The sequence below is a fragment of the Cyprinodon tularosa genome, unplaced genomic scaffold (genome assembly GCF_016077235.1).
Source record: "Cyprinodon tularosa strain WSP-4 unplaced genomic scaffold, ASM1607723v1 ctg127, whole genome shotgun sequence".
NCBI lineage: Eukaryota > Metazoa > Chordata > Actinopteri > Cyprinodontiformes > Cyprinodontidae > Cyprinodon > Cyprinodon tularosa.
Genome location: NW_024038081.1, coordinates 130,591 through 182,546, shown reverse-complemented (window position 1 = coordinate 182,546; position 51,956 = coordinate 130,591). Strand labels below are relative to the sequence as shown.

Below are 51,956 nucleotides of genomic sequence, written 5' to 3'. Positions count from 1 at the left end.
CTACGGCAAGTTGAGAGAGATGAACTGAGACGGTACTGAACAGTAGATGGCAGTATTATGCCTGAGAAGCGTTTAGTCTGCCTGAAACCAAAGAAGAAGAAGCAGGTATACTGCGCCTCAGTAACAAGAAAGGTGAACAAGGCGGCAGGCGTGAGTGACTTTGCAAACTGTTTGGCACTGTGTGGCCAAACATCAGACGAATGGAGGATCATGCCTACTCTGTATCACAACGAAAAGCGGCGGACACCGAACCCCCGTCATCTAAGAAGCGGAAACACGACGAGAATAAACGCAAGCGTGACAAGAAACGGCAAAAAACACGGATCAACATTGGCACGGCATTTACACGATGGAAGTCACTGATGGAGGAAAAAGGTTTTCAAAGTGACGCTCAAGTTGCCAGTTTTCTCTTGGACAGGTAATTAATCCTACACACACAATTGTCTAATATCACTGCAGTTTTTGGAGTACAGGATGCTCAGACCTGTCTAAAACAATAACATGCTGCGGCGTGATGATGCTGTTCCTCTCCAGTATACTTATTCAGCAACGTCCCTGACGTTTCACAGGTAATGATTCAGTAATTTTCTGTAAAATAATTTTCTGGATATATACCTCGGTTACTTCTCTCCGGCTCCTTTGGAGATCTTCAAGCGTTTCCTCCTCTGCTCTCACCCCGCTGGCTCCCCTCTCTCGCCTGGCCCTAGCTGCACGGCCTCCCTGCCCTCGCCCTCGTCCTCTCCCTCTTCCTCGCGTTGTAACCCCCGTGCCACCAAAATGACTTAGACTCTGTAAACGGGGAATATATATTCTTCCAGCGAACACAATCTCGCTGTTAAACTAATGACTACAATTACTTCGTCTGTTTATATCACCATGCAAAGCAGCTCACCAAAACGTCACAACGATGTAGAAAAAATAACGGGTATATTTATTATCTTAAGTCTACATGAAATCTATACCCTACTCAGACTAATGAAATACTATCTGTAAAATTATCTATGTAAACAAACCTCATCACTTGAGAAGGTAGGTGATGTGGACGTCGTGGAAGAAATTTTGTCCCGTAACGCTCGCCGTACTGTTGGGGGGGAGAAGCGGTGGGGGGGAGATGTTCATGTTGCTGCGGTCTGCAGTCTGACCGCTAGATGTCGCTGAAAATTACACACTGTAGCTTTAAGTTGCGTTTTTCCAGATTTCTTTCTCTTCACTTCTGTGGGCGGGATTTCCTCTGCAGGGAGGAGAGAAGACGCATTTCTATTCCTCTGCAGCACGTTAGCAACAATATTTACATTGGTCAATCACAATAAACTAAATGTGAAATCACTTAAATATAAAAACAAAAAAGTAGTGGAAACTTAAATTAATTAAGTATAAAAATAATACTTAAGAAAACTTTTAACTGCTATTAACAAAACACATTCTTTGACACAATAATGGAACAGAATTTACTCCATAATTGAACTCCTGCTGATGTGTTTGTTAGAACAAGAACTGTGATGATGCAGGTGTGTTTTTAAACTGGAGAAAGTTTAGATTAAATCCAATTTGTCCAGTTATTTGGGGATTTATTGTTTTTCTTTGGCAGAAAGCTTTTACAAACTAAAACTGTTCTTTAAAGTAGTTCTACACATATTAGGCTTATTCAGTCTACTGATTGTTATCTAAGTTGTCTAGTCTAGAATGCAGATGCTAAAGCCTTTTTCTTCCTGGGATAGTTGATCTAAAACTGAGTCTCTGTTCAGGGTTACTTAATCAATTTCTAGACTTAAAGCAGTCTGAGGTTTTAAACGAGAGATGAGGAAAGATCTGTGATTCCTTAGAAGCTGAATCATGATTATAGTGACGGGGAACCACTGAGCTGTGAGCTACTTTGATATTTTCTTGCTCCAGGAGGGAAAATGAACTTTAAGAAGCTCTCATCCAGGCAGATGTAAGGTTGTGTGGCGGGTTTGTGATTCTCTCCTGTGTCTCTGTGACGTTTTCTGTGATACTGCCTTAGGAAGCTAAGATCATAAGACCACAGCCCTGCTCCAGGTGGAGGGGCGAGGGAAGGACGCATACGTTGACTTCACTGTCAGCACCTTTTTTTCATGTCATCGTTTTCTGTGGTTTCACACTTTAAAATGGTTTCTACCCTGAGTTCTATGACTTTAAACATGCTGTATATCAGGTTACCAATATTATAGATTGGTAATATTTTAAACCAGATTAAGGCAGCGTGTGCTAACCTTTTGTTTTAATAGTTTAATAAACTGTCCTTTTTTTAAACATCTATATTTTAACAAGCCACGTCATAAAACAGGTCAGGTGACTGATAACTATTAGTCCTCAAGACAAACCACAATATTAATATGTAATACAGCCCCCTCCACCTCAGTAACCCCCCCACCCCCCATAGGTGTCCAGGGTTTAGCCTGTAGGTATCCTTAGCAGGGACCCTGTAGGAAATCGTCTTCAGACATAAAGGTTAAAAGGAAAAAATTTTTGAAAAGCCAGAATCCAATTTTCTTCCATAGATGTTATCATTGGTAGAACCCGTTCACAGTTTTTAATAAAAATGTGGTTTGAACTCTTTAACAGCCTCTTCAGTTAATCTGTCATACTTTAAACAGTTTAAAAAGTATACATTCCTAATCTGCTTCGGGGTTTTCTATGATTCTTTTTTGAAACCGACTCCTTTATTTGACCAGAGCAAAATCGTTTCCAGATCGATGTTTAACGAACATCAAAATGCTTGTTTTTCGATAGATGTCTTATTGTGCTGCTGTAGCACATCGCTAACAAACTGCTGTGGTTCTAGACAAACGTCTGGGTTCTGTAAGGAATCTCTTCGGCGGCCATGTTTTTCAGATTAGAGCGCGTCAGAGTGTGGGTGACAGAGAGTTCTTCCACGTTTGTGTTAAAGTCTTCTATGGAGACAGGGTTTAGTGTGTGGAGTGGGAACTTATCTCCTAACATCCCTCCTCATTTCCTCCTCCTCATTTCCTCTCCTCATTTCCTCTCTCTTCATGTCACACTTGCTTTACACATCAAAGCTCTGTCTGAATTTTGGATCTGATTAATCCACATTAATGTCAGCGTCAGCTGATCTTTGCTGATATAAACCTTTCCGAAAAAATTAATGGATTAAACTTTGTTCCATTGTTGAAAATGGAAAACTGAAGAAAGAATTGCAATGTAGAAATGAAACTTTGAAAAACTTCTTGATTTAAAATAAAAGGTTTTTTAGATTAACTCTGCTGTTTTCTTAGCTTTTCTTTGATCTATTTTCCTTTTTTCAATTTTTTTTTACAGCTTCAGTGTCACAAATTTGTATTTTTATGCATTCTTTCTAAATTTAGTTTTACAGATTACATTTTCTTCACATTACGTCGTATACGAATATGAATGCTGGCTCTTGACCAATAAAAATGTCCATTCAGATCAATAGAACTTGGTTTTCCCTCCTTACTGCAGAGGAAGCTCCGCCCCCAGACACAAAATCTGAAAAGAATGCAACTCCTAAAACTCATCTGAAAAAGACATGGAAAAGAAATAAAAGTGAAATGTAAGCATAATATAATAAAACATTTTGAAAAAAAAAAAAACTTAAATATGAAAATATATGGTAAAAATAGAATGTGATTTAAAAGATAGTATAAAAAATGATCATTTTTCAAAGTTTCATTGCTGGAATGCTTTTTTTTTTCTAATTTCCATTTACAAAATGTGCTGTTTGCTTGAAAAATAATGGAACAAAGTTTACTTCATTGCATTTAAGAGCTACCAGAAAGAAAAAAAAAAACATGATTAGCAAAACCAGCTCTTACTTGTTTTGTGCAATAAGTTTGTAATAATTTATTGCAGCCAGAGCCTCATTTCTAACAGCAGGTGGGAAGGAGGAACTTGTGGTCACATCAGGCTCTTCATCCATCCTGCCTCATCCCTTTACTCCGTACCTGTCCAATCCTCCCCAGGTGTGTAGTATTAGAAACGCTCCAACATCAGTGTGACCATAGGTCAGGTGACATATCACATCCTTCTCTCCTCTCGATCTACACTGGCAGCTCCATCATCCTCTTTTCTTTCCTGTTTTCAGTGGCCAGAACACATGGATGAAATGTAATAATCATTGTTTGGTAACTGTTTTTAGTGCTATGTTTTTTGAAGCATTCTGAGTATTTTCTAACATGTTACAATAAAAGATTGTAGTGTACATATTCACATTTATAATATATATATAGATATATATATATATGAAATATGTATGTTCTAATGCAATAAAGAGATGATAAGAATTCTGAAAAGTTGCCTTTTTTGTGTCTTGTCATCTTTACTGTAAAATCTAATTTGGACAGGTGATTGTCTGAGAAAAGCAGAAACTTGCATTAGTTTTAGCATTTCTAAAACCAAGATCCCAACTAAAAGAAATTGGAAAACAGTTGGATTTATATTGACATTCCCACAGAGGTAGACTCTGGGGAGATATGGAACCAGTATGGTCTATTAGTTTAAATATGTGTTGAATACAAATGCACTCCACATTTCACAAGTTTCTATTTAGATTAAAAAGCTTTGTGTGGATTTAGTAGATAAAGTTCCCAACATTTTTGTTGATACCAAGGATCAATTCAAGCACCGAGTTTGACCATCCAGAATTAACATCTTCATGTTAGAATAAAGCAATATATGCAGGCTTGGACTGGTAATCTGTGATACTGGGCATTTTCACGGTGGGCCCTGAAATCCTAATTTCAGGGTGTAATGATTGGCCCTCCTTAAATAATATTGGCGCCAACACTTACTCTCCTGCCGAAGATCCTACCTGTGACAGTAAAAAACTCAAGGAGCTCAAGAAGTAATACAATGTTAACCATCTAGATGATGCATGCAGTATATATAGCCTTTCCTTGTCATTCACATCCTTGTGACGGTTGGCATATGGTGTCATTTTCTATTTCTACAAACTGGGTAAAAAAAAAAAAAAAATTCTTTAGCTTTGTGGGCGAAGAGATCAATAGACCTTGGTTCAAATTTGGCGAGATTTTGTATATCCAGGTGGTTTATGGAAGTTTTTGTGTGCCGGTGTAGATGGAAAAAAAATGCCAGGACCGAAAATCGTTACCACTCTGAGCCTGAATATATGTGTTTGTATAAGTGTTGATTTAAAGCTACAGTGTGTAATTTTCAGCGACATCTAGCGGTCAGACTGCAGACCGCAGCAACATGAACATCTCCCCCCCACCGCTTCTCCCCCCCAACAGTACGGCGAGCGTTACGGGACAAAATTTCTTCCACGACGTCCACATCACCTACCTTCTCAAGTGATGAGGTTTGTTTACATAGATAATTTTACAGATAGTATTTCATTAGTCTGAGTAGGGTATAGATTTCATGTAGACTTAAGATAATAAATATACCCGTTATTTTTTCTACATCGTTGTGACGTTTTGGTGAGCTGCTTTGCATGGTGATATAAACAGACGAAGTAATTGTAGTCATTAGTTTAACAGCGAGATTGTGTTCGCTGGAAGAATATATATTCCCCGTTTACAGAGTCTAAGTCATTTTGGTGGCACGGGGGTTACAACGCGAGGAAGAGGGAGAGGACGAGGGCGAGGGCAGGGAGGCCGTGCAGCTAGGGCCAGGCGAGAGAGGGGAGCCAGCGGGGTGAGAGCAGAGGAGGAAAGGCTTGAAGATCTCCAAAGGAGCCGGAGAGAAGTAACCGAGGTATATATCCAGAAAATTATTTTACAGAAAATTACTGAATCATTACCTATTACCTATTACCTCAGGGACGTTGCTGAATAAGTATACTGGAGAGGAACAGCATCATCACGCCGCAGCATGTTATTGTTTTAGACAGGTCTGAGCATCCTGTACTCCAAAAACTGCAGTGATATTAGACAATTGTGTGTGTAGGATTAATTACCTGTCCAAGAGAAAACTGGCAACTTGAGCGTCACTTTGAAAACCTTTTTCCTCCATCAGTGACTTCCATCGTGTAAATGCCGTGCCAATGTTGATCCGTGTTTTTTGCCGTTTCTTGTCACGCTTGCGTTTATTCTCGTCGTGTTTCCGCTTCTTAGATGACGGGGGTTCGGTGTCCGCCGCTTTTCGTTGTGATACAGAGTAGGCATGATCCTCCATTCGTCTGATGTTTGGCCACACAGTGCCAAACAGTTTGCAAAGTCACTCACGCCTGCCGCCTTGTTCACCTTTCTTGTTACTGAGGCGCAGTATACCTGCTTCTTCTTCTTTGGTTTCAGGCAGACTAAACGCTTCTCAGGCATAATACTGCCATCTACTGTTCAGTACCGTCTCAGTTCATCTCTCTCAACTTGCCGTAGTTATTTTTGAGCGTCATGGGAGATCTCGCAATCGCTAGTTTGTTGCCTCTGCGCTTGCCGTAGCGCAAAGATGTCAGCCTCCATGGCTGCGAGACCCGCTCCTATGTAATTATAAATAACGAATTCTAAGGCAACGCAAATATTATGGTTAAAAGGCTGAGCTTATAGGTGATGATAAATAACATAGTTATGTATAATATATTAAATTTCTGACTTTATATCCCTGTAATTATTACACACTGTAGCTTTAAGTGTTTGTCCTGATAGTGTTCACTTGGTCCTTTATGAGCCTGAAAATTTCAAACTAAGTGTTGCTGGTAAAAATTCTCAGTCATCCAGGTCATAGTTATTTCAAAAAGTTAAAAAAAACAATCCACTGGACTTTGTTTTACAAGTTTGAAGACGTTTTGAAGACCAGCAAAGAAAGCCATACTATTTGCATGTTTTCTAAACAGAAACAAGGCTCTGTTTTTGCTCCACTCTAAAAAGCCTGGAACTCAATCCTATTTCTGACATTTTGAAATGAAAAAGCTTACTGGATGGGAAGCGAAATGTCTTTAAACCTGGAAACACAGTCTAGTGGTTTGTTTTTTAACTTTTTGGAACTAATTACGATCAGCAGACTCAAACATCGCAGAATTTACTCAAGCATCCATCAACTTTTTACTTCAACAGGTTTAGCTCTCATGTCAGTGAACTCCCAACGTTCATATTTTATCCTGAGTGCTACTTTTGCCTGATCTCTCTTGGCATCAAATAATTCTTTGAGATTTCTCTCACTTCATTTGCATCTTAATCTTTCTATTTTGGCCTCCATTCGGCTCTTAGGAGTTTCCAGCTCAACAGTTTAGGTTTTTGTTGATTTCTGTTCATGTCGTGTCTTTTACTGTTGAGTAAAATGAGCCATGTTTTTAGCTGCTATTTTTATGTTAAAACAAGTGTTCATTTAATAAGGGCTTACCAATATGCTAAAACCAAAAGAAGCTAACATTTTTGTATTTCCTGATATGCTTTTTACATTTGATTACTAAAGTATGACAAAACAGTCTTTTAAAACAGTCCTCTATTGTCTACTGTCAATAGTCTCTTTATAAACAAACCAAGCTAAAGAAGCTCAAAGGGCCCCAACAGTCGTTCCCTCTGGAACAGTCGCAGAAGGTTAGGAATGAATTATCTAAAATATAATGGATTTCTGATTTTGAAAAAATATTGAATATAATATTTGACCAAATAATGTTTTATTTGCCTTTTGGATATACCTTGTTAATTGGTTTGAACACATTCCAATGGCTCCATTTTACCACCCAGCTGTTGAGGGCCCCACAGGGAATCTCCTGGTCCTGACACCGTGCCATGTGCTAGTCTCTCCATCATAGGCTGGTCATCGTCTCCCCTTCCTTTAGTGCAGGACTCAACTATGTAACTAGGGAATGCCCTGACTTTAATAAATTGTGGGGAGAAAGCTGAGACCGGCAGAATGGGTTGGAGATGGTAACTGCATGGTCTCTTCCTACTCTCCTCGGCGGTAAAAAAAGAATTCTGACTCTGTGCCTTTCTTTCCTTGTTTTACAGTGTTTTAGGTGTTTGAACCTGATACTCACTTAGCTGATTGCTCCTTCCTGTGTTTCCAAAATGACGACGGCCAAAGTAAATAACCCAGTCCTTCTTTTCACTGTAGACAATGATCTGCTTCTCTGTTCTCCATTTTTCATTTGGATGAAATAATAGCTGCATGAATCATGACAGCAGACAAGATAGAGGAGAGCAGGAAGCGGGGTTACCGATCTACTCGCTCTGGAGAGCAGAGTTCGCTGCTTTTAGATGTTGGCACAAAAGTCTCCAGTAGCAGAAAAAAGTCACTAGATTTGGCGCTAGGTGGTTTTCTGAAATCAATGTGCTAGAGGGGTCTGAAAAGTTGTGACTAAAGCGCTAAGTTGGTAACCCTGCTCTTTGCATCATTTGTTTTCAAATGGTTTGCAGTTGTCTGTTTGGAAACCATGTTAAGAATTGCTTTATAGTTATTGTAACCATGTTGGAGAAACTGATACTTTAAATGTGGCCTATTTGGATTGTTAAGATAATTTTTTTTAAGAGAGCGCTATTTCCTATATTATTATCTATCGATTGAAGCTGTTAAAAACATAGTCAACAAGTTATGTAATTTTTTTAAAGAAAATCTTTATTCATCATCATTATATTAAAAAGGGCAAACTGCAGAATAAATAAAAAAGTAAATAATGTGGCTGTCAGGTAGAGTGATTTAAAGTTTTTTTCAATCAGAATGGAATAGAGGCAAAAAACGAGGTAATGACTGATGGTGACTTCTCCAACTATGTAATGGCATCCCCGCTTCAGAGAGTTCCTTCTCATGGACTTGGTGTCAAAAAGAACTTCCTAAAAACATGTCAACACCCTGACATGTTTCCATAGCAACAGGACTTTAAAGATGAGCACATAAGCTAACATGTCATCTGAAGCTAGAAGGTGGGCATGGTTACATTGATGTCACTGACCAGGATGTTCTTATCTAACAGCAAGGAGAAGCTGATGCTAGCTCCACCTCACAGACTAGAAGGCTCCGCCCCTTTACTGTCCAGCCAATGGCTGTTCTGCTTGCAGGATAATGACAGTGGAGCGTAAAATAAATAGGTCAATTAAAACGTGGGACTGAGATGCATTTAGGAGTCAAAATGTGGTGATGTCACACTTTTTCCTACTGCATGTTTTTCAGATAGACTGGGTTGGACCACGATCCTAATGTCAGACCTCATCTAAAATGTGGGACAGAGTCAGCAGAAGTTCAACAAATCCTAATCCTAACCAGAGTTGGTTCATGGAGAAACTTTCAGAAGTAACCAAAAACCAAGAATATGCAGATATTTACCCCTCAAATTATTCTGAGTTCTCACCCAAACCTCCTTCTGAAACTTGATCAATATTATCCAACTGGCATTGCTAAAATCACATATCAGGATAGTCACTGTAAAGGAGTTTAATAATAAACAAAAAGGCAAAAGCTGCACTCTTAGAAATATGAAATCCTAAATCCTATGGTAGAAATGTGAACGTCTGGTGAAGAAGTCCTTCCCAAACCAGATCCATCCCATCTGAGTCCAAACAAGTCCAGTTTGGGAAAAGGTCAGCGCTTAACAGCTTCACTGGTTTCTGTGACGCTTCCTCAGCTGCCAGTGATGGAGATCTCCTGGAGATAATGTGGAAAATATTCATGTATTAGTAATCAAGGACACTTATGCTTAAATCTTATTAAGATTAATCGGCAGCTACTAGAGCTTGTAACTCAAAAGTCATTAGCTCATTTTTCAATTCTAATAGATTTTTTTTCTCAATAACTTAGTATTTCTGTTCTGCTTTTGCTGATTAAACATCTCCCATCTGAAGCAGGTGTCTACATGTTATTATATTTTAAACGAATAGCTTATTTATTCATTGATGGTTGCATTCATTGATATGCAGCAATTGAGTTAATTCCTTCCCGCTATCATTGCAACCCTAACCCCTCCTAAAGGGGAGCAGAAGATCTTGCCTGTTCAGCCGGGCCAACAATTCCCTCTAACCACCTCCTTTCAGAGACATAGTAAGGTATGGGGCATTGCAGGCTAACAAAAGAAGCCAAATGACCCCCATTCCAAAGGGGTGGTTTGAAAAAGATTCCTAGATGGAAAGAGAAACGTCTTCAAACTTGGAAAAAAAGTCCAGTGGATTGTTTTTGAACTTTTTTTGGAATTCATTGATGTTTTAAAGGAAATATAAACATAAATATTTAGTATATTATGCATGTACATATATATATGAAGACCAAGTGTGATGTCGTTCTATTCGTTTCTATTCCATTCTAATCTATTGAGATAAATGTAATTAATGGATAAAGTAGTTTATTAAAAACAAACATTATTTCCCTGCTTTTCTCTCATGCCTGCGGGTCAGAAACCCAAACAAAACATCAACACTTTGGATGTAACTGTGGTCTGCACATTTAAAAACAAGACATGAGATTTTGCTTCATTGTAATAATTTCCAGTGAACTACTTCAATCCAGTTTGAGATTATAAATACAGCTTTACAAAAAAATAAAACCTGCAAAGCGTTGAGTTCACCCACTGTCCTCGTCCACTCGTCCTCCGTCATCGCTTCTTCTTCTCCTTCATCATCATGCTTCTGTTCCAGACGCCCCCCTGAAAGACGATAAATGGAGCCTCTCTAGACTTGCATTTAGATGCAACCCAAACTGCTCTTCTTCATGCTCACCATCGCAGGTCAGGGCAGTGCACACCCAGTTTCCACAGGCACACACACACTTGTTGCATTCCCTCCGAGTCTCAGCTCCATCCTCAAAGACCTCATCCTCCAAAGCACACTCTGCTCAGGGTGCAAACATGTCACAGGAGTTAGACGCATTGTCTACCTTTCCAACTGTATCGTACACTTTAAATGCTCAGCATTTGCCTACTTCTTTGCGTTGGTTGGTAGGTGGGGGTCAGACAGTTGAAGAACTCAGATAGACTGAGTTTCCAGTCTAGGTTTTCATCTGACAGCTCGATTAAAGCATCGACACAAAGAGACCTGGGAGGAAGAAGAGGCTTTCAGGAATCACTTTTACTTTGTAGATCCAGCTGAAGTATCTGTAAAATAAAGACCTCAGTAGGTGGTTAGTCTCCTGACTATTGGAGTAAATGAGTTTCAGAGCGCTCTCATTATGACTCAGGAAGCGCAGGAACTCTTTGGAATCCAGCAGGGAATCTCCGTCATCATAGCTCTGCAATGAAAAAATACATTTATAACAAACTGGGACCCCAGTTTAAAAAAGATAATGATTTATGAACAGAGGCTTTTTTGGCCGTTCTGCCAAAGAGGTTCAATTAAAGAAAATTGAATGGTTAAAATACTGATGGGTGGGATTACCTGAACTTAAATCTCACCAGGAATTAAGTTTTTCTCAGAAATCTGCTAGCCTCGTGAGACCATCCTGATCTCGCGAGCTTTCAAGATTTCACTCGCTAATCAGTCTGGAGACTCTCCGTTGAAGAAAATTTGGAGCCGTTCACCAAACGAACGTCCAATCAGCGTTGGCTTTGAGGCGGGTTGAGGTGTGACGCAAAGAGAAGCGCGACAGTTCAGTCTAAAGAACATGGCGGCTTCAGCCGATGAAACTAGCGTTAGCGTGGCTATCGAGCAAGTTTAATCGGAATTACAGAGTATTTCTTCACTGAAAGAAGAGCAAAACACTGCTCTGGAGGCTTTTCTCAGAGGAAAATATGTTTTTGCTCTTCTCCCGACTGGTTTCACCAAGAGTTTGATCTATCAATTGGCTCCTCTTCGTCGTCGCTCTTTTAAGTCATATGCTTCGTTGATCTGATTGGTTTATTTGGCCCGTCTATCACCAACATAGGCCAATCAGCTAACCAGTATTTTCGCCCCTTCCCAAAATTACCTACGGAAGGTTTCCAGATGGATATGCGGAGCAAAGACCTGGTGGTGTCAGGTTAGAAATCTGCTGCTGTTTAGGCCGTACCAGCTGGCTTAAGTTTACAGGATTTAAACCAGCAACTAGTTATCATGTTAGGATATTGAGCAACAGATAGTTAGTATAACAACCAGCAATCTGCATCACAAAATAGTAATGCAATTCTTCCTATCGCTGTTGTGCCATTTTTTCCTAGCTTTTAAGGAAACCATGTATTCCAATTTAAGATCAGAGTGTGGAAAGAATAAACAGTGTAAAAAGCTCATATTACATGAGCTGTAAAAAACTCATGTTAGATCATTTCATAAAGATGTTGTGACCTGAAAGTACATTTGTAGGACATCTCTGGGGGAGGAGGATGCGTTTGTGGCCAGACGATCTCGCTCCACCTCTGAGTAAATCCAGTGGATCGCCTGCTCCCTCAGCCGATCACGTTCAGACAGGAAACACACGACTAGAAACGGTGCAGGCAAAACATCCACACGTAATCAGAGAAAAACAGGCGCCACCCTGAAGGTTAAGATGCTGGGTCTAAACGTTGCAATATGGCCTCACTTACCGGGGCTGACATCTGTCTGCTTCCCTGCATTTCAGGAGACAAGAGGAAGAAACAAACAACACAATGATGTGTGCACAAGATGAAAGCAGCGTTTTTTTAAAGGTGTGTACTTACAAACACACTGTCCTCTGTGGGCCACGTGTAATTTGGTCTGGGTGATGCATGCGTCTCTGTGCAGCTCACAGTGGTTCCTGTATGACCTGCCATTGCTGCCACACACCCAGTGCTCTGATTCCTCACAGCGCTGCAAACATTAACAAAGTTAAAACACAAAAAGTTGTTGTTTTACAATCACATGTTACTGATTGTGTGTGTGCATGGGGAGGGGATCAGATCAGATGAAGAAAGAGTCCTGGCTAAGTCTTGTCCTTCTAACTCAGGGCCATCTTTGTTTAGGGCCACCTTTGTTTAGGGCCATCTTTGTTTAGGGTCATCTTGTTTAGGGCCATCTTTGTTTAGGGCCACCTTTGTTTAGGGTCATCTTGTTTAGGGCCATCTTTGTTTAGGGCCATCTTTGTTTAGGGCCACCTTTGTTTAGGGCCATCTTTGTTCAGGGTCATCTTGTTTAGGGCCACCTCTGTTTAGGGTCATCTTGTTTAGGGCCATCTTTGTTTAGGGCCATCTTTGTTAAGGGTCATCTTGTTTAGGGCCATCTTTGTTCAGGGCCACCTTTGTTCAGGGCCACCTTTGTTTAGGGTCATCTTGTTTAGGGCCACCTTTTTTCAGGGCCACCTTTGTTTAGGGCCATCTTTGTTCAGGGCCACCTTTGTTTAGGGTCATCTTTGTTCAGGGCCATCTTTGTTCAGGGCCACCTTTGTTTAGGGTCATCTTTGTTTAGGGCCATCTTTGTTTAGGAATATCTTTGTTTAGGGCCATCTTTGTTTAGGGTCACCTTTGTTTAGGGCCATCTTTGTTTAGGGCCATCTTTGTTTAGGAATATCTTTGTTTAGGGCCATCTTTGTTTAGGGTCACCTTTGTTTAGGGCCATCTTTGTTCAGGGCCACCTTTGTTTAGGGCCATCTTTGTTTAGGGTCACCTTTGTTTAGGGCCATCTTTGTTCAGGGCCACCTTTGTTTAGGGTCATCTTTGTTTAGGGTCATCTTTGTTTAGGGCCACCTTTTTTCAGGGCCACCTTTGTTTAGGGCCATCTTTGTTTAGGGCCATCTTTGTTTAGGGTCATCTTTGTTTAGGGCCACCTTTGTTTGGGGTCATTTTTGTTTAGGGCCATCTTTGTTTAGGAATATCTTTGTTTAGGGCCATCTTTGTTTAGGGCCATCTTTGTTCAGGGCCACCTTTGTTTAGGGCCATCTTTGTTTAGGGTCACCTTTGTTTAGGGCCATCTTTGTTCAGGGCCACCTTTGTTTAGGGTCATCTTTGTTTAGGGTCATCTTTGTTTAGGGCCACCTTTTTTCAGGGCCACCTTTGTTTAGGGCCATCTTTGTTTAGGGCCATCTTTGTTTAGGGCCATCTTTGTTCAGAGCCACCTTTGTTTGGGGTCATTTTTGTTTAGGGCCATCTTTGTTTAGGAATATCTTTGTTTAGGGCCATCTTTGTTTAGGGCCATCTTTGTTCAGGGCCACCTTTGTTTAGGGCCATCTTTGTTCAGGGCCATCTTTGTTTAGGGCCATCTTTGTTTAGGGCCATCTTTGTTTAGGGCCATCTTTATTTAGGGCCATATTTGTTCAGGGCCACCTTTTTTTCACATTTATGTGCAAATAAGGAGGTAGCTGAATTTTAAAACACACTATGTCCACAGCCATTACACTCAGTAATGACTCAGACATGAACGCTAGCTAGTTCTTGTTTTTCCTTCCTCAGAAAATATCTGATTTCCTCTGATAAGCTTGGCCCTGCTGGACTATAAAGTAGATGTTAGCAGCTTGGATGGATGCAGATTTTATTTTCCAGCCACTAGTTGCTAGTTAACCGGTATGTTGACTGTAGCAGCATACCTCTGACTGGAAAAACCGATAAAGCAAGAAAATCCGCCTTTTTTACTGATAAAAAATGACATCTAAAGCCCTGTTACATCTCATAGTTTGCATTAGCTTAGCCTCTGCCTTCATTTTTCTAACATTTTCATCAGTGGGTGGCAGTGACTGTGTGACAGGTCGAAGTACACTAGCTTTCCAGAACCAACGGAGGACCAGAACCCTTTCCAGGACCCTACTGTGACTCAGCATAGCAGCAACACAGAATATGCAAAACTGGACCTTTGCAACCTGTTTGACAAACCAGCTGGGCCTCCACCACCATATGAAGCCACATCTCTGTCTGCACCTGCTCCTGCACAGCAGAACAGCACCCACTGGGCCTCACAGCTATTGCTCCGATAACTCCCAGCCTGCAGTGAACTCCACCCTAGCTGAGCACCTGAGGAAGCAGGGGGAACCTGAGAGGAAAGCTTAGGAGTTGGAGAGGATGGAATGGGAGGTGCAGTCTCACAGCCGCGGACCAGGAGCCATGCGTCAGAATAATTGGCCCCCCATTGCCCTCATTCATCCCGTTGGTCCCTGCTTCTACCAGGACATCAATGTGAAGATCAGGCTGCGCTTCCAGCGTACTGTGACTATTATGTAATACTTCTGGATGTTCTGCGCTTTCACCCTGCTCTTCAACCTGATCTACTTCCTGGTTTTGACAACAATAACTGTTCAGGTTTTGGTCTCTCCATCCTCTGGACTCTCCTCTTCACTCCCTGTTCCTTATTTATAAAGCCTTCAGGATTGATAGCTCCTTCAACTTCTTTATCTTCTTTATCTTTTTCTTTATCTTCTTTGCTCAAGTCGGGTTTTTGTCATCATGACTATTGGAATCCCTGGATCAGGACCAGGATTCAGCGGCCATGGGGGTTTTCCTGTTGAAGAAGATCCACAGTATGTACAGGCAAACCCAGGCCAGGTTCTAGGCTCAAGGCTGAGATATCCAATCAGACCGTACGCCAAGCAGCTGCCTCTGCTGCTCACTGCACTCAATAGGACAGCAGGATGAGGGGAGAGCCAGGGATTGATGACAGAGCGCCTCTAGAAAGCTAAAATTCAGCAGTCATGCATGAGTTTTCTGATTTTTGAAAATGTATAGGAGAAGATGCAGACAATGCCAAACTTAGTGAATCAAAAGGTAGAAATTGAAGTGGTGATGTACCAGTCATTGTATTGGCCTTCAGTGTCATCTTGACAGCTTTCAGTGTAACCAGTGTTTGTGCTGGACAGAGGGCTGGGGGAGGGAGACCGGGATTATCTAGATTATGTCAAAGATGGAGCGTTTAAATTGGGAGTTTTGTGACTCAGATCACAATGCTGGGCTGGTGTTGCCACTTTGGTTTTGCTGCATGATGCAAATATCTATGCATCAAACAAAACATTGGACTTCCACTCACTGCTCCAGTTTTTATGCTTCACATCAAACAAACAGGATGAAGACACGTTTTCAACACAAGAAACAAATACTAACTTTAATTACAAATATCAGGTTGCATTTACAGTTATAGACACTTTTACATACATTCTTTTGTGCTTCTTTTCCTTAGGATAAATATTTCCCTGTTTGGGGCTGAACTTGTGATGAAGCATACATGTCAGTTTAACCTACAGATATTACAAAGTTTAAATAACCCAAAGAAGTCAGAACTGTACCTGTAAGCAGCGACACTCTGGTAGTCCTCTGTCGGTGGAAACACACTCCCTGCCTGCTCCACAGAAAGTCTGAGCACATGCAGACGGATCCTAATGCACACAAACCCACAGACATTCAGCATAGCCCTGCGTGTTAAAAAGTCTGTGTGTGGAGGTAGAGGGGGATTACAACTCTCTTTCACTCTCCAGATGGTGACCTTTAACCCCAAACATGAATGACAAGGGTTCAAAAGATACAGCTGCATAGCGGTAGATGCTTTAGGATTCCTCTTTGACATTTGTTGCTTTAACACCATCAAATTAAATAAAAATGTTATAACTGTTTGGTTCTATGCTGTTAAACCAAATCATAACCCCTCCCCCAAAAGGTTTGAAACATAACTTTACTAATTTCTTTGATGATTTCTTTCAGATTGCAGTTTTCTTTATTGAATTTTTTCAAAGTCTATTAATTAAATTTAGTTTTACAGAATTTTTGTTATTTTGTTTTTTTCAGATTCATAGTTTTTTGGGAATTGCATTCATTTAAATCATATTCTCTTGACTTTAAAGCCTATAAATACGCCTGTTCTTGAACAACGAAAATATTGCTGAAGTCCAGCAGACCAATAGAAATGCGTCTTCACTGCTCAGTTTAAAGGAAAGCCCGCCCCAAGGTGGTGAACAGAATGCGATCTGGAAAACACAATTTGAAAGAATGCAATTCGTAAAACTCAATACAAGAAACGAAAAAAATGTAAGATAATGTTTGAAATAATAAAATATGAATAAAAAAAGATCTAATAGTTTAAATGAGGAAAAAAGTTAAAAAGAATATCTGTTTTTTAAATGTACTTTTTGGGATTGATTTTTTTTTTTTTTTTTTTTTTTTTTTACAAAATTCCTTTGCTTTAGATTTACAAATTAAAAAAAATATTCTCTTGCAACAATAATGGAACAAAATTTACTCCATAAAAAGTACAAAGTACTTTAATGTGGGTTAGATGAGGAGATTATGCTGGAATGTAAATATCTGTTCCCTAAAATAATGATCATTCCTTTATTATAATCCAGGTTAAAATGAGGCAGCAGTGAGCTACAATACACAACTCCCTGGATTAGAAATAGGACCATCCATAAAACCTACAATCTAGATTTGAAGATCCCGAGTGTTGCTTGTTCAGTAACTGTTGTGAAAGTCTTTTAAAGTAAAGAGAGAATGATGTCAGGTTTATGTATTTAGAAAGAAATGTCTGCTCATGCAGAGATCCGGCGTCTACCTCAAACGCTCTGACACAAAGCACACAGCTGCCTGCCCGTCGCCTGCAGCCCAGCTGACTTCTGTTGCCTTAAAGAGCTGCTGTTGTCTCCCAGCAATATGCTGCCCTCAGCTGTACTTATTACTTCATGCCTTATCTTGTTCCCTCACAGGAAGTCCTGCTTTTCATCCAGCTGAAATAGTGGGCTTTGCTCAAGGACATCACTAAAGAAATCCTCTAAATATTGTTCTTTAATTTCATTTAAATCACTGTTAATTTTACATTTGACTTTCAAAGACTGTTATTATTTTTGTGTATAAAAAACCCAGACAAAGTTGGTTCAGCCTCTAACAATAATGAAAGAAAAGCCCTAATATAAACATATCTGTTAATTTACTGAATGATTTTGAAACAATTCGCATTTAGAAAGGCTTTAAATTAAACGGTCATTTCTGGCACGGTGAAAGCTCAGTAATTCTGTGCGTATGGGGTGAGATAACTGTCAATAAACATGTATGTGACCAATGGGCTCTATGCACAGCTCCACTACTTCCTGAATTTAATGCAGCTCCTTTGTTTCCTGTCTTTCATTACTGGACGAACTGATTAATCCAGGTGTGTCTGGCCAGTAACTTAGGTCATACACACCTGGATTAATCAGTGCATCCAATCATAAAAGACAGGAAACAAAGGAGCTGCATTAAATTCAGGAAGTAGTGGAGCTGTGCATAGAGCCTATTAACGTAGCACAATTTACATAATTACAATTATATTTGTTTTTGCTCCTAGTCAAAAAAATACAAGTAAAAATTACATTTTTGAGTTGAAATCACTGATTTGCAGCCTTACAGATTACACAACGTAATGTCAACACTGAGCAGTAGTATTGGGCATGAAGTAAAGAGAATGGGATCTTTAAAACCATCTCTGGAAGAATGCTATTTATAAATCTCATTCTGAAAAAATAACATTTTAAGATAAAAAAAAAAAAGATTAGGAAGTAGTTTTCTTCTTCAGTTAATTTTTTTTACATTTCAATTTATAAAATGTGTTCTTTGCTTGCCAAAATAATTGTACCAAAATTCACCCCATACAGGACAAGCATGTTTTCTTTAAAACCATAAACAACCCATTCTCAGATAAAAACATGCTTAAAACTTGCATTTTACATGTCAGCACCTTCTTACCTCATGTTTGTTGTGAAAAACATGAAGCAGCAGCTTATTCAAGCCTAGACTTGTTAACAGAAACACAGCTAGTGTTTACAGTATCCTAGCATACCAATAACTCATCCTCAGAGAGCCTCTGCCTTCTTTTTAAAAAGTCTTTTGGTTGGTGAAAAACAAAAAAGTTGACCCATTAGTGTTTACCTTAGCAATAGGAGATGGAGATGAAGGAGAAAGGAGGAGCCAAAGAAGCAGCAGTGCAGAAATATTTTTCATCTAAATAAAAAAAAATTCAAACATCAGAATGTTTGAAAATCACCAAGAAGGAAATCATACCTCATTTTCATCTCTTTTAGTTTGAAATAATGATAAAGAACAAACCTTAAATCTGATGGTGAAGAGGCAGACTCTGCAGAGGAGCAACATCTGAGGCGGAGTGAGAGAAAAGAAAAGGATTGGGAGCAGAATGAGAAGCAGCTGTCCTGAGTCGGGCCGCCCCCTCCCCTCCAGCATCTGCTCTCTTCTTCTGACCCAATGTCAAAGCATGCAGCTGGCTGATGTGTTCAAATGGTTTAACAGCCAGAAACACAACCAATTGCCTCAAACCTGAATTTACGAGTATTTATTTAACTGAATGTCTTCAGGATTTGAATGTAGTTTATAATTATCCTAACAGGATCTGACCAACTCCCGTTTTTTATTTCATTTAGCCTCCTTTACAGCACTATTAAATTGTATTCATCTACCTACAGGTTCCATTTTTTAAGACAATCGACGGGTTTTCCTCTCCGCTGTCGTTTTATTCGGTTCGTTGATAGATTTCTGCAAAGTCATCAATCAGGTTATCCTGAGCTATCTCTATAGTTATGCTGCTATAGGTTTAGACTGCTGGAGGACGTAGGGACCACTTTTCATCATTCTGTTTCATTCTTTCTGTATTTTTCCATTCTGCAGTATTTTAGAAACTTCAATTATAGATTAAATAGTTGGGTCTGTTTTTCAGTGTTTAGTCCAGTTTCTCTGTGTAAGGGATTTCTGTGGAGTTCACAACACAAAGACGCTAATATCTAGTGCTCATCCAGGAGGAGTGAATCCTACAAAGTCGATAAAAAGTTTGAACCAATCTGACTGGATGATCTGTGTGTTGTTATGTGTTGATTAAATATACTACATTACCCATAATGCACCAGGCAATAGGTCACCTGGGAGACCATGTACTGAGATTGCAGTTGGTCAATAAAGTTTTGACATAAAACCCACGCAGACCGTGTGCGTCTTTTCATTAATGCACTACACGGCATAAATCGTCTCTGTAAACGCCTTGAAATAATGTGTGTTGTGAAATGGAGCTGTATAAATAAACTGAATTGAATCCTCTGATTCATCTGTATATTTGCAGTCACACAGAGTACATGTGAAGAAATTATTCATCCTAATAAAGTTCAATGAAAAAAACCTGTGTCTGCTTTATATTTTATTGCTCTGCATGTACAATATAAATTTCATATTATTTGGATTTAATGTGAAGTAACAACACAAAGTAGCAGAAAGTGTTGAAAATGAAGACAAAATGATAGTTGAGGTCTAATTATTTTTCATTTTACCAATAAAAAACTAGAAAGTTTGCATTTTTATAGCTCAATCTTTGCTTTGGTATCACTAAATAACATCATATCCAAAGAACTGCCTTAATCTTTGTCCAACTGTCTGTCATTTTTTCATTTTTTAATTTAACATTCCCTTTATCATAATTTATGCTTTAAAAATGTTATTCTTTAGTAGAAGCTGTAACAGTACTAGTGAAATGAAATGACTGGTGTTCTTCCTCCAGTGACATTCCTTTCAAGGATGCAGTACTACGATGAGGACGCCAGGGGGCCACAAAGGACTACAGTAATTAGCTGTGCCTGTTCTTTCCCCCTACAGAAATAAATAAATAAATAAATAAATAAATAAATAAATAAATAAATAAATAAATAACCCTATCTCTCATACAGGAGTATATAGGCGGATTCTGTTGATAGATCATCTGCCATCAAAATTCTAGAACTGCATGTTCCAGTGGTTTCACTGGGAGACTTCACTGGTTGAAAAGTTCAAGTAGCTCTCAATAAAAGAAATCCTTTTAATGTCATTTTTAGCTTTTAAAAAAATAAAGCCAAGAAAAAAAAAAACTTTAAGGCAAGAAAAGAGCAACAACATGCAGAGAGTTTAAATGATTAGTGGATATTGTGTAGATTTAAATTAAAAATCAGTCTTTTTGTCATCTATGCAGGTTTATTTCCTTTTTCAGGAACCATCAGTAAAACTGGCAGGAACAGCTTATAACAGTCCTGGCTCCATTCAGGGTTTATACTTTTCCAAAGGCAGTAAAAACCATAGATATCCATAATATCTATTATTATGGATATCTATGGGGAAAAACCACTGACACATCTCACCCCAGTCATGACAAGTTCTCCCCTCTTGAAGGCGCTACAGAGCAGTGTAGGTCAGAAACTGTTCTTCTCCTGAACCATCACTCTAATCAAATCTGATTCTAAAAGTCAGAAACAACTTTGATATGATAACCCAGTAACTCTGCCTCTATTCACTCTCTGTTTACTGGATCATTGTTCAATTTACCCTCTTTTTAATTTATGTTCTTTTGTTTCTAGATTTCTTTAGTTGATGTGACCCAGTCCATTCAGGGAATCCAAAAGGTCTGAAGTGCTCTCTTTCTCTATTTGTTTTGCTTCTTGTTCTTGAAGCATCGTAGTGTCAGCAGTGTGACTGTCAGCAGTGCATCCAAAGAGACACAGAGCTACTGATAAACCCACCTTCTCACCCCCCGCTGTGCTGATGTAGTCCCCCCTAAATTTAGTCCGCAGAGGTCAGGATGGACGCCTGCTCCTGCTGCCTTTCTTTGTGTACGTGTTCTCTTTAGAGGAAAGGAATTTTATCGCTGATAGCAGAGGTGTGGTGCAGGCAAGAGGACACTGAAATCTTTACACCTACAGATATCAGCACCTACTTGGTGGAGCTGATGAAGAAGTAATGACAAGAGCTGAAGTCTAAATTCATTACAATGAAAAACAGGCTTATAACAAGCTTATTGTGAACTGATAGTTTTTTTGTGCAGAAATAAAGAAAAAGAGAAGAAGAAAGAAATTTCTGTCATAATCACAGTAATCTAGTAACATGAAATTTTTAAAATCAAAATGTATGTGAGGGACCAAACTTAAATAAGGACAAAATGTGTTCAAAATTTGAAAAAGTGCTTTCATTTAATTGTGTAAAAAGGGTTAACAAAGGCTCAAAAGCAATACAAAATAACTTAAATACAGAATCTGAGTCCAACTTAACTGAGGTCAACTGAGGATCCAACTCAAACAAAAAACTGACCTGCAAACAAAGAACTAAAGGCTGCTTAAAAAGGGATGGAGTAACCCAAGGCGACAAAAAAAGCCAATAAATACAAAATTAACCATTCTATGAAACAAATAAAGCAAAACTAACTTACTTAGCAGAAACAATAAGTGAATATTTAAGTGACAAACTAATTGAAAACTTCTTGAAACAAGTCTCCCCCGTCAGTCTTTCAAAAATGGTACGCTCCAGATTTCCTTCTCCAGCTGGTTTGTATCAGCAGCACCTCAAACAAAAGAACAAGTGTTAATAAACTATTCAGACAGACATTAACTAAAGTGTGCACCCATTAGAAAATACCTGTCTAAAATAACCAACTTAAACATAAATTGTAATATAATATAAAGCAAGAAAAGAAAATACTAACACGATGTGATGGTGGGAGGATCATCCACCACAATGTATAAGGCATATTATAAGATACAAGCAATTCAAAAATATTTCTTCAAGGAAAAGATAGACCTCTTCATGAGCTCAATAAGTATCAAGTTCTGTAAAAAGTCTGTAAACTGTGTACTGTATACTTTAACAATGTCACGAGTTGATTAAATGAAAACAGCTTGCAACAGAATTGAATACACTTTTAATTAAGGCTGAGCAAGTTAACCTCCCAATTACCATGATATTTGCATATTCATGATATTAATTCAATTCAAACATACTTTATTAAGCCCTCATTTTTTTAACCAGATGTTGTAGGTGTTGATATCTGTAGGCAGGAAGGATCTTCTGTAGAGGTCTGTCTTGCACCGGTTCTGGAGATGCCTCTGACTGAAGACACTGTTGTTGTTTAAGAATCCTCTAAAGAGGATGCTCACTGTTGTCCATAATGTTCTTCACTTCATGAAGAATTATTTTTTGTGAAATCATCTCCAGAGGTTCTAGAAGAGTTCCTACAACAGAGCCGGAACTCCATCATTCATTCTGATGCTGTTTTCCCGGCCGATGATGACAGAAGATATCACACGCGCCCGAACATACAGATAGAAGATCTGCAGCTTCTTGCTGCAAAGGATCTAAGCTTCCTGAGGAAGTACAGCCTGCTCAGCTGCTTCTTGTAGATGGCATCACAGTTACATCTCTGGTGTAGTTTGTTTTCCAAATTATTTGTCCCATTTTTGACATTTTTTTTTTAATTCATAAGCCAGTAGCACATTCTGGTTGCATGCAGCATTTTTTTATTTTTAGATTTTTTTTAAAACATTACGATGTCCTGCATGTGTGTAATTTATCAGTTTTGCTTAGTTTATTAGAAAAAAAGAGAGAATAAAGTTAAAACATTGGAAGGTTAAAGTTGTACCAGAATAAAGTCATAATAGATCTATGAGTTTAAAGTCATAACATTAAGCCGCTGTCAAACCTTGAGGATTTAGCCAGCGTATGCCTGATGCCCCAGAATCTTCTAAAATGCTGGCATACGCTGAACTTTCTATGAATGTTTTCATAGAGCATTCATAATGAGCCAGAATGTCCATGACAGCCTAACTTATGCATAACGCACGGCAGCATAATGCCCATAAAATGTCACAGGCCAGTGTCCTGAGGGGGGCAGCGATGCGCCCCGAGGCCCCCAGCCTGCATTAAAAGATTTCTTTGATTGTGGTATTAAATCAGCTGCTGTTTACCACCCACAAAAAAAAAATAAAATAAATAAATAAGAATAAATAAAAAGAAAAGAAAGAAAGAAGCAGATTCAGCGTCATGTCTGCTAGGAAGTGTGTTGGTGGTGGGCGTGAACGCAGGTAGGATCCATCACACTCACCCTCTGGCTCACCCTATGATGAGGATGAAGTCTGGAGGAGAACTGATGGTTTCCTCCTGTGAACCCCCTTTATACCAAAACGCTGCCAATACGCCATTATACAGTAGCTGGAAGTTAGAAACACGTTCAGCGCTCGTCTGGAACACCTCCGATACGTTGCTATGCGTTGGAGAGAAGTTCTGGATAAGTTACACATAAGTTACTGATGGGTTTCGGATAAGCTAGAAACCACAACTTATGAGTAACTGACACTAAATGTCAACAATCAGATAACTGACCTGTAACTTATGGCCCACGTATGAGCATACGCTGGTATACACTGGGTTATTTTAAGTATGCTCGACATACTCGCCATACCTTGACGTGTACCAGCGTGCATCAGCCTACTTCAGCGTGCTCATAACTTATAAAAAACGGACCCATAACTTATCCAAGGTTAGTTAAATTGACACGGTGTGACAAGAGCTTTAAAGAGGATTACGGAGATTTCTGATGATACTGCCACCTGTGGCCAAAACACAGAACTACAGTACTCTTCTGCTTGTTCTCGTAGCTCGTAAATCATGCTTGATAAGTTGTTTTTTTTAAACCCCGTTGCCATTGGTGTCTGAGTTAACCTGGATGCGTGTTGAATATAATGTTGATGTTAATCAATTTAATATTTTTTTGCCAGGTCATACCAATTTAACATGGATATGCTTGACGTCTCATCCTCAGAAGAGCGTGAGAAGCTGCAACCCAAAGTAAATTCAGGAAATAAGCTACAGGCTTATACAGTGGGTGATGGTTGGAAATGGACACTTCACTCACGCTCCCCGTGTTTCACGAATTGCGTTAGAAACTTGTGACTACTATAGCCACTAGGTGGCAGTCTGAGTCCATTTCGGCGTCCCATGAGTCAGGATTAGATAGGTGAATGAGCAGACTGTGAGGGGTGTGAGGTGTTGCGAGCTGATCAGATCATTGTTCCCCTGCTTTAGCGTAGAGGGTAGAGTGAATGGTCTGCAATTCAAAAGGTTGAGGGTTCGGTCCCAGCTGTGGCCGAGTTTATTATTGTTGCCTTACATGTTTTTCTATTTTTTTTTTAATCACTTGATGGCCTATGATATCAGAAATTGTACAATAACTTATTTAACTTATTTATATATATTACGGATAATAGCCTATTATGTTGTTTGACTTTATGGCGTCTTTCTTTTATTTAGATCAGCTGATGTGCGCACCTTTCCAAGGAATTTCATTAGACCATAGGGATTATCATTCTACAGCGTCAATATCTTACTCTGATAATAATAGGCGTATTGTTATACTATTTTTGTTATTTTTATTATCATCTAGCTGGTAAAATTTTCAGTTTGATCTGGAAAAGGACGCTATGATGCCTTACAACAAGCATGAAAGGCCCAACCCCCCAGGCTTTTTGGGCACATTATGCAAGAATGCTGCTTGCTGCCGCGATGAATAGCGGCGTTTCTAAACTGTTGTCAGGGATGGCTGTGACCCACCCAAAAGTCAGTGAGCTAATCCGGAGTATTCCCATTTTAAATACAGTGAACCCTCGTTTATCGCGGATGATGCATTGGTGCTGAACTAGGATGCAATTTTCTGTCAAATTGGACAACAAAATCGGGTTTGGTTTGTTCAGGGCACAGCAAATCTGATAAAGTTGACTTTGAAGAGTCTGGAGGAGGGGCTAGAGGCAAAGTCACAGATCCTGACAATTTCCACACATCTGTGAACAGCAACTCTGACCCCCCCTGCAACACCGGCTCTTTTTATTATCTTCATAGTGGAACATCTTACAGTTTCACACAGACTGATCATACTCCCTACTTCCTATCTTCATGTATGGAGTGGCTTCCTGCCTTACTGCTCCACTGTTAATAAGCTTCTTTCTGTGTGTGTGTTGGAGCAAGGTCATTTTCAGCCTTCCCATCTGCACCTGTTGTTTTCTACACTCTGTTCTGTAAATCTGCCCTAAAACATATGAAGAATAAGTTTTGCTGCAGCTTTAGCTTAGCTCTTTACTTCTGTTAGCGTAAAAATGTATAAATATCTTAAATTCTTACATGTTTCTCCAATTGCTCCAGAATCTTTTCTTCATGCCCCCTAGAACAGCGGTCCCCAACCTTTTTTGCGCCACGGACGGGTTATATGTTAGGCAATATTTTCATGGACCGGTCTTTAAAGTGTGGGGGGTAAATACGATCAAACGAAATGATACGACTGGCATAAAATCAAATACGAACAGCATAAAAATAAAACTCACTATTATGTTGAATTAGTGGGAGCTCTGAGCTTGTTTCTCAGAAACAAGCCAGTCTTATCTAGGCGTAATCGGAGACAATAACACATGTGTGCTCCTAATGTCCAGTCTGCTCCGTAGCTTTGTTTTGGTCGCTGTAACCGCAGAAAATCCTGCTTGTGCGGCCCGGTACCAAATGACTAACGGAGCGGTACCGGTCCGCGGCCTGGTGGTTGGGGCCTTTTGGAGGGTATAAGCCCCAATGTTTGGTGGTTCTCCTATAGCCAGCTTCCTTTGCGTTGTGCTAGTGGGTATGTTCTGATAGTATTGAACATAACCATGAGCTCTGCTGTGGTTTTAGTTTTACTCTATGATTTGATCAAACCTTTAACCCGGGGCTCTGGAGCCACATGCAGCCCTTTCTTTTAATATGTTGTGCAGTTTTAATATGGTGCGCAGGAGGTCAAAGAAAAATGAATGATGTTTTCCAATGCTGTAAACATTTGTATAATAAATAAATGTAAGCAATAATTTGCATCATATCCATAGAGATCAGTGGTCATAACTTGCAACCAGCGTGGCGTGGTGCTAGGCTAACAAAGCTGCGTGTGTTTCGGACCATGGATCCCAGAGGGAAAAGAAGGAAGCTAGCTGGTGAGAAAAGAGGATTCAAAGAATGGACCGAATCATTTGCTTTCATCATCAATGAAGAAGGATTGCTTGCATTTTTGCTTTGTAATGAGAGGTTGTCAAAAAATAAAAAGAATCATTTGGAAAGACATTTCCAGGAAAGGCTGCTAAATATGCAGCGACCACCAGGCTGGGAGTGAAAGAAAAAGTGTGATTGCAGAACTTCTGCATAAATTAGAGACAGGAAAGGACAACCGGGCGTACACTGGCCCAGACTCCAAGCAGCATACCCCATAGAACCCGAACCCCCAACGCCCTGCCTCGGCACCCATGGGCGGGTGCCCCAGCTATCAGGCCAGTAGCCCACGTCCATCGCCACGGGAACCCCCCCAAGATAACCGCAAGCGGCCGCTGTAGGCCCCCCTGAGGCATCCCAAGCCCCCGGGGTCAGACCCCACTTGGAGCACCCCCCCAGAGCCCCAGGACCCCACAGCCCCCCCACTACTCTAAGTGATGAAGCCGATCAAGGGAGCCCAGAGAGATCGGTCTGATGGGGATGCAGATGCTGTCTCAGGATAATATGATCCAACAACAGATCTCTGCACTGATTGATGCTGAGTTTATCCTTACTTTTCCAATTCATGAGGATAGTTTTCTTTGCGATACATAATGCAGTGAAGGCCATGCAAACTGATTTTTTTTCCATATAGCTTCCCTCAAAGTCACCCAGCAAGTGACTTTGAGGGAACATACCTGTACCCAGAATCTCTGAACCGGTGTGCATAACCATGACGCGTGAAAATAATTATCAATTTGGTTGCCTGTGCACTGTGGACAGATGTTAGATTGTGCAAAACCCATCTTGAATAATCTTTGACCTGTATAGTGCACTCTGTGGAGGATTTTGTATTGTATTAGTTGTTAATTGGGGTTTCTAGTCATGTTAAAAGTTCTTAGACATATCTGAGCCCAGATGTTTTGTTCAAAACTGACTGATAAATCCTCCTCCCATTTAGTAATAGGAAAAGATATTGTATCATCCAGTTTAGTCAGTGTCCTGTATAATTTAGACAGAAGTTTGGGGGGTTTAACTCTAGAAACTGTGATATATTAGCTGGAATTATTAAACCTCCATCAATATGCTTAAATTTATTTCTAATTATAGCTTTAATTTGCTCATATTCTAAGAATTTATTTTTGTTAATGCCATATTGCAAATTTAATCTAGCAAATGTGATAAACTCCGTACCTTCAAATAAATGATCCAGATAGTTAATACCTTTATTCTTCCAGTACGGAAAGTTTATCATATTATTGTTTTGTAGAATGTCAGGGTTATTCCAGATGGGTGTACGACTGCACGGGATAAGTGATGACTTCGTCATTTTAAGAAATTCCCACCATGCTGTCAGGGAAGAGCTGATGTTAATATTTTTAAAACATGGGTGCCGTTTGATCTTAGAGCTAATAAACGGCAAATCTGAAATTATGATATTACTGCATATTTCCTGTTCTGTGTCTATCCAGGGCTCATCTAAGGGATTATGTTTTATCCATTTAGAGATGTATTGTAATCTATTTGCTAAGTAGTAGTTTTGGAAGTTAAGTAAATCTAGTCCCCCTCTGTCTTTAGTTTTCTGTAGTGTCTTTAAGCGATACGAGGGGGTTTGTCCTTCCAAAGAAATTTAGAGATGGAAGAATCTAGAGATTTAAACCATTCGGGTGATGGTTTATTTGGGATCATTGAATTGGTAGTTAATTCTGGGTAAGACCATCATTTTAATTGATGCTACCCGACCCATAAGGGAGATCGGAAGCGATTTCCATCTTTCTAGGTCCTCTTCTATTTTTTTTAAAAGAGGGATGTGGTTGAGTTTATGTAACTCAGCTAATTTAGATGACACAGTAATTCCCAAATATTTGATATTTCCTGATTGCAATTGTAAACATGAGGGATTCTTTAGAGAGTAGTAGTATAGATTTAGACCAATTTATAGAGTAATCTGAGACTTTTGATAAAGATTTTAGTAATCTAATTACTTGAGAGAGGCAAGTGTTTGAGTGCTGGAGATAAAGTAATATATCATCTGCGTAAAAACTAATTTTATGCTCTATTTTCATGCCTTTTATACCTTTAACCACATTAGTTTGTCTAATTGCAAAAAGTGAGGGGGAGAGTGGGCATCCCTGCCTGGTGCCCCTCTGGAGACAAAAGCTGGAAGATGTTTGATTATTTGTCCTGACACGGCTGTTTGGAGGCTTTATAAGATTTTTAACCAATTTATAAAGGAATTGCCAAAACCAAATTTATGTAGATTAGCGAATAAAAATTTCCAATTTACTCTATCAAATGCTTTTTCTGCATCTAAAGACAATATGTTGGATTTAATATTTTTACTGTAGGAATAATCTATTAAATTCAGCAGTCTGCGTGTGTTATTGGCTGACTGCCTTCCTTTAATAAAATCAGTAAAAGAAAACTTGTGCGCAGTAGCAGTTTGTTTATTGAAATGGGAGATTACGGACAGAATGAAGTAATATGATGAAAAGTGGTCCCTATGTCCTCCAGTAGTCTAAGCCTATAGCAGAATAACTATAGAGATAGCTCAGGATAACCAGACTGAAAAAAAGGTAAAACATAGACAAACAGCAACACTTACCAACTACCTGCACATGAGTCCCAATTTGTTGTAAATCGCAGCTTTAGATGTATTAGAGAAGGGAGAAATGATAGCAAGATGGGCTAGTGTAAGCAGCCTTATACAAATGATGCTAATCAAAAAGAACTAAATTCGTACTGTGTGGAGAGCGCACCATTGGGAATTCAGGGAATCTGGCTATGGGTTGTCAATTTCAGACCAACAGGATCTTCAACTGAAATCCTGCAGATAGCTGCTGGCTGAGGCTCATTGTGTACAGGTGCACTCCTCTCATAGGTGCAGCACATCGAAAGCCTAATCAGAGCTGTATAAGCGGAGCCTGTTACTACTATTACTTGTGACTTTGTTCCTGAGCAACATCTCTCCTAGGAAGCTAACCTTGTCCCTGTTGATACCCAGTGTTGAATTCTGGATTAAGGCTCCATGTTGGGAAATCGCCCATTCTGCCACATGTCCCAGCATTACAGCAGCAAGTATCTTACGTTCCACTGACCCTCTGTCAAAAAACCAAGGATCTAGATTCTCATCATTGCCGAACGACCACCCTCAACCACAGCCTCGTGAGACCATCCTGATCTCGCGAGCTTTCAAGGTTTCACTCGCTAATCAGTCTGGAGACTCTCCATTGAAGAAAATTTGGAGCCGTTCACCAAACGAACGTCCAATCAGCGTTGGCTTTGAGGCGGGCTGAGGTGTGACGCAACGAGAAGCGCGACAGTTCAGTCTAAAGAACATGGCGGCTTCAGCCGATGAAACTAGCGTTAGCGTGGCTATCGAGCAAGTTTTATCGGAATTGCAGAGTATTTCTTCACTGAAAGAAGAGCAAAACACTGCTCTGGAGGCTTTTCTCAGAGGAAAAGATGTTTTTGCTCTTCTCCCGACTGGTTTTGGCAAGAGTTTAATCTATCAATTGGCTCCTCTTCATCGTCGCTCTGTTAGTACGTCATATGCTTCGTTGATCTGACTGGTTTATTTGGCCCGTCTATCACCAACATAGGCCAATCAGCTAACCAGTATTTTCGCACCTTCCCAAAATAACTTCAACGGAAGGTTTCCAGATAGATATGCGGAGCAAATCTATCTGGCGGAGTCAGGTTACCTCAACCACACTAACTTCATAAGATCTGAAGTGAACAAAAGTCTAATTCCATAAATCATCTCAGAGACCTAAATACATAACTGTATATCCATTTCAAAGCTCTCTGCTTTCCATGTCGTTGTTTCCACTCAGACCTGATTCAGCATTCCACATGTCTTTATTCTGTCTCATTAAAGTTTTTGACTGTGATTCTTTGTGTTTTGAGAGTTATTTCTGCATCTGGGTCGGAAGCATTCATAAAACCATGTCGGTTTGAACAAAGAGCCAACACAATAAACCTTTTTTTCCCTGCAGGTTTTAACTGAAGCCAAACACCAGGACACATGTTTTAACATGAAACAGCCTGATTTCTGGATGATAAATCCTTTTAATGGTCTCTGTTAGATCAAATTCTATCTAAATAATCTAAAGTTTGTAACTTTGAGGCGAACTAACAGGGAACAAACATCGCCAGTTTGATAACGAGGATTGTTTGCATTGTCAGTATAAGAAAAAGGTTCTTTGTTCGGAAATACTCATTGAATTTCTTCTGTCTGTTTGTCTGAAAGCAATATGTAATCTAAATCTAAAAATCCTCACTGGGGACCATCTGTTTTCCCCCCATCCTCGTTTGGGAAAAGAATGAGTTCCTGTGTTTAGTGTCTTCTTGAATAAACGGGTCATATGAAACCCAAAGACTTTGATTTAAGTAAAAAGAGGGTCGTATCTCTGGGATATCTGTTTGGTAAATTGCCCTTTTGTGACCTTTTCTATTTTTTTTTTAAGAATTTGATTAATTTTCACAGAATATAACTGGGTTCAAAGTCTAAATACAAAAGTGGGACTTCATAGTGATAAATAACCCAAGGCTGTGTTAACTCAGCATTTGACACGACCGGGAATCAACTGTCATGGCATTTTAAAAGAACAACATCATTACAGTGCAGCCTTCTGGAAATAAAAAATAAAAAATCATTTTAGACTGCAGTACATTTGGTGTAAAAATCAAAGGCTAGTGGTAGGTTAACACTGTTCACCACTAATGTTTTAAGTGTCATATGGTTTAACCGCAACTTCAAAAGTGCAAGGAAAAAACACACCAGTGATGGCCTGTGGGAAGTCAGGGTGTATTTAAATCTATCACAAGTTCTATTTGGAAAAAAATAAGAGATAAAACCATAGCTACTGCAAAATCTCCCCGCATCTATCATTGGAGCCTTTAGCAAAACTGTGTGAGAAATCTACTCCTTCTGTCATCATGGAGCCACAAACTGACATCACATGGTGCATCTGCAGCCATTATTTCTGAAACAAAACTGCTTTGTACCTCTTCAATTAAGTTAAGTTTTTCAGATGATAAAGTCAATATTGTTATCAGACAAAGAAAGTTCAAATAAATGTATAACGTCTTTCTTTTTGTCTTTGGTGTAAGACAGCTGCTGTTGAGATAGTTACTTGATTCAGATTCTTGATAAAATTGAAGAATAAATTAGTTTAATAACATAAAATATCTTACTTAAAAACACAGACAAATATATTTTCACCAAAAGTCAGTTTAAATCTAACAACTCATCAGTCTGACATTATTATTCCTATGGCCTAAGGCTATCTAAATCTGATAGTAAAATGCTATATAAAACATTTAAGTATGACAAATAATAAAAAGATAAGAAATCTGTAAGAAGGTGATTATTTCTTAATGACTTTGTTCTTCTGTGGGAATGAACTGGCTTAATTTTTGTGAGCACTTTAAAACAAATATGCTGTTAAATCCTTTATACTGAGTGATTATTTAAGTTGCATGATAACAGCATTTATTTTCAGAATTATACACTCACCGGCCACTTTATTAGGTACACCTGTCCAACTGCTCGTTAACACTTAATTTCTAAGCAGCCAATCACATGGCGGCAACTCAGTGCATTTAGGCATGTAGACATGGTCAAGACAATCTCCTGCAGTTCAAACCGAGCATCAGTATGGGGAAGAAAGGTGATTTGAGTGACTTTGAACGTGGCATGATTGTTGGTGCCAGAAGGGCTGGTCTGAGTATTTCAGAAACTGCTGATCTACTGGGATTTTCACACACAACCATCTCTAGGGTTTACAGAGAATGGTCTGAAAAAGAAAAAACATCCAGTGAGCGGCAGTTCTGTGGGCGGAAATGCCTTGTTGATGCCAGAGGTCAGAGGAGAATGGCCAGACTGGTTCGAGCTGATAGAAGGGCAACAGTGACTCAAATAACCACCCGTTACAACCAAGGTGGGCAGAAGAGCATATCTGAACGCACAGTACGTGGAACTTTGAGGCAGATGGGCTACAGCAGCAGAAGACCACACCGGGTGCCACTCCTTTCAGCTAAGAACAGGAAACTGAGGCTACAATTTGCACAAGCTCATCGAAATTGGACAATAGAAGATTGGAAAAACGTTGCCTGGTCTGATGAGTCTGGATTTCTGCTGCGACATTCGGATGGTAGGGTCAGAATTTGGCGTCTACAACATGAAAGCATGGATCCATCCTGCCTTGTATCAACGGTTCAGGCTGGTGGTGGTGGTGTCATGGTGTGGGGAATATTTCTTGGCACTCTTTGGGCCCCTTGGTACCAATTGAGCATCGTTGCAACGCCACAGCCTACCTGAGTATTGTTGCTGACCATGTCCATCCCTTTATGACCACGATGTACCCAACTTCTGATGGCTACTTTCAGCAGGATAATGCGCCATGTCATAAAGCTGGAATCATCTCAGACTGGTTTCTTGAACATGACAATGAGTTCACTGTACTCAAATGGCCTCCACAGTCACCAGATCTCAATCCAATAGAGCATCTTTGGGATGTGGTGGAACGGGAGATTCGCATCATGGATGTGCAGCCGACAAATCTGCGGCAACTGTGTGATGCCATCATGTCAATATGGACCAAACTCCCTGAGGAATGCTTCCAGCACCTTGTTGAATCTATGCCACGAAGAATTGAGGCAGTTCTGAAGGCAAAAGGGGGTCCAACCCGTTACTAGCATGGGGTACCTAATAAAGTGGCCGGTGAGTGTATATCTGTAATTCTGGCTCTAAACAATTCTTTCTAAAACATTACCCCATCCAATTGGTTTATTACCCATTATTTTTTGTTTTAAAATTTGTAAGTATTTACAACAGCAGGTATGATGCTGCACAAGTAGCCTACTGTAGCTAAGCCAGTTAGCATCTGCCAGCATAGTGAGGAAAGAATGAAGACGAGTCCACAAAAATATATAAAATAAAGTTTAAAAAAATTAAACAGCATGGTTTTTAGTATAAAGAAGTAAACTTTTGAAACAATTGAAAAAACAACCTTTTGCTCTTGCCTTCTCACTCGGTTCCTCACAGTAATCCAGAGGCAAACCACAGCTCTGGGTCAGAATAGGTCACAACTCTCAAACACAACTTTTAAAATCCCTTATTAACTGAATAAGAACATTATTCTATCCAGTCGCTTCTATAAAATGGGATAGATACTAAAATGCCTCTGACACCTTATGAGCACCTAAAGGTGTCAGCGACTCATTCCAGTTTCAGATTTCATATGATGCCTCTTTAATTTTGCCCTTTCAAATGTATTGCTGAAGATTGATAGTTAATGAAAAATCTGCCAGCAGTAGCCATCTACGGCTGCCAAGGGGCAGACATATGGAGAAGAACGGCTGAAGGAATGCAGGAGGGAGACCTTCAGCCATTGTGTCCTCGTACAATACACGACTTCCTTCAGATGCCAGAAGCCGCAAACAAACACATACATTAATTCTGAATAGCAGGCAGCGAGGCACCAGGCCCACTTCCTCTGGAGATGTGGATAAGAAAGAGAAGCGAGAGAGGAAAGGAGGGGTGAGAGGCGTGTATAAATCACAGTCTCCCTCGAATTTGTTTCACTCCAGACCTCCTGGACACGACCAGTAGCTGGTTTGACTCAGAATAGTCAGCTCTCCTCATTCATCCGAGTTTTCAGACTGTCTCCATTCATTTTTCTCATTAGTGAAGGCGGTAGGACACTAGATAACAGATAACAGGGACTGTGACTGGTGTCAGACACAGACTCCCTTCAGATCACCTGTGAAGTAGAGGATCAAGTGTTTCTTTTTTTTTTCTGCAACTCCTGCAGAGGACAGAGGCGTCCGTCACTTTAAGCTCACTACATCGTTTGTGTTTCTCAGATTCTCATCGTCTGCCTTTTTTTACATCAGGTAAAATGTCTTCAACAAATATTCAACAATTTCTAGTCCAAAATAATATTCTTTAAGTAATAAATTACACAAAATAATAACAAAAATATTGTTTGGAGTTAAAGAAAGTAAAATTTTAACTTTTAAGACCACTTTGGACTTTTAACTTTTATTAAGATTTGTAACTCACACAGGGATGATATTGTAATCCTATTCAACAGATTAGAAAGTTTCTTTTTTTAGTCAAATCCTTGAAGTAAAACCAATTATATAAATCAAGGGTTCCTAAAACTTTTTACCTTTATCTGCAAAAGCAATAAAGCGACAGACTGCTGCCCCTAAAAACACGCAGAATTATTTTATGCTGTATTTATTTATTTATTCATACATAAAACATGAAATAATTGTTAGAATTTTTAAATATGCTTATTGTTAATAGGATTTAGTAATTTGATTCATAATTTTAAATGTATCATTTATTATCTTCATTGTGCATAGCTTTAAACTGTGCAGTTTAAAGATATATTTGATATTTGATTGATTAATGCATTTGATAAATAGATAAATCATCATTACATCTGCTTATTTCATGGTTTGTTCATTTATTTATTTTAATGATATATTTTCTACCCTCAATATAAATAAAAAAACATCGCAATCATTTTGAAAACCCTTTCACAAACTCTAACGTTGGGTCCCGACTCCCACTGATAGAGATTAATGACACACAAGCTGATGTTTTGAAGCCCTTATATCTATTAATTGATCATTTTCTGCCCAATACAAATAATAAAAAAGCTCAATGTAAAATGCTTGAAAGGTTAATTTTAAAAGATTTTTTTTAATCTGAGAAAATGAATTTAATTAGGATGCATAGCACCAAATATTTACGTTATTTAAACTTCTAAATAAAGTGATTATAGTGATTTATCTGTTTTTATTGTATATCAGCTGAAGTATGAGAGGTTTCCAGTATGTGTGGAGGTGTGTGTGCTTTCTGGACAGGATGTAGAACAATACCAAGTGCTGCTAACCGACACACACACATATATTGGCACACAAAGGTCAGGCGAAAGTCTATACTGGGAAGTAATATTGTTATTAATGATGCTGGGAGCACTTATGAAGGACATGAACACACAAATCTATTCAAAACCCTTATGGTTTCTCAAAAACAGGAAAGGAAGGGCATTTAACTGGGATTTTAGTTGATAAAGAAGTGTTTAAAAAATGAAAAGAAAGGAGTTTGATCCTCTGGTTTGTTTAAGACACTCCTCTGACTTATTTTCTGTTTCAAATTCCACCTTTAATGTTATTTTCTTCTTCCTGCTGGGGTTTGAACTTTATATCCAATAAAGTCTTTGCAGCGTATTTCTAATAAAAACAAACTAAAACTAAAAACTAATAAAATAAACCATTAATGAAACTGGTCCATTTAAAAAGTAATGCTTTGAGTTTAGAAGTAAATCATGTATTTTGACTTTTTCCCTTTTTTTTTTACAAAAAAAGTGGACAGAAAGATTTATCGCTACTCTAAGGAAGCACATTTTATTAAGTCTTTCATTTTTGTGTCTTCATTTCTGTTTTTTAAAAATACACTTTAAAGGAGATGTTCATGCTGCTTAACATTTTTATATTAATTTATTACATCAACTCACGCTGGTGTAGTAAATCTTATTTTTGAAGTTTAAGCTTTGCTTAACATTAAACCTGGCAAGCCAGATTAAACATGCGTCGCTTGGTTCTATATATTATAGATCTAGGACTCCTCCCACCAAACCTGTTTGGGGAAAGAAAGGAGGAACATTCAACACAATGAACACAGGTTTGGTTCTGCTATCACCAAGCAGCACTTAGGAACCAAAGTTTGGTTTCAGCCAATGAAAGTATCAAATGAAATAGCAGCAGACACCATGAGAAACCACCACTTCATGCTCTTAGTTTCCTGCTGTTCCTCTTTTAGAGATAAAAGCCTCAATTTTGACAAAAATAGTTGTTATAGCAGCAGCTACATGTGCTTCCTCCTGCACTGTTACCCAGTATAACTTGGTACTTTTATATAATGGTTTGTGTTTTTGTTCAGGATCTAAGTTTTAGTTTTCAGCATAAAAAGTACATTCAGGTTTATTTTCAATATTCAAAGAGAGCAAAACTGCAGCGACACAATGACCGAGAGTTTTTTTTTTTGCCCTTGTATGTGTGTGTGTGCGTGCATGTTGTGAGCAGACCTCTAGTTTTCCTTCCCCAGAGCCAGAGAGAGCGAGGGGAGTGTGGGAACTTGGAAAACGAGGCTAAACTAAGACATGGGCACAGACATTTTTATAAATTGGGTCGGGGCCAGGGTGGAGATGAAGTCAATGGGGTCAAGATAATAGGAGAACACACACACGCACGCACACAACACAACCTGAGAGAGTGGAGTCGGTAGTTTTCAGTGCCTTCTTCACATTTTTACCCTAAGGGAATTTATAAAAGCTGCAGGGGAACTCAAATAAGTCTTTAACTGATGTTTTTGCTTCGTATTACTTGTTTTCTGTGTGTTTTTCTTTGAAAACATCATGAAAAACTAAAATAATTTGAAAATCTACAGCATAGTTAAATTCAAAGCGTTAACTAGCAGAAGTAAAAGGTTGAATGGGGGTACCTGAAGGCATCATCTAAACCAGTTATTTGTTCTTTTCTTAGGAGCATCTTGTATCAGCAGGTCAGCAGTTCAGAGATTACCAGCGGAGGAAATTAAACAGTCCAAGCTCAGCTTGAGTCGGTCATGGCAGACTGGAGCCTTTTGGGAAACTTCCTGGAAGAAGTACAGGAGCACTCCACCTCTGTTGGCAAAGTAAGATACAGAAAACAAAGCTAAAAAAAAAACACTAACACCCCCGACGCATAGAGGATAAACATTTAAACACTCAGAATAGAACATGCATCTCCAGTTTGACTTGTTTATGTTCAAACGCAAAGCTTGTGCCCGGGGATCTTGCAGGTACACTTTGGACAATAATTATTTAGCTTAAGAGATATTGGAGCGGAAATATTTACATTTCTGTCAGGAAAACTAAACGTAAAACAAGTGGACACCTTGACTACACAGAAGGCATCACCAAGGCTGTTTAGGAATGTCTGACCTCTATAGAGCCCTGTATAGGTGCTGTCTGAATGTCTAGTGAATGAAAAGTGCTGGAGCTGACTCCATTGCGTATTACGCAACCATGGTCACTAATACTTTGTGAGAGCTTTCCTTGCAAAGCATCATCAGATTTATTTTGGGGGCGAGAGAGAACAAAGATGGCGCAGTTACAGAGGGGAGACCCAGAGTCACTTGACCAACGGGAAATAAAAATGATTGATGATCTGTTCAAACGGTCAATTAACTGCGTTCACTATATAGTCCCTGCTCTAAATAGAGATTGAGGGGTTAGGGCGGACGTTCGAACACAGCTCAAGACTAAGGCTCCAGATGAATTGGATAAATCATGATAAGCGCTGTCTGAATAGTGCTGGCAGTAAGGAAGGAGGGATGCTTCCTATCAATACTTCCTATCAGCACTGGGAACTCTCCACCACAGGTAGTGTTAGACTTACTGTCGGTCATTTTGACTCACAAGGTCAAAAAAACTCACATAATCTACTTTTACCCTTCACTTTTTTTTTTTTTTTATGATTATTATTTTTGGTCCCTGTTACAAAACAAACATGAAAATAATTATATTAAACATTCCCATAAAAAGAAAACAAAAAAGGATAAAGATACCTGCTTTGCCCTGAGCACATAGAATAACAGCTGCTCCGCATGGACCTGAATGCACATACTTCTGTGTAAAGGAATTTCACATATTAGATTTCTGCAGAGGCTAATAGGCTTTGGATCTCTTCCTCTTACTGGTAACTTTTCATTACTGCTACTACTTTTTTTTTTTTTAGTTCTGGAGGCTTAAACAGCACTGCTGTTATCCTAGTGACCAGAATAACATATATATATATATATATATATATATATATATATATATATATATAAAAGAATTTGGAAAAATAAAGGAAAATATGACAAAACAACGAGGTTACTCTGAAAAATCGTTTTTGATTTTTCAAACTTCAAACAAGTGGACCATGTTATTCTGGTCACTAGGATAACAGCAGTGCTGTTTAAGCCTCCAGAACTAAAAAAAAAAATTTATTTTATGTTTTCATCATTCTTTCTGATTTTATTGTTCAAATTTTTCTTTTTCCAATTCAGTTTTATGAATTACATTTACTTCAAACACAAATACAAACAATTGCTTTTGACTTACACATTGACTAATAAAGATGTTTATGTTGTTTACGTCCGTCCAGACTAACAGAAATAAAAACTTCACCCCTCATTCCAGAAGAAAGCCCGCCCCAGGAATTAAGAGAATGTGGTCTGTAAATCTTAAAGAATGAGATTAAAGCTACAGTGTGTAATAATTACAGGGATATAAAGTCAGAAATTTAATATATTATACATAACTATGTTATTTATCATCACCTATAAGCTCAGCCTTTTAACCATAATATTTGCGTTGCCTTAGAATTCGTTATTTATAATTACATAGGAGCGGGTCTCGCAGCCATGGAGGCTGACATCTTTGCGCTACGGCAAGCGCAGAGGCAACAAACTAGCGATTGCGAGATCTCCCATGACGCTCAAAAATAACTACGGCAAGTTGAGAGAGATGAACTGAGACGGTACTGAACAGTAGATGGCAGTATTATGCCTGAGAAGCGTTTAGTCTGTCTGAAACCAAAGAAGAAGAAGAAGAAGCAGGTATACTGCGCCTCAGTAACAAGAAAGGTGAACAAGGCGGCAGGCGTGAGTGACTTTGCAAACTGTTTGGCACTGTGTGGCCAAACATCAGACGAATGGAGGATCATGCCTACTCTGTATCACAACGAAAAGCGGCGGACACCGAACCCCCGTCATCTAAGAAGCGGAAACACGACGAGAATAAACGCAAGCGTGACAAGAAACGGCAAAAAACACGGATCAACATTGGCACGGCATTTACACGATGGAAGTCACTGATGGAGGAAAAAGGTTTTCAAAGTGACGCTCAAGTTGCCAGTTTTCTCTTGGACAGGTAATTAATCCTACACACACAATTGTCTAATATCACTGCAGTTTTTGGAGTACAGGATGCTCAGACCTGTCTAAAACAATAACATGCTGCGGCGTGATGATGCTGTTCCTCTCCAGTATACTTATTCAGCAACGTCCCTGATGTTTCACAGGTAATGATTCAGTAATTTTCTGTAAAATAATTTTCTGGATATATACCTCGGTTACTTCTCTCCGGCTCCTTTGGAGATCTTCAAGCCTTTCCTCCTCTGCTCTCACCCCGCTGGCTCCCCTCTCTCGCCTGGCCCTAGCTGCACGGCCTCCCTGCCCTCGCCCTCGTCCTCTCCCTCTTCCTCGCGTTGTAACCCCCGTGCCACCAAAATGACTTAGACTCTGTAAACGGGGAATATATATTCTTCCAGCGAACACAATCTCGCTGTTAAACTAATGACTACAATTACTTCGTCTGTTTATATCACCATGCAAAGCAGCTCACCAAAACGTCACAACGATGTAGAAAAAATAACGGGTATATTTATTATCTTAAGTCTACATGAAATCTATACCCTACTCAGACTAATGAAATACTATCTGTAAAATTATCTATGTAAACAAACCTCATCACTTGAGAAGGTAGGTGATGTGGACGTCGTGGAAGAAATTTTGTCCCGTAACGCTCGCCGTACTGTTGGGGGGGAGAAGCGGTGGGGGGGAGATGTTCATGTTGCTGCGGTCTGCAGTCTGACCGCTAGATGTCGCTGAAAATTACACACTGTAGCTTTAATAAAATCAAATATAAAAAAACTGAAAAAAAAAAAAAAATAAATAAAATAAATATATATATATATATATATATATATATATATATATATATATATATATATATATATATATATATATATATATATATATATATATATATATAAAAAACATTTAAAAAAAATGTTTCTTAAGACGTTTTATTTCCAAATTTATATTTTTTCAAAATTCCATTTCCAAACCGTGTCTCAATGATGCAACAAAATTCACTTGATTTTAATCTGAGACATTTAATCTCAATGTTTTTCTTTTATTTTTTACTAATGTATAGCACTTATGTGTTACTTATGTTAAATCCAATGTAAACAAAATGTATCAATATTATTGTAATTGTAAACTCTATGGGTAAGAACTTATCTTTTTTTTATGATCGCTCTCAAACTGCCAATGGAACACCCATTTTTTTCCTTTTAATGGGGCGGAACTAGTTTGCTCGTCTAATCGTTTCTGTGAGCAATCTTTAACAGTTTTGCACATGTAATTTTACGCTCCATATTTGGATTCTTTAAAGACCAGGGCCTTAGTGTTCTCTCTGTAAACATGTTTGTACTGGAATATGACCTCACTTCCACCAGAACCCACCCTCATCTCGTCATTCTAGGCACAAAATATTTTAAAGTAAATCAGCTCTATTTGGTGAATAATAATGCAGCAATGTTGCAACTGTGGTTTTTACAGATCGTATGAGAAAATCATTGGTCCAATGAGTTCCAGTCCAGAACAAGAGCCAGAATATAAACCAATGGGCCAATAACAGCAGATTTTAATTAGCAGATAATAAACCATCTCCAATACTTTTTGATTAATAAGGATTTGAAGAAACATCTTTTCTAACCTCCTGTAGCGCCAGAAAAATGGAAAAATAATGATGTTCTTTGCTGCTACTTAGCTGAATGTTTCTGGTTACATTTCACCTACTAACAGTCACTAAACCGTCTGTCATTGCGATATTGCTTTGGCTTCCCAGGGTATAATATGTCTGCTGGTTGTTGCTCCTCAGGTGTGGCTGACCATCCTGTTTATCTTCCGCATCCTGGTGCTCGGGACGGCTGCTGAATCGTCGTGGGGAGATGAGCAGGAAGATTTCAACTGTGACACAGAGCAGCCAGGCTGCGAGAACGTCTGTTATGACCGAGCGTTTCCTATAGCACACATACGATACTGGGTATCCATACAAACAACTTACACCACCTTTACAGTTATACATCAGGTTGAAATTATCTTCAACATATAAACATGGATGTTTAAACTCTGTTTAAAGCTAGTGGAAAACACCAAAAACCGAATCTCTTAAGTTTGATGCCATAAGATTCAATTAGCTTTCAGTTTAGTTGATTTTTGTAGCATTAATTTACCACATATCCTCTGAAGGTCCTTTAGAGACTACTAAACCAAATCATACAGACAGACTGGTTGAAAGTGTTCAAAGGAAAACCAGCTGACTGTATCTAGTCAATGGCTGTGCAGGATTCCCTCCTACTGCATGAGCGTATGGCTACGGTAGATATTTGTTTGCATTTTGTCGTTAACTCTACAGCAATCCCTCACAGTGGAGAGGAAAAACTATTTTTTAACAGGAAGAAACCACAAGAAGAACCAGGTTCAGTGTGAGCAGCCTTCAGCTGCAGCTAACTGAGGGTTCAAGAAAGAAGCAAACATGTGACAGAAACATGGAAGCCCCGCTGCATTACTTTCTATGTTACAAAATGTAAAAGTAACAAACTCCATAGGTTGGCTCTGTCTAGGAAAGAAACATTTAATCAGAGGAGCTCTAAGCCAGTTTTCGTGACAAAAGGGGTTGAAAGAGAGCCCATCATGCTAGTCTCAGCAAAAGCTGAGTTCATAGTCATGTGTAGGAGAGAAACAGGATTAAACACTAAAAAACAGGCACAACTCTTTCAAATATATGTGAATGTGTTGATGACAGTACAGCCATCAACACCTGATATTCCCCCCAGGATGGTGACACAGCTTAACAGGAAAAGGCCAGATGAAGCTACTATGAGAAAAAGCAGAGAGAGCAGAACGTTAGAGATTGAACAAAGATTCTGCAGAGCGGGAGAATATAGATAGAATGAAGCAGAATGATGAAAAAGGGGTCCCTATGTCCTCCAGCAGTCTAAGCCTATAGCAGCATAACTATAGAGATAGCTCAGGATAACCTGAGCCCCTCTAACTATAAGCTTTATCAAAAGACAAGAGGGAAGCCTGATAACTTAGGCTACGTTCACACTGCAGCCTGAAGTGACCCAATTCCGATTTTTTTGCCCATATGTGACCTGTATCTGATCTTTTTATGACTGTCTGAACGACACAGATCGGATTTTTTCAAATGCGACCCAGGCCACTTGGATATGTGGTCCTGAATCCGATACGTATCTGATCTTTTCAAATGCGACCTGTGTCTGTACGGCCAGGTCGCATTCATCCGACCTACACGTCATTGATACTTGACAAATGTTACTAAACGTTACTAATCTGCGTCCTACTAAGCGGAGGCGGGAAAAACTAACAACCATGGCGGAAGATAACACAGAGAGCAGTCAATGGAGAGCTCAGTGAGAGCTCTGTACGGACCTTGCTATTACTGCCCCACAAAACGCCATTGCAAGAAATCTGGCTCTCTTTCTTTTTGATCTTCTTAAAAAGATTTCGTTCGTAATGTGCCTGCTCCTGTTGGAGAAGAACTTAAAGAACGCAATATACGCTGCGGTATTACGAGTCATGTTTACTTCCGCAAACACTGAGGACGCTTGCTACATGTGACGTCATCGCGTCCTCGAGTGCGCATGCGGGACACTTCGGTTGAACGCTTTCAGTTCACACAGTAGATCACATACAAGTCGCATATACTCGGAAGTGTGAACGGACACGCAAAAAAATCTGATTTCACAAAAAAATCGGAATTGAGCAATAAGGCCTGCAGTGTGAACGTAGCCTAAAAGATCTGCCTTCCATTCTACTTTTAGAAATTTTAGGCACTAGGCTAATTAGGGTGGGCACACTGAGAGCAACATGCTCTGTTAGGAACATAAGGAACAATCAGATCTCTGATATCAGATGGAGCTTGGCCATTTAAGGCTTTATATGTGAGAAGGAGGATTTTAAATTCTATTCTTGATTTAACAGGAAGCCAATGAAGAGAAGCCAGGATAGGTGAGATGTGATCTCTCTTTTTCATTTTCATCAGAACTCTGGCTGCAGCATTTTGGATCAGCTGAAGGCTTTTAACTACAGTTTGTGGACTTCCTGATAGTAAAGAATTACAATAGTCCAGCCTTGAAGTAACAAATGCATGGACTAGTTTCTCAGCATCACTACTGGAGAGCTGCTAAGTTGGAAGATGCCTAAGTAGCTATTTACTATCACCATTTAGATTGTTATGACCAGCTTGGCAAGCTAGCTTTAAGAAATGTTAGCTTTACGCTAACTTGTAAACTTAAGCGATACCACCCCATGGCCTTGGCCTGCTGCTGTCTGTCATTCTGAGTCTGCTAAGCCATGAACTGAATAACAGCCTTTAGCTACGGTTGTGTTTGTATCATTACCAAGTATTATATAAAACTGTGGGTTCGTCTTTCTACTGAAAATAGACATTGAGATGATAAGTTCTGGAAAATCAATCCAGAGTAGAGTAAAGCTGAGCAAATTAAACTCAAGTAAGCTGTGTTCTTCATATTTTTATAAGAAAATACAAAAAAGCTTGTATCACATAAAATCTCTGGAAAATACATGGAGGTTTGTAGTTTTGACTTGACAAATAGAAAAACATTCAAACAAAGTGTATAAATGCCCCTGGCAAACCCTGCATGGCTTCTGAACGACAAATACAGAAATGAAAAGACATTTTCCAGATTTGTTTAGCCATTTCTAAAAAATGTGACAAAACAGAGTCTGAAAGGGTTTATTGTTGATGTTGAAGGAAGAAAAGTTCTGGTGAAGGCAGTGAGATTATCTACAGAGATAAACATCCCCTTAAGGGTAAAGCAAGCTAGGGTGATTTGAGACAAAAAAAATAAAAAAATCCTCATGGGGTTTGCTACTTGTTGAGTTAAAGAAACTAAGCAACCGTTGTTTGTGAACCGTAAAAAGGAGATTCAATATTCCAGCATTGTTTCAAAGGAGCGCTTATCAATGTTACAAATGCAAGCAGGTGTTGAAGCTTCTTTTGGAGGACGATTTTAAAGCACTAGTCTGTGATTAGAAGAACAGCTTCATTTTATCAGCCTTCATTCTGATTATCTGGAAGTAAACGGTGCCGCTGTCTTTACAGGTGCTTCAAATTGTGTTTGTCTCCACTCCAAGTTTAATCTACATGGGCCACGCCATGCACACGGTTCGCAGGGAGGAGAAGAGAAGGAGCAGGGAGGAGGAGGAAGGAGGTGGAGGAGGGAAAGAGGAAGACCAAGGAGGGGGTGATGAAGGAGGAGGGGACAAAGAGGGAAAGAATGCAGAGAAGGATGGAGGAAAGGAAAAAGGAGACAGTTCGTCTGCAGGTCGGATTCGACTGAGGGGGGCGCTGTTGAAGACATATGTAATGAGCATTCTGATCCGTACCATCATGGAGGTAAGAATAATACTTTCAACTTATTAGACATTATTTATTTTAAATCAACAACAACAAAAATATCGTATGAGCTGTTAAAGAAGGCTTGGTTACATATTTTTCAGGGTTTTGGAAGTTTTTCTTTAGATTTCTTTCTTTATTCCACCTTTATCTTTTCTGTAATTTCCTCTGAAGTTTTGATATAATGTGAGCAAAGGAAACCAAGGTGTATGGGGTGAATTCTATTCCATTATTATTGCATATAACACTTTTTATAAATGTAAAGTAGAAAAAAAACAACCCTGGAATAAAACTTTGATAAAGTTCTTCATCAACATCAAGGGATTTAAAGTAGCTTTACTGTTTTATTAGAATTTTATTATTGTTTTTTAAAATCTGTTTCAAACCTTGCTTTTTTTATATATAGGTTTTATATCTAATTTGTTTAAATGTCTCTTTTTCAGATTGTCTTTCACGAACTGGATATTTTAAAGTTTTTTAAAGATTACATTATCTCCTTAGCATAAAATTTCTTGAACAATAAAAATGTTGACGACTGCATGGATGCAAAATATAAAACATAGAGAAAAAAGAAAGAAAGAAATAAAATCTGAAGAGAATTAAAATCGAGAGAAAGAAAAAAAAAATGGAGAAAACACAAAAGTCAATGCCAAAACTTTTTTTTCATTAAAAACCGTGTCCAAATTCGATTTCTGAATTTCTTTTTTTTCCTACAAATTGCTGAGAAGGAAACATGAAGTCCTCGTTGTGATATATTGCGGGCCTCATGATGTTGAATCTAAACCACAAAACATGACCTCCTAGCTTTTAAGCCTGGCTCACAGACTTTCAAACACATTATTCATGGAGGAAGAATTTAATTTGAATGATCGGGACATTAAACAGATTACATTCAGTTTGGAAACCACTTCTGAATGATATCAAGCTGAGACTCTGGTGACACCTCAGTATCCTAATTGTTCTGGAATATCTATTCATCTATAATTTTAGTAGAATAACTAAAGTAGCTGTAGATAATCTTAGAATATATCATTGCAGAATCTTCTCCTTTCCTACTATGGGAATGAGGGGTGAGAAGAAATGGGTAATAGTTTGGGTTGCTTTTTACATGGATGTTCTCTACATTGCATATGAATAAATAAGATATTCAAAACAATATTAACACTCTAAATGTAGTACTATTTGTAGTTCATTTTATTGAAATGTGTTATTTGTTTGCATTTGATTTGTGAAGCAGTGCAGTAATCAAAGCTTAACTCCTCTCTCTTTCCAGGTGGTGTTTTTGTGTCTGCAGTACTTCCTCTATGGTATCTTCCTCCATCCTCTGTATGTCTGCAAGGTATAAAGAAAAATGATCATTCTAAATGTCATCTTCAAAATGATTTCCTGAAATCCTAATTTGTTTGGTTTCTTTTCCCTGAGGCGTGGCCATGTCCACATCCAGTCAACTGTTATGTCTCCAGACCCACAGAGAAGAATGTCTTCATAGTGTTCATGCTGGCCGTGTCGGCCGTCTCTCTGCTGCTCAGCGTGTTAGAGCTGCATCACCTGGCATGGAGACACTGCTGCAGGTAAGACAAATATTGGTTGAACTCCCTTAGATAGGATCAGGATACACGTGGTATTCTATATTTAATCCAGTTTATTTAATTGTAAACACATTTTTCTCGTTAAAAGCACCAATTCTGTCTGAATTCTATATAATGAGTAAGTCAACATGAGCTTGGATGAAGAATTAAAGTAGTGTTCCGCCCGGGGCCTGGACACTGGTGGTGGCGAAAGCCGAAGGATTGGAGGGTCTGAGAATAGTCTAGTGATGGAGGAAATGGGGCACAGGTGGGTCAAAGTTCAGCTGATGCCCTGAAGCTGGGTCTTCATTTTGATCAAGAGCGCCTTGAGATATGATTTGCTTCTTAGAGAGCATAGTTTATCATCGATTGGCTGAAGCTAGAGTAAGGCATAAACTAATAAAATTAATGAGAATCCATCCATTTTCCATCACCATTTAGGGGCAAGGGGTGCTGGTGCCTATCTCTGTGTGTGAATGGTGCTCATTTAGAGAAGCCATTGAACCTAACAGTCATGTTTTTGGACTCTGGGAGGAAGCCAGAGTACCCGGAGAGAACCCACACATGCTCAGGGAGAACATGTAAACCCCATGCAGAAAGACACCGGGCCGGGAATCAAATCCAGAACCTTCTTGCTGCAAGGCAGCAGTGCTACCCACTGCACCACTGAACAACCAATGAGAATTCTAGGTTAAAAAAACCCACAAGAACAGGATAGGGCCCAAAAGTAAGCCCTGAGGGACCCCCACATGAAAGTATTTGATTAAAAAAATATGTCAAATGTTCAAACTTCTGTCCAGAGATCTTGGCAGTATCTTAGTGGGCCGCTACACTCAAGTTTGTCCCTATTATGCAGATATTCAGCCGATACACTCATTTCTTATAAGCATATCACCTCTTTAACTGACACCTATTGGTCTCTCTTTCCCAGGGCTCTGTCTACTGCTTCTACCACAAATGCTGGTTACACTTCCTAGGATAATTATCATTGATGATGTGTGAAGTTTATTAAATCTTATAATTAGCTGCCTGTTGCATGTTAGAATGGTTATTCCTGGTATTTTATCTAATTAGGACAGTTCCTCTGTCCGGATATACATTTATAATCTTCATTCTGTACGTGGCAAATATTTGGGAATGGAATGAGAGCGGTGTCCTTCAGCTAAGAATGAAGTGTAATATTTTGATAAGGCTGGAGCCATGATGTCTCATCTGCAAACATGTACGATGTGATGATGTGGCAGACTGAGGTATAAAATGCTTCTTCACCTGTTTGTCAGGGCCACTTCCCGAGAAGTGAGCCTGGTTGGTAAGCAGCTGTTGTCATGTCTCCTGGTTATTTAATACATATAAGTTAAGAAGTGTTATTTAAAGAGTTTGTCCCGAGTGACCTCTTTGCAGGAAAAGAAAGAGAGAGAAAGCATAAAGGTAGACACAGAATCTACCTTTAACACACTCAAATTCAAAAAATTTACACTGACATAAGACATGAAAAACTAACTTTTGATGAGTGTAACAGCCACAAAAACAGTTTTTAAAAACTTTCTAAAACAAAAGAAAGTTATAAACAATCCACTGGACTTTGTTTCCAAGTTTGAAGACGTTTCTCTTCCCATCCAGGAAGCTTTTTTCAATTCAAAATGTCAAGAATAGCGTTGAGTTCCAGGTTTTATACAAAGTGTCATGTTGGGGTCTAGGCGTCTAACCCACATGCAGAAAACACTCTTCAGACAGGGGAAAAAGTTAAAAGATTTATTTACAAAGTTCACAAGCAAATGTGCACAGGTTCTTGGTTTGTCAGACTGGTCACGGGAGGGAAGCCACTAGAGGAGGATAGATCAGTTAGAGTGGATCCAGGAAACTTGCAGTTTACAGATGACTTGGATTAATACCTGCTCAGAGGGGAATCTGATCAGCAGGGGGGGAACCTTGTGGGTCCAGAGGCTAGTCTGCAGGCAGAGGGCAGAGGCAGAGACGGAGGCTGAGGCGGAGGGCAGGCAGGCAGGTTCCAGACAGAGATTGTTTTCTCCAGGATGACTGATATCCAGATAAGTCAGGATCTGAGAGGCAGAAGAACACAGAGTCAGATTTGTTCACAAAATCAGAGGTACAGATCAGATAAGCTGGCTCAGGTTTGCTGGTACCATTACTGGCAAACACTCCGGCAGAGAAGTGTCAGCCTCCTCCTCCTTAAGTAGGGCTCTAGATGATCAGATTGGAAACAGCTGTTGAAGTCAGCTCATGCCCTCAGGAGGAAGATCTCATGTGCCCCCTGGTGGAAAAAGTAGACAAGCCTCCAGATCCCAACACAAAGTCCAGTGGATTGTTTTTAACTTTCTTCTTTTGGAATGACTATGACCTGGATGACTGGGAATCTTCACCAACAGTTTTTTAAAACACATTTACCTCCGTGCTTGCACATATGCACGAGACAAACCCTGTGCGCCGTTCAGACCCTCATGGATCCGAGGGTGAATCGATGACAGTCAACTCAATGCCGTGGTCACTTAGGGCCCCTGGTAACGCACAGGCTGTAAAGTCAGCTGAAGTTACCAGTTTCAGAACTATTCCCAAATGGCCGGTCTGACAAGCTGAATGACACTGATTGTCAGAGTGACTTTTTCTAAAGTTACGTAAGAAACAGATATACATTAAAATAAATGACAGGTACATCATTGAAGCTGCTTCAAATTCTTTCACTTTCAACTTAAAAGTGTTTAAAGATAAAAACTCAGTCAACTTCCAGTTTCTTTGTAAAAAATTCCACGCACAAGGAGCTGCGTAGCTACAGGCTTTCTTCCCCAGTTCTGTGCGGCAAAAGGAACAGAGAGCAACAGCTGATGGTTGGATCTCAGGGCAATAGAAGCCATGCTTTTCTGTGGAAGTAAGGTACAAATGTAAGAGGGCAGTAATCCAAGAAGGGCCTTGGAAATAAAAGTGTACCAATGACTCTGCCTTAGAGAGGGAAGGCCATCCCACCTGAGAGTACAGGTCACAGTGATGTCATGGCTCTACAGTTTGTGATGAACCTTAATGAAGCATGGAAAACAGAGTCCAACATTTAAGGACATGAAGAAGTAGCATTATTATAAAAAAGGTCATCATAACCTAAGACTGATAAAAACGTGGCAGAGACAAGGCGCTTTTTTACTCCAAAAGAAAAACATATCTTATTACGAAAGAAGAAGCCCAGTTTAACTTTTCATTTCTCAACAAGTTTATCAATAAAAGGTTTGAAGGTGAGGGAGTCATCAATTCCAATTCCAAGGTATTTATATTCATGTACCACCTCAGTGACATTCCCCTTCAGAGTGGACACTGCTGGAAGGGTTTGAGGCACCTTCCTATGATTTGAAAACAACATTAACTTTTCTTTTCAGCATTAAGAAATAATTCAAGATTAATAAAGGAATACTGTACAGCAACAAAGGCTTTCTGTAGGGAATAAATAGCCTGTTCAAGAGATGACCCAAAGCAATAAATAATGATGGTATCATCAGCATAAAAATGCATATTAGCATTAAAGAAGTTTTGTTTAACGTTTGTTGATGTACAAGATAAATAAGAGGGGGCCCACAACAGAACCTTGTGGCACACCCTTGTGAACAGTAACAAATTCAGAACAAAGCCCCTCACATTTTAGACACTGGGACCGGTTTTCTAGATGATTTAAAACCAAGCCACCGCATGCTCTGACAGGCCAATAAGAAGTAGCCTGCGTTTTAAAATACCATGGTGTACAATTATATCATTTATCACCTTCATAGTAGCAGTAATAGTGCTGCTGTGTTTTTTTCTGAAACCTGATTGATATTTAGAAAGGATTTCATTTGAATGGAGGAAGTCTTTCAATTGATCACAAACAAGAGACTCCAGAATTTTAGATAAAACATAAATTTGAAATTGACCTATAATTGGTAAAAACTGTTGGATCACCTCATTTTAAAGGAAGGACAAAAGCAGATTTCTAAATAGATGGGATGTCCTTGTTTTCAATTGGAAGATTAAAAAGAACGGACAGTGGCTCTGCTATGAAATCAGCTGCCAGTTTTAGGAAGTAAGGCTCAATTAAGTCAGGTCCAGGAGGCTTTCTGTGCTCTAATGTTAAAAAATCATCAGGGGTAAAAAAAATCATTACCCCTTTTAAACAGCCAGCCCCCCCAAGAAAACATAAAGCAGGAAAAAACGTCCTGTTTTAAGTTTTAATTTTGTTTTTATTGTTTTTTCATTGTTTTGTTTTTTCATACCAAGCCAAGCAGCACCCCAGGATTAAATAAAGGTTTCATTGATCATCTTTTTTCTGATTAGTGACCGACAGTCATTCTAAACAGGAAGGATTTTTTCATTTTGGTAAACTACCTCTTTTAAAATCATTGCAGGAAGCTTTTGAGCAAAAATACCGTCACTTCTGCTAAGACCCCCATGGTGCGACAGATCTCCATATCTCCACCTCGACCATCAACCCCACCTCCAGATTTCAACCAGTGTGTGACTGGCTCCTCTCACTTCCTACCGCTCCCCTTCCCCAACAACAGACTGGCCTCCCAACAGAACTCGGAGAACATGGTGACGGAGAAGAACAAGATGGCTGCTGCAGTAGAGGAGGCAAACTTTCTCAAGATGAACTGCTACTCGACCAAATGGGAGCCCTGTAGAGATGAGCAGATTCAAGATGGAGTGTACCTCAGCTCTGACACTAACTGCTACAGTCCTGAGAGCAGAGACATGATGTGCCTTCAGATCCAAAATGGTGGCCCGGATGGGCTACTGCTGAAGGACAAGCGAAGATTCAGCAGAACCAGCGGAACAAGCAGCCGGACAAGAGCGGACGATCTCTCTGTTTAGAAACCAAAGCACAGACTGACTTCAGCGAGCCTAGAACCTTCCAGTGTTCTTTAAACTACTTTAATTTCTATTCCTTTCATTTTTTTTTTATGTGTGAATTATTGGGGTTTGATGTGACATTGGGCCTCAAACTGCTGCATGCTTGCGAAGAGGAGGAAAATGAAATGCTTTTTACATTATCTTTACATGAGTATATATTTCTACCAGTCTATTGACTTATGCTTCTAAAGCCCCTGTCACACCTTGACGACTTATCCAGCGTACGTCTCACATCCCAGAATCTCCTAAAACGCTGGCATACTCTTCTATGTATTTTTCAATTTTGGGCATATACATAGAGTATTCATAAAGAGTCTAGAACTTCTGTCCAACGACAGCCTAACTTCTGCATAAGGCATGACAGCGTAATGTCCATGAACATGCACAGGCCAGCTTCCTGAGGGGGGAAACAATACGGTCGGAGGCACCCAGCCTGCATAAAAACATTCCTTTGATCGCGGTATTATCCTACCTGCTGCTTACAGCCCACCATAAAAAATAAATAAATTTATGGAGTTTGTGAACGCAGAGAGGATCCATCACACTCACCTTCTGGCTCACCCTATGATGGGGATGAAGTCTGGAGGAGAACTGATGGTTTCCTCCTGTGAACCCCCTTTATACCAAAACGCTGCCAATACGCCATTA

General features: G+C 39.3%; 2 protein-coding genes across 2 annotated transcripts; one reads left to right on the top strand and one right to left on the bottom strand.

Moving 5' to 3' along the window:
* Window positions 1-9,106: 9,106 nt before the first annotated feature.
* LOC119777754 (follistatin-related protein 1-like) lies at window positions 9,107-18,940 on the bottom strand. Its single transcript, XM_038276753.1, has 11 exons — window positions 18,794-18,940; window positions 18,617-18,688; window positions 16,009-16,098; window positions 12,488-12,617; window positions 12,374-12,397; window positions 12,135-12,268; window positions 10,988-11,106; window positions 10,801-10,913; window positions 10,599-10,709; window positions 10,428-10,525; window positions 9,107-9,534 (listed from the first exon to the last, which is right to left on the bottom strand). The coding sequence occupies exons 1-11, from the start codon at window positions 18,923-18,925 to the stop codon at window positions 9,511-9,513; spliced, it is 1,047 nt and encodes a 348-aa protein (XP_038132681.1). The 5' UTR covers window positions 18,926-18,940; the 3' UTR covers window positions 9,107-9,510.
* Window positions 18,941-34,090: 15,150 nt separating this feature from the next.
* On the top strand, window positions 34,091-51,448 carry gja5b (gap junction protein, alpha 5b). The gene is made up of 7 exons (XM_038276752.1): window positions 34,091-34,414; window positions 37,079-37,229; window positions 41,290-41,454; window positions 44,563-44,856; window positions 46,130-46,195; window positions 46,279-46,427; window positions 50,804-51,448. The coding sequence occupies exons 2-7, from the start codon at window positions 37,161-37,163 to the stop codon at window positions 51,267-51,269; spliced, it is 1,209 nt and encodes a 402-aa protein (XP_038132680.1). The 5' UTR covers window positions 34,091-34,414; window positions 37,079-37,160; the 3' UTR covers window positions 51,270-51,448.
* Window positions 51,449-51,956: the final 508 nt, after the last annotated feature.

Excerpts from the sequence above, each read along its gene's own strand:
- LOC119777754 (XM_038276753.1), bottom strand. The coding sequence starts at position 18,925 with ATGCTGGAGGGGAGGGGGCGGCCCGACTCAGGACAGCTGCTTCTCATT. Across the intron at positions 12,618-16,008 it reads CAGAGTGTCGCTGCTTACAG|CGCTGTGAGGAATCAGAGCA; the intron begins GTACAGTTCTGA and ends TAATGTTTGCAG. Across the intron at positions 10,914-10,987 it reads GAGACTAACCACCTACTGAG|GTCTCTTTGTGTCGATGCTT; the intron begins GTCTTTATTTTA and ends TCTTCCTCCCAG.
- gja5b (XM_038276752.1), top strand. The coding sequence starts at position 37,161 with ATGGCAGACTGGAGCCTTTTGGGAAACTTCCTGGAAGAAGTACAGGAG. Across the intron at positions 37,230-41,289 it reads ACTCCACCTCTGTTGGCAAA|GTGTGGCTGACCATCCTGTT; the intron begins GTAAGATACAGA and ends GTTGCTCCTCAG. Across the intron at positions 46,428-50,803 it reads GCATGGAGACACTGCTGCAG|GAAGCTTTTGAGCAAAAATA; the intron begins GTAAGACAAATA and ends AAATCATTGCAG.